Source organism: Diadema antillarum, unplaced genomic scaffold (genome assembly GCF_040938485.1).
Source record: "Diadema antillarum isolate AM-2024a unplaced genomic scaffold, OU_Dant_1.0 seq00001767_RagTag, whole genome shotgun sequence".
Taxonomy (NCBI): domain Eukaryota; kingdom Metazoa; phylum Echinodermata; class Echinoidea; order Diadematoida; family Diadematidae; genus Diadema; species Diadema antillarum.
In genome coordinates this window covers 17,440-89,528 of record NW_027272448.1, presented here as the reverse complement: position 1 = coordinate 89,528, position 72,089 = coordinate 17,440, and the positions used below count along the sequence as shown (strand labels likewise).

The 72,089-nt window shown below is 37.4% G+C and overlaps 1 protein-coding gene across 2 annotated transcripts; it reads right to left on the bottom strand.

Annotated features, from left to right (window-relative positions):
• Nucleotides 1–20,930: 20,930 nt before the first annotated feature.
• Nucleotides 20,931–62,432, bottom strand: LOC139712165 (neural cell adhesion molecule 1-like). 2 transcript variants are annotated; one of them, XM_071624005.1, is made up of 16 exons: nucleotides 62,185–62,432; nucleotides 61,620–61,769; nucleotides 59,961–60,113; nucleotides 59,267–59,464; nucleotides 58,344–58,792; nucleotides 56,279–56,435; nucleotides 55,314–55,507; nucleotides 54,690–54,783; nucleotides 53,268–53,429; nucleotides 52,348–52,470; nucleotides 41,320–41,456; nucleotides 40,374–40,581; nucleotides 38,810–39,017; nucleotides 30,075–30,197; nucleotides 28,716–28,771; nucleotides 21,545–21,566 (listed from the first exon to the last, which is right to left on the bottom strand). In XM_071624005.1, exons 1-15 carry the CDS (start codon nucleotides 62,300–62,302, stop codon nucleotides 28,762–28,764), a joined length of 2,484 nt encoding a protein of 827 aa, XP_071480106.1. In that variant the 5' UTR covers nucleotides 62,303–62,432; the 3' UTR covers nucleotides 21,545–21,566; nucleotides 28,716–28,761. The 2 variants fall into 2 exon arrangements, with proteins under 2 accessions (XP_071480105.1, XP_071480106.1); XM_071624004.1 differs by lacking the exons at nucleotides 28,716–28,771; nucleotides 30,075–30,197 and having other exon boundaries at nucleotides 20,931–21,566.
• Between the last annotated feature and the right edge of the window lie 9,657 nt (nucleotides 62,433–72,089).

Here is a 72,089-nt window from a genome sequence, read left to right as displayed (position 1 = left end):
GCCTGTTTTACATACTGCTGCGGTGTTAGGGTAATTTTGAGCTCACCCAAACCGGTTACCTTTGAATGTGCATTCTTTTCAGTGGCGGATCCAGGCGGGAGCGCACCGGGCGCCCCCCCCCCCCCCCATTGTTAGTTTTTGAACAAAAGAAATTGAAAAATGGAGGGGTGCGTGCACTCCCCCCCCCCCCCCTTAATTTTGTAAAGGTGCCCTCGCCCTCTTTATTGAATTCCTGGATCCGCCCCTGCTTTGGTTTACATTGTAGATATTGAAACCAAGAGATTTTCAAGCAGAAGGGTGAAGGTTGAGGTATACGTTTTCTTCAACTTGTCTTCCTCTACAAGAGGAAGGCAAGTCTCTTTTATTACTTCCAATGCATTTCATGCAAATCAAAGTGTCTTTGCTATACGACCAAACGACTTTTTTACAGCCATATACTACCTACAACAACTGGATTTGATATACCTGTTTTGTAAGGGCCTGAAGAGTATGAGTAACCAAAAGCAGTTAATTCCCAAGGAGTTACCTTTTGATGTTCACCCTTTTATGATAACATCTAGGTATTGTAGCACGATCATGTTAGTATTATTTTCATCATTTTCATGAAAATAAAAGCGTATGAACGGCTGGAACGATTTCTCAGAGACACGTACCAATGAAAGAAATGAATTTGCATTGTGTGGTGTCTGACACCACACCCAGCAGGTACACCTCCCGACGCCTTAAAATAAGCCCTTGAAAAAGACCGGTAACTTGGTCGAAAGCTCAGTGAACATATTGCAACGTCTCCTAGCAGCCATTCCTCCGTTATAAATAACCGGTTTTCAGTGACTACCGTGTGCACAATGTGCGCATTATGAATGCTATAATCCTCATCATTCACACCATTTCCCTCATTCTATTGTCTCTCCATGTATTACTTAATCCAGCACATTGCCCGTGCTCGCACATTTTTTTTTCTCTTTGCCTCGATTAAATGATAATCATGCATGCATATTAAATAAACAGAAAAAAAAAGTAACTGATTTTTCTTAATTTACAAATAGCTTAAGACGCGATACCTCGTATCTGTAAATTCTTTATAACTTAGGAAAATGCTAGACATTAAAAGTGGGGATTTCAAATGAACCTGTGTACACTTGCAGGGGCGTTTATACCCACACATACTGTATTGCACAATTATGATAAGCCGTATTCAACATAAGTTACCACTCAAATCAGCGATATCTGAATCTGCGCCCAAACGCTGAATCGGCACCAACATCAAGACCATCAATACCCTTTTCAGGTAAAGTCCATTCATAAAGGAAATCAACAAATTCATACGAATGAAAATATATTTTTACCCCTTATAGGTAATGGTAGGCAATATGTAACTAGGGTAGCCTAGTTTCTTTTCACGTTTGCAGGCAAGTCAAACTCCTCAGCACTGAACGCGAATCAAGTATCAGTAATGTAAACAACTTCACTTTATAAATTGGCTCAGGAATTAACTTACCTCAATTTTAGAACTTGTTCCCTCGTCTGTAGGGCTAACAATTCAGCTTCCCAATGACTGGAACATCGTATCGACGTGGAGGACGGCAAGTAAGCCCCGTTGTTGATACTGGATGAATATGACCCTTTATTTTATAGTCGCTCGTTTTTTTTCAACCTGAATATCCTTGATGGCGCATCACTGTTGTCAATAGTGCAATATGGTACATGACTGCACTGGTGAATTCTAAGCGTAGTATCTATACAAGGAATACACACTTACATATGCCACACCACCGAATGATCTGTTATCGTTGGGTATATGTTTCACGGAGAGTGTATACGGCTGGCTTCACCATGTTCCCACAATGGTTCCTCTTGTATTTAGACAAATCGAAGCATGTCATACCCGACACTGTAGACTCTACCAACGTGGGGGGGGGGGGGGGGGCAATCTGATTGGCTATTCACCGATCATCCGTTTTCGAGCGTGCTATTTAATTCTTCAAGTGCACCGACGAGCTGCTGGTATTTTTTTTTTCTTTTTTTTCACAATTTTTCCATCCGATTCTTCCACATACGAATGACCTGCGAGCACACTGTGTATATCATCAGAAATTGACTTCATTGAGTTTAAATTTACCTTCAGTGGTCTGTAAATTAGAAGTATTCAGCATGTCTACAGGGACGGTAGTAAAGTACAGTGCCCATTCACATAAGGGTGTCGATATGAGAGGCTTATTCCGTCCCTCTTCACAAGAACCGTCAAAGTAAAATTTAAAAAAAAAGAATGCAAAACTCATCATAACAGACAATATTGTTTCTGTTTAATAATCAACCATTTCAGTGTTTGATAGTTTTGAGTTGACCAACGCAATGGGTCCTGACAAGCAAGAAAGTAAGTTTTTGTTTTATTGTATTATCTTATTTTTTTATTTATTTTTTTTTCATTATTATTATTATTTTTTTTTTTTTTTTTTTTGGGGGGGGGGGGGCTGCCTCTTTTCATCCAAAATCTGTTGCCCCCTAAAAATTTATTATAATATGTATATATATATATATATATATATATATGCACATTCCGCTGACTAATTACTATAAAAGCCAGCTATATAGAGCTACCTTTACACAAGGGCAAGTATCAAAATTGTCACAAGGTTGTGTTTTAAAGCAGTGTTTCACGTCGAATAATTTGGTTTTGTGTTCATGAGGTATGTGTGCATGCTTCGATAAAAAGAAACCACTGTTTGCGAAATAAAAAACAACGATTTGATGCACCAGTATTGATTTCAGACGAGCACTATTGACGTATTATGAGATGAGCACCCCAGAGATCTCGGCTGTGCAGCGCGCGACATTTGGCTTGCACATTGCCTGGATGTAATCTACAAGACGGTATAATGATGTTGGATTTACGAAACATATTCATTTTCAACAATGTTGTGGACCAAATTGGCATTTTAGCCTGAAATGTTAATGTAATCCATGGAAATGTTTTGTTGTTGCTTTGTTGTTGTTTTGTTTTGTTTTTGATAGATAAGCTGTCTACAACAGGTCTTACATTGCACGATAAGCAAATGACTCTACTCAAATGGATTCATTTGTATTTATGTATTTATTTTTCGATTTTCCATACGTCTATTTTTGGGGGAAAAAATGTGTATCACTTTCTTCATAATCGTCTTTGTGAAAACTTTTTTTTTCCCGTTAATGTCACTATTTCTGTACTTAATTGTAAATTCTCTTTTCACCGCCACCTTCGTATAATAACATCTTCCTATGTGGGATTCGATCTGTGATTCATTTGTCAAGGGGAGGTTAAATTTTCAAAACAGGACCAAAAAAAAAAAAGAAGAAAAATAAAAAAGTAAGGCTCAAAGTAATTCTTGAGTGACGCATGACGCTTAGATTATGAATCTCACAATACATGTATTTCAGATTGTCTATACAGTGTACGATAACAGAATCTTTCATTAAAAAAAGAAAGAAAATAAATACATAAATTGATATATAATACATGTATATAATAAGATTTAATTGCTCCTCGTATTTGGCAGTACTAGAAATAGTAATAATAATGTCACAATAGAGGAATGCATTAAATTCATTAGCACTTTCATCCCTGACAAGGGGGGAGGCTCCCGAAAATTGGGATTTTGAATTAAAATCAAGGCAATTGGCATTTAATGCATTCCTCTAATGTGGCATTTACGGTGTGACATTATTGCTATAATACATAATGACCCGTACATTATACATGTATAGATACATGTACATGTATTTACCACATGTGTCTATATATATATATATATATATATATATATATATATATATATATATATATTAATATGAAGAGTTTGTTCGCAAAAACCGATAAGTCCATTTTTGAAGATTTTGAAGAACGGTCTTTGTCATACAGTACAAAATAATACCTTTTAAATGATATATTGGTCGCTACACATAAAGGTACATTTTTGAAGTTATGGTCAAAAGAAGCAAAAATTTTCTTATTATTCTCTCTATTTTTCTTGACCTTTAATCGCAAATAATATATATCTCCATTTGGCAAATATGGACTTATCGGTTTTTGTGAACAAACTCTTCATATATTGTCATACATTAGTATTATTTATCATAATCAAGCTCATCAAACATTAACCCTAAAAATACTGGGGGGGGGGGGGGCTAAAAGGTCCCCCCCCCCCTCCACATTTCGCGCAATTACTCCGCAACACGCAATACTCTCGCCGCGATACTCCATGACTTTTTTCTTTCGAGTTTCCCGCACACTTTGACACCAAATTTGTGACGCCCGGGGGTACGGTTCTAAAGTTACATAACTTTTTGTACATGCACGTGAGGCCGAAAATGGCTCAAAATGTGATTTTGTGTACAAAGTCAATGCAAATTGAGTTTTTTCACATGGTTCATTTAAATATGCTTATTTTTACTCTCAATGGCTAAAATTAATTAGTTTTAGGAGTATTATGCTTCAAAAAGTGTCTACCACAAATTTTGTTAAAAAAACAACAAAAACAAAAGGTCGAATAAACAAAGAAATACATAAGAAATTCATTAAAACAATCTTTATTGAAGACTTATCTTTTATCAGAAGCCTTTGATTAATTTGTCATCTATTTTTCGTGTGTCTAATCAGTGACAATGTCAGGAGCTCTGTTACATCACAGCGCAGTAGAGTATATTTACATAGTAGCTGCGCTGTACAAATTTGTCTAATTATTAATCATTAACAATAAAATAAATAAGAAATTAATTTTGATCCCAATTTTTTTTCAAGTACATTTGCTAAGAATGCCACAAAGAATCATTAGACCAAAAATGAGCACTTTTGGAGCTTTATTTACTGATTAAGATCAAAGAGTCTGATTTCTCGCATAAATTAGCATAATTAATCAAAATAAAATAAGACTAATCAGTATTTTGGAAAATTGAAATATACGATCTTGTAGATTACATCGCACACTACCATTGTGCAAATTTTCGCGGCGATTGCGTGATCTTAGGGCCCCCCCCCCCGTCTTTCGAGCTACCAAAATAGCCCAGTCTTTTTAGACACCTATACACGTACATGTACTTGAAAAGCAAATACATGTATAAGAATAATTTAATGCTGATGATTGAACTGTGACAAATTCCTGAAGGTCAGATAACATTAATCATTTCTCGTTTTATTATACATGTACAGACATGCAGTGGAGATTAGCAAATCTTTCAATTTATTAATCATACAGGAAGAAGCTTCCTCCACTAGAACGATTTTATGAAGCCTTCGGCAGACCAGAAACCTAGATGCCCTTACAGTTACTTTATACAGTGTCACTAAGCTTTGACATGTTCAATATCCTTCACAATCATATCCTTCTCCCATCATTCACAAGCTTTAACCTGCTGCAATGAAGTTTTACAGGCCAAGGTTAAGGCATAAAAACTCCACATTTCGTTTACAAAACAAAATAAAACAAGGAAAAGTAGAAATTACGCGGTGCGTAAAAATGTCCCCGCCGGAAGTAGCATTTTGTAGCAAAATGTACAATTTAGGTCAAAAATCTAGGTCAAAGGACAAAATTCTGTGTAGAAGTTTTGAATTAAGCCCTCACCTAGTGCCATCATATAAAGCAAACGGAATTGAAATCGGGTTAGAAATGGCGAAGGAGTAGCAGTTTGTAGCCAAGGTACAATATAGGTCTAAAATCAAGGTCAAAGGTCAAAGAAGTCAAAGGTCAAAATTCTGTGTAGAAGTTTTGAAACCCTCACCTAGTGCCATCACATAAAGCAAACAGAATCAAAATCGGGCTAGAAATGGTGAAGGAGTAGCATTTTGTAGCAAAATGTACAATACAGGTCAAAAATCAAGGTCAAAGGTCAAAGAAGTCAAAGGTCAAAATTATGTGTAGAAATTTTGAAGCCCTCACCTAGTGCCATCACATAAAGCAAACCGAATCGAAACCGGGTTAGAAATGGCGAAGGAGTAGCATTTTGTAGCAAAATGTACAATATAGGTCAAAAATCAAGGTAAGAAATCAAGGTCAAAGGTCAAAGAAGTCAAAGGTCAAAATTCTGTGTAGAAGTTTTGAAGCCCTCACCTAGTGCCATCACATTAAGCAAACGGGATTGAAATCAGGTTAGAAATGGCGAAGGAGTAGCATTTTGTAGCATTTTGATCACACACAGACGCACACACAGACAGACGGACGGACGGGCACACGGACACACACACGTACGGAGCCCGTTTCATAGTCCCCTGCTCGAACTCGTTCGGCAGGGACAAACAAAACAAAAACAGGAACGTCAACCACTATGAAATGAATCATTTCATTTACTGAATATATTCATCATAAAATTGTCTTCTTGATCCTACAATAAAAGTGGCTAAAATGGCAGAAATGAACCACAATCCAAGTCGAACATAAAATTTCTGTCTTCAAGTATGCACCAAATTAAGCACAGATCTATAAAGATGACTGTAAAGAAGACCTAATGACTGGCTACTATCAATTATCTTTTTACATCTTCATCCTTCAGACCTTATGAGCGATCTGATTTTATCTGTAGCAATGCAGACAAACAGTGAAAGCTTTCCATACAAAGATGTCGGTAATCCTACGTCAACAAGCCAGACAAGCATCTTGCATATTTGGATTTACTGCAAACAAGTGTTTATCTTGAAGGACCTGGAAGGAACATAATTATGCTGTTACAGCAGTTTGACAAGAAGTTACATCTTCTATACACAATATTTCTTTTGTTTTTTGTTTTTTGGATGTCGTTCAATGTAATATACTGTGTGGTATTTTGAGGGTGTACTGCACTTTGTAATATTTCAAACTTTGTCCACATGGATACTCTAAGTACACTTTGATGTTTTTCTTTGTTACTTGTTACTAGAAATATGACAGAGCCTTTCTAATCAGCGACAGGTTGGATGAGATACTCCTCAAAGCCTTGACTGTCACTGTTGGCAACAAGGCAGAGAGGTGGGAGAAACTGACATGGAAATCTACAAGACTCAGTCAATTGATAACATTGCTGGACAGAGAGATAGATCATAAAAAAAGAATAAAAAATCAAGAAGGCTGAGGACATGAGCACCAATATGACAAGAGATAATAATGTAAGCGGCTATAAAGTTAGTAATTGAGAATGAAATGCAAGCCCAATAATCATTGCTAATCCTATCAACATTGCCGTCATCAATCTTTATGGCCTTATTTTCAAGCGCTAAGTCAAGAAGACATTTTTTCTCACTGTTTCCGATGGGAAGCACTCAACACTACGTTAGGAGATGTCCTAAACAAGGAAACGGCAGCGGACGGAAAAGGTTCCTTTGCAACTACAGTGTACCAGTAATAGATGCTTGCAAATCCAAGAAAAAATCCAAGGGTGGGAAGTTTATTGGGTGAAAGGTGCAGTACAAACACCTTGTACTCGTAAAGGGAGTCACATCTGTGTAACATTCTCTATTACTCTTTCGCTGTTACTTTTACCATTACTTTTTGATCTGCAAAAAGGCAAAACTTTTGAACAGATTGCCCTGATTTTCTGCAAACTTTACTGCATTTACTCAATTGACAAATAAATTTGAGATGAATTCCCATCAGTCTACTACGAACAAATTCATTGAATTTGATGCTTGTCCTTTTGCCACTTGAAAAATGTAATGCAAAACTGTCTTCCATCAATGCTGCAAGGTGTAACAGCATGAAGTATAAACGAAGCATTCCCTGCATACTTAAGTATTTTGAACTTACTCAGCAAATAGTCTTTGATGTGTAATGTATGGTTAGTTATATTCTGCATCTCATCTAGGCTCAACACCCAGCCACTTATTGATGGCCCTCCTAACATCGAGTTGCAGCTGGGTAGCCAGCTCTTTGCTGAGTGCACGATCACAAGACTGGTAGATGAGTCTATATGTATAGCTGACCTTTTTGTTTACATACTGATTAAGAAAATACACCTCCCGCACGAGGTCAAAGGTTACTGATCTCACTACTGAGCAAAAGAGGAGTTCATCAAAGTATTGGTCAAGAAGCCAAAAGCTGACATCATGGGCAAATGTTGGGGCATGGATACTGTATTCAAATGTCTGTGCTTTAGTCTGAACTGGTGACAAATTCCCATCCTTGCTTGTTACAGAGTTACCACATTCATGCAAACTCATTTGAAAATGATTCAATATTCTGTCATCTGCAGACCAAAGCAGCCTGATATCGTCAATATCAAATCTTAACATGGCAATGGTGTCCAAGTAGAGCACACAAAAATGCATATCCCCTTTCAGAGTGTGGAATGTCCCAAAATGCCCAACAGGCACTGTATTTCCATAGCATTGATTCGACCCTACTATATGGATCACAAGGGTGGATTCCTTTGGTAATGAACTGTTCCCATCACCACTGGGTGCAGTGTTCTGGTTGAGCACTTCCCCTTTCTCAGCAAGCAGACCAGACACCATGGTGTACACACTATCCCATGATGGAGCCCTCCCAGAGCATGGTGGGTAAAACAAGAGACACTGATGCATTATGGGATAGGAAAGAGAGTTTATGACACACCTCTTGAAGACACGCCCAAAGGACGCCACAGGTGTGTCCAGCTCTTCTGCTTGCAATGTTTGATTCTGATTCAAGCAAGCTACTAAGCTAGGTCTTAGAATGCGATCCAATCTTTGCTGCTGTAAACCATACTCAAGGTATCCACACTGTCCTGCTGAACAAGCCTGGGGATTCCCCTGTTTGTAATTGCTGCAGGCACTGTCTCTATCCATTCCACTCTCCGTACCATGAGTCCTGAGCTGGTACAATTCACTTGGTTTGAAAGCTGAGGGAAAAGGCAGATCTTTGATGTTCAACACTAGAGGGAGCTCTTCAGATTCCATGCTGCGCAGTGCTGGATGCATTGCTTGCATAGACCGTTGTATGTCACCAGCAACTTCATTGATTGGGTGATGTTTGGTTTGGAGAAGGTTCCTGAAATACAATTCAACATGAAAAAAATGTAGAATTAGATATTTGTAAGAATATCCAGAGAATTCAGAATATTCTATATTTTGTGATTGAATTGTATGGTGAAGGTTAGATGAGGTCATTGACCTTGTTTATGACATCTTCTTCCATATCTGTAAATGATGACACTCCTCTGCTATGAGTAAATGAGAGCTACAGATCACTGTCACAACAAAATCATCTCAGTGTAACATACTTTCAAATAGTTATACTGCCAAATGATTATTTTAATGTCTCTTTTTATGCATCACCAAACTTTTGTAAGAATGTGGTGTGCACAATTGGTCACAAAATGACAGTTTTCTGCAAGAGACAGCAAGCCTATGCCTATTTAAACCTCAATTATCCACAAATAATAATGGGCTGCAACTTTTTGACAGGTTCAGGATTTACTAAGAACATATGGCAGGGGCATCATGGGTGAATGGTTACCCCCAGCCTCTGCAGCACCTAAACAACACGCCAACATACAAGAATGCATAAAAGACATAAGACGGATCGTAAAAGCAGTAGATCTTACAGTTCATAATTTGCCAGTTAATACATGAAGATATAGGTATGATGTCAATACAGCAAAAATTTTCCAAGGAAATAAAGGCCTAACTGAAAGGTATCTTGACTAAGTAGTAGTAACTTTACATGGCTCATGGGATTTTCACATTGGGTCTGCTTATGCTGGCCTACATAACGATATGCCGAGGAACGCAAAGGGGTATTTGAGATGCACACATGAAATAAGACTTGTCTTATTTCTTCACATCATTTCAGCCAAGAAAGTACAATCTTTATCATAGTCTCTGCAACACTATCCTACTCGACAGCAATGTCGACGCAATAGCACAAAGGATCTAAGATTTCACAAACACATTTCTTTATAACCTTTTGGGAAAGCCTGCTGCCTTCACATATTTTTTTATTTTCCCACAGTATGCAGATATAATGGGTTCACTGCACTACATAATTCCACGCAGGTTCAATGCGGAAGTCCCTTAAAAAGTCTGCAGGAGTGATTTCTGTAGAGCAAATGCTGATACAAGTCCTATCTATTATTGATGGCTCAGGGGAACAAGACTTTAAAAGAGAAGGAGAAAAGACTGACCGGTCAATTGACCAGCAAAGGTCGCCTGGGCAGATGAACTTAACCAGCTCCTTTGACACAGGATCTGGTGCAGTGAGTAGCTTGACCGGTTGAGGTGACCCCAATGTATGCGGCACGGTGGCAATGCTCCTCTCAAAGACATGGGTCACGGCATTGCGGGTCACAAACTGCTTTGATTGGCTCCTAGTCATAAAAAAAATGAAATTTAGGTTCATCACTCAGTGAAGCATTCTTCTGCAGCCTACATATGCCATATCTCATTATGATTATCAATGCAAAAGTTTTGTGATGGAGAACAGTTTCCTTCATATCAGTAGAATACATCTTTTGCATAACATAACAAAATAAATCTATGAAACAGGACATTTGGGGCAAACAATTACATGCAAGCCATCCATTTCAGAGAGTTTTACTTGTTTATGATTTTGTCAAAGAGAGGAGGTTATGCCTGGCCCGGAAATTATTCACATTTTACATTAGTTTGTTCAGTCCATGACAAGTGACATTTTTCATACGTAGTTTGATTATCAAACCACTTTGACTATTAAAACATTTTAGGATGAAACAAACTAAAACAAAAAGTGCGGTTTCATTTCCTGTATCATTGTAGTTTGCAAAGATTCCGGATGATCAAATTTTTCAAGATGAGCCATTTCCCTTTGTTACCTGTAGCCTGTACAGGTGTAATCCAGGTAGTCCTCTGAATTAAATGCGATTGTCTTGGCCAAGATGAAAGACCCACACGCTGCCATGGCAACCACCTGCCAAGAGTCATTCCATTTCCTCTGAGGGGTGTCAGCACCCGTCCCTCCTTGGCCATTACATAGAGTGACAAGAATTCGACCATCTGGTGACAAAATCCTGGGGGAGCTGGGGAGGGGGGATGTGGAAAAAACAGTAGAAATAATACAAAAGGTTGCATATTTATGAATACTCACAGTATAAATCTATACCAAACAGAAAGGTTACCATTATAGAGGTTCAATTCTTGGTATCAGAGATGAAATGTGTCATTACTGATTATTGGTTCTCAATATTTCAAAACTAATTTTGAAACTGCAATTCCTGTATGATGGCTGTATCACACGTGTTTGTATACTTGTGTGTGTTCAATGTCTTCATCACTGACGAACATTATTGGATTTTTCCCACTCAGTTGAAAGAGATGTTTTGTTTAAATTCTAAATTTTGTTGCTAGCTTTTCATTGTGTTTACAGTTCTGCTCCAGGTTACACTATTTCTCTAATTCAAAGTCAGAGAAGATTGTTGTGATTATCTGCATCTGGTTCGCTCTCCCTAAAGTCACTTAATTATGGGGAGAAAGATCTTTTACTTCAACCTACCACAAACTTTGGAATAGCCTAACTGACAACATCAAAGCGTTTATGACATGTGACCCCTTAAAAACACACACACACACACACACACACACACACACACACACAAAGTGGATAAACTCTTCTGATTGCTTTTTATATTACATTCTGCGGGAGCTCTTCACAGAATTGATTTGATGCAATGTACGTTATATTATTACCTTTATTATTATCTCTTTTCTTGCCTTTTTCCTAGCTGCCCTGCCTGAGATATCTACATACAGAGTGAGATCTGATCCTCTGTGTCTCTTTCCAAGTCTTACTGGATCAGTAAAGGGGATGGCTAGTAACTGACCAGTGGGAATCAGTGGGAACGCTGGGGGATGATTGTTCCAATCCTTGTGGGATTCATTTAAGAGTACATTATATATAATCTATTGTTGTGTGAAAATTATTTGCTTCAGAATGGTCTCATATTCAAGTAATGTGCAGTTTAATGTTTCCAAGTTAGCATGCCTGTACAGTGACGGGGTATTAAACTGCATGTTACTTGTATATGAGACCATTCTGAAGCAAATAATTTTCACACAACAATAGATTTTAATGTACTCTTAAATGACTCCCACAAGGATTGGAACAATCATCCCACAGCATTCCCACTGATTCCCACTGGTCAGTTACTAGCCATCCCCTTAATGTATAAAGGGGATCTGTATACACATGTGGTAGGCCTATATATCATCAAATTGTATTTATGATGACTTGCTTGTGATTTGTGATTATATCTCTGTTTAATGTCTTGTGTTTGTAATTGACTTAAAACATTAGGAATTTCTAAAATAGACTAGAAAGATTAAAATCAAGTGAAATACGAACCACACAAAGAACTGCTTAAGGAGATCCCTGTTCCTGCCAATGTTTCCCTTTCCTCCGACATGTGGAAAATTAAAGACGACTGCATCAAAGAGGATGCCATCAAGAGATTTACTCTGGTCCAGCTTCGTTGCATCCACTTCAAAGAGAACCTGAACGTCTGACAGACATGTAAAACATAAAAATTTCATGATTTATTATTCAGTCGCGTTTCATATTCATGGACGGAAAATTTGGGAAAAACGATTTCAGACCATGCAAATAAGTGTCTGCAAAAATTGTGAAGAATGTTCATTCATGAAAATCTTGACATTTAGAAGAATGACTCATGTAGAAAATAGCACATTTTGGAAATCTTCACTGCTAACCATACAGTATCAGACTTCTTTGAAAAAAAACAACAACAACAAAACCTTGTACTTTGACTGTCAAGAGTGTCATCTGTCATTGCTAGATGAAAGAAATATAAAGGAAAAATAAATGGTCAGTCTTTACAGACCCTACCAGCCTCTTTAAGAATCTGGATGTTTCTCTCGATGAGCGGGTCATCCTTGGCAATTCTATCCAGACTCTGAAGGCAGGAGGTTACCATGGCGACTGTCTCTGGAAGCATCCTCCGCAGGGAAGTGGAAAAGGAGAAGTTGGCCTCTCCAAGGAGGAGGATGGACTGACAACTTGACAAGAGATCCTGCATCATCTTCCTAATTAGTGAGAATAAAAAGAAAAGAAATAGAAGATAGATCACCCCAATACACCCAGATATTTTTTGTCTCTGTCTGGGCACTAGGTAAAGATGCCGTGCGACACTTGTGTACAGCAACAGGGCTGTGTCTATATGGGATGCCTAACTTACTAACAACAGCAACAACTATTGTTTGGTACTTTGGAACAAATTCATGGTCATGGATATGGCTGTTCACTGACACTGCCACAGGTGTTTTTGACAGGAAGTGTGGAGGCAGACACTACACGTATATTATTATGTCGGCAATGCAACGCAATACCAATGCCAATGGTAGAGACTGCTGTTGCACTTGGAAGTTGTAGACTACAATACACTACCCATCCAGCAGTCTAGGTACGTAGTTGTAAATCAATTAGAAGAGCATGAAGAGAATGGGAGTTGTTCATCAATGTTACTTTAATTGTTAGTTGTCACCGGCCACGATCCAATCCCGATAAGATACAAAAACAAACTGTTTTACGACCTCTTAAGTAGAAGAGATATAACTAGTCCTAATATTCTTTTAATACATGTAAATCTCATACGGTATAGCTTCCTTGGAGCTGCGAATGGGATTACTGCAACAAGTAACAAGTAATACAAATGCTGTTGCAGCTGCATTGCATTGCCAATGTTGCCAATATTGTTAGTATGAATGCAGATCTTTTTTTCCAGCGCGGAATCGAAGATGTGGGACTATGCCAGTATCTTCCGAACACCCGCAGTCTGCGGCTCTAATGTATAGATTCGTTGTATAATGACAAGGGCAAAATTACCTCGATCCTTGTTTCGTCCACAATATTACGGAGTGCACACATGAGTGGTTTACTCGATTACCAAATCTTTTAGAAATCCGTATGAATTTAAGTATTTTGGGCGATCACGATCCGAGGCAGAAGCAGAAAACGAAACCTCTTTGCGTGAATGAAATACATAAATACATTATAGCTTGCTGCCCTCAACGTTTGTATTACTAAACACTATAGAGAATTATTCATGTGTATTCTCAACCTTTCCTGCTGAAGTTTCATCCAAATCCGTTCACAACTTTTTGAGTTATTTTGCACACCGACAAACCAACGGTAACGAAAACATAACCTCCTCCTTTGGCGGAGGTAAAAATAATTGCTACATTTTACAGAGTGACGGTGCAAAACTGTGCACAATTTCAGAAAATGCTTTATGACATCATTTTGCAAATAGTACATGTATGCAAAATTTCGTCATAGGAGTGACGTCAATAGAACTTTAATTGAATAGTACTTTATGGAGTGTCAAAGGTTCAAAACCACTAAATATGTACAATTCAGTGAAATACTTGTCGCAATGGTTTTACCTAAGAAAAAATAAAGCAACGACCGATTGTCATAAGTTTCGGGTAATAGTTATCGTTAGTACATTCTTAACTAGAACTGCCGAGAATTTGAACATCCAGTTATGATTCTTTCGGAAGTTATGCATTCATAAAGATGGTAAACCCGCCAAAAACAGCATGTCGCAAATTAATAATTTTGCCGATATGTTACTATTATGCAAATGAAAGCATGATCTTTTCTCATTATAAGTTGTTCTAAAGCAAATTCAGCCATTTGCCTACACGTTAGAATAAAAAGAAATATAATTGAAAACTATTCAATTGAATTATTTTACAAGTCAAATTTGTCGCAAAGGCCTGTGAAACATACGTTACCATAATTTCAAGTTTTCCTTTAAAACATTCCCTGGGGTTGAAATTGTGAATTATCCGTCCTAAAAACTTAGAAAATGTCTCGTCCAATGCTGTAAACAATAGTTGTGCCATCTGGTTATCTGCTGCAGAGAAAAAGCTTCAAGTACTAACATGTTTCAGACCGTATGGTTAAGAAATGAAACATACGTTACCACCGCTATGGAACATTAAAAATGAAAATGTTACAAGGAAGTTACCAAACATAGGCATACGGTACCCCAATCTCTCCACTGAGTTTTCAATTATGAGCCATTACTAATCGCTTGAAAAAGTCACATCGAAGGTCAGATGTAACTTACGTTGCCGAAACATACGTTACCCCCGGAAAAATAATCTTAATTAGATTCACTAACATTGCAACCATTCATCGATAACAAGTGCTATCTAGAGCCATCCATACTCCATAGTTGCTTAGAAACAGTCATTGCGACATAATGGCGCATCACGTTGACGACTCACAGGGAATGGACTGCACGAGATCTTTCTCAGTATCTGAGCGAACGGTATATACATTTTCAAAGTCTTGTTTAGCGTAATTACATTCAAATATTGGTACTTTTTTACTATAATCAAGTACTTTGGTGTTTGTTTTGTCGAGGAGAATAACAAGCTTACATCTCACTCAGATATTTATACCACATTAGGGTACCTAAACATAGGGTCAATATTGTAACGTAGGCTTCACTTAAGGTAACGTAAGTTTCAATTTTACATCTGCATGTTCACTGTCGTACTCTTCACCAAAGCTTTATCCTAAAAAGACTAATATCCATAAATAAACAGATGAAAAACATATTTCAATTTTAGGCTTGCACTAACCATTCTTTTTGCACCAATACATCGGGGTAAGTGGAACAATGGAGTAGTCATGACTGAAGTGTAATCTTGAACTTAATCATGAATAATATTTACCCAAAACTGTATCACATAAATATTTTTATTGTGTTTAATGGTCAAACTGTGATGCTACAATATTTCTTGGCGAGTTCTATTTTGTGTGTGTGTGTGTGTGTGATTTACGAATAAAGGCTTAAGCGTTCCACTTACCCCACTTTACCCTATGTATCATTTCATTTGTATCTGTATTTTTAGAATCATTGTGGTGATGTTGTGGCGGATCAGGAAAAATATGTTGATTACCACTGTACTGAAATTGATCGACATTTTCATTTACAAAAATTGACCATTTGTAGTTTTAGTGTTGTATAATCGTAATTCTCATTCTGTAATTCAAATCATGTGTTTTAAGATAGCTGCCATTCATTTGACATGGAATGATGGACCTGATCATTGTACACGTTTGTATGGGCCTACATCAATATTATGTGTAACTCATTATTTTAAAACTGAATAAAATCATTGTGTATTTTTGAGTCAACCAAACATTAAACTGCAAGCATGTATTCCATAGGGCCTACACACACACACTCACACACCTTGTCATGATCCTTACAATGCACTTTACCATAATAAATGTCACACAATATCTACAATAAGCAGTTTATCACAATTCAAATAAAAGAATAAATCGTGTCGTTTATGAAGCTCAAACTCAGAATTAACTCTTGTTCTCTTTATGTATGAAAATACAGCGTGTAGGTCTATCCTTTTAAAACTTGTTCGGGTTGGAAGGTGGGGGGGGGGAACTGATAACTTTAAAACAGTTTTTAATCCTTAATAAAAGTTAGCATTACTCAGATAAGCTTATTATCCAAATTGATGGATGCATAGATCTGAAATCAGTCAATTCATATTTAGTGAAAGTTTGTGCACTTTTTGTGCACCATACAAAGGAATACATTTAAGGTGTCATCACTTTGGGCCCCTAGCCACACTTTTTTCAACCCGGAAGTACGTAAGAGGCACTATAGAAACCCGGAAGTGGACGGGGACGGGGAGAGATGAGCCGAGGACCTTTTTTCTTTTTTTGCTTGTTAGCTCATGAAACCCGGAAGTGGGCCCCCACACTTTTGAAAACAGTGCGCCGGCCCTGACTTATTTTGGTAGAGGATAGTAAAACAATAGAGCATCGCATTTTATGATGCACTGTACATCTTTTTTCCATTTACTGTACATGTATAGCTTAGAGAAGAATACCAACACAATTTTTTTTTGACTGCGCCGCTCGCTGACTTTTTACTTTTCAAGTCTCGCGCAACTTTTGAGACCAAATTTGTTGCGCCTGGGCCATACCGTTCCGAAGCCACGCCCCTTAAAAAAATTTTCGTCAACCCCAAAATTGCTCAAAAACGTGATTTTGTGTACAAAGTCAATACAAATTGTGTTTTTTCAATTAATTCATATAAAGATTCATATTTTTAATTTCAATGGCTGAAATAAATTTATTTTAGTATAATTATGCTTTTAAAGATGTGTATGACAAATTCTGCTAAAAAAACAAAAAGTTCGAAAAAACAGAGAAATACATAAAAAATGATAAAACAATAAAAAACATAAGAAATTAATTTTGATACTGAATTTTTTTTTACGCACAAATGTTCGGAATGTCACTAGGAATATTTACACCAAAAATCAGCATTCCATAAGCTTTTATAAGCCAATTACAGACGAAAATGAGGTTTTTTACATATATTTGCATAATTAATTAATTTAAAATAGAAAATGCAAATTTTTTGAAAATTTAACTTAACAGTCTTGTAGATTACATCCGGCTTTATATTCATGCAAAATTTTGTGGCGATCGCGCGATCAACAGCCGAGATCTGAAGGGGGGGGGGGGGGGCATAATGCCCCCCGGAATTCAAGTTTGCTAAATAGCCCAGGTAAGTTAGGGTTAAAGCAGATCAAGGATGGTTTAAGCTTTAATGCTTTAAGGTAGAGAGCTCATATTAGGCATATATGCTGCAGAATGATACGCATCACACACCAATATATGACACAAACCAATGGAGGTAAGACTACACTGACAAAAACATTGTTTTATTTGCACAAAATGGCAATGACTGCAAAAGTGTCCCTACAAATTCATGACAGATGTAAAACAAGAACACAAAATCAAATATAAAAATGAAGATGGCTTACTAGGGAAGATATATCAAGGGAAACATCAGGACTCAATTTAAAAAAAAATAAAGTAAAATACCTCTAGTAGAGATAGGGGAAATCAAAAGACCTTAAGTCTAATAGTACCTTCAAATCCATATCTACCAGTTTTTAATCTCTGTTTGCATTAATCAAAACACACACACACTCACACAAATACCAACGAAAACGGACATAATTCTTGACATTTCTGGTGCTGCACTAAGGGGCTGCGAAGACATACAAGTGAATGATGTCTCTTGCCAGAATGACTTCTCTCCAATCACTTGAAAACTAACAAAGTAATTATACCATCTCTTCACTCTTCATCAGTATTAAATGACCTCCCGTCAATGCTCTATCGAATACAGTGATGAACAACACTGAACAGGCAGAATAGCTATGATGGAACCCTAGAATCTGTTTATAGCACTGTGATAAACTGGATTTGGCTCCCTCTTTTGTTAAACTCGACACACAATGTTCCTATGGGAGGTAGGAGTACGAGCTATTAAAGACATGATCAAAGTTCAAAGGTCAAGAAACTTTTGAGCAAAAACAAGAAAATTCCAACCAGAAAGTTTGTGGAGGATGCTCCTATTCTTGCTCTCTTCTCTTTCCTGTTACTTCGGAAGGAAATCACTCATTTCTTACTTCAGAATTCAGCTTTCAATTCAGGAATTAGGCCCACATGAAACAGCTCAAAAATGTCACTGTTACTTTCAAGCACTTCAACACAGACAGTTTCTCAATGTTACTGCAACCTACTGCAAATAATTGATAATTGCCTACCACAATTCATTTGTTTTTGTAGAATTGCATAATGCACTCCCAGATAAGAGAGAGAGGAAGAAGAAAATGTAACAATTTATACACATTATATTACACCAGACATAGAAAGCTTAAACTTCAAAATATCATACAGCAAGCACATATTTTGGCTAAAATGTGTCAGTTGTACAGAATTCACAAATCTCATAATCAATAGCACAAATAAATCATTACAGGGAGTGTATTGTACTCCCCTTTCATAAGATATCAGGACATCACAGAGTCTTCCTTTAAAAACAGCAAGATTCTGCAGACTACACAGAACACCAGTCACACACACTGTTATCTTATGGTATATGAATCATGCTCACATCCAAATCTTGATCTTACATCATTACAGTTTGCATTTTACAGAATTGTCTAGGGATACTAAAGGGGAAGATTGCATCATATCTATCTAATGCCATCACTGCTTATTTTGTCAAGAGACAGTATTTTTCTACAAACTTGAATGGATGCCTTTAGTACTACACCTCATGGAGTCATGGTATGAAATAGTTACAAGAGAGTACCTCTTTAAGAAATGCAGTACTAAAAAGGGTAAAGAATTTGCACCTAAAAAAAGTAAAATATCCACAATGATGCATAATTTTGTGAAATTTGGCTTTTTTTTTCTTAGTAGTACTGGCTATTCACTTTGCACTTTGCAATTCTTTTCATGGCCACTGTTGGCTGCATAAACTTGCACTACGGGCGTTTGAATGGTCATCTTCTCAACAAGTTTTACATGAAAACAAAGAATTTCATAATGTAGTGTCCTGTTAATTCTAGTACTCAATCGATACATAACACCATACTTATAATACCTCCATCCTACAGAGGATGGTGTTAGCTCAGGGAAAGACATTTTAATAAAATGTGTAAACTGCACCATCGACAACACTTCAAACATGCATCTAGCTTTTTCCTGAACAACCAAAGAACTGAAAAATATCTTTAAAAAGGAGCAGTGCATGGCTGATGATCTAATAATTTGGCAGGTGGTTAGAACACTCTCTACAGGACTCTTTCTTGTTTCTTGTAGTTGTCTTCTTACACTATCAGACACAAAACTCTACTGCCACTAGACTACAAGAATGCTGCAGAGAGGTCAGAAGTTGGATAAAGTTTAAAATCCTCTGGTCCTCTCACTCCCCAGATCATAGAATAAATAGGATAATATATTCATGCAGTACTACACCCACTATTCATCACTGTGGTTAGAAGAAATAGCAAAAATGCTCTGAACAAATATCACTTCCAAATCCATGAAAGATAGTCTTTTCTTTCAGCACTCAGAGCTCCTGATTACGGGAGGAAATACTCTCTAAAACTTGACTTGAATACAAAGATCAATGGCTATGTTGTGGTATGTATGCCAAACAAATAGAAAATAAAAGTTGTGAATAAATGAATAAAACCAAACCAAAGAAGGCAAACATGCAACACCGTTCATATATGAAAGCATCATATGTACAGTATCATTATCATTATCATTATCATTTCAATTCATCCCAGACTGGTATCAAAATTCCTTAAAACGATAAAAAATGTCACCAGTGGTACAACAGCTTCCCAACACACATAACCTAAGTCCGCCCTACAAAAGGTATAATGCTTTGCAATGTTAGCACTGCAAAAATTGGAAAGATTTCATTCACCAATGCATAAAGAATCCATTGCTTGATTCGATGTGACCATTGGCATGTGTCATTCGTGCTTGCATCTTTGGCGCCACTCTAGATTCCATCAAGATAAATATATTATATCAAAACGATGATGTATAAAATCTGCACTCTGTTGCTTGGAAAAAAATATTACGAGGAATCACACAGGGATGGGAATTCCCCTGTCAGGCTTTTGCATATATTTGCAAAGACCATCACCATCTCAAGATTTGCCTGCTTGATTTTTGTTTTTGTTTTTGTTAATATTCCTACATCAAATATGAGAAGACAAGTATAGAGCGAGATTGCAACAGACATGTTGAATGCTTTCTAGCACTTCCCCATATTGCATACATGTGCCATGCTATTGGTCGATCTAAACAGTTCTAATTATTACATAATCATCGGTGATGTATCACGGCTGTCACATCCATGAAAGCAGGAGCAGCATGTATTTATGTACACATTTTGAGTAAAAAGAGTCCAAAGGCACAGTCTAGAAACACAGGAAAATAAGGTCGACATGAGATTAATAGACTCAGCTTCCTGCATCCAGAGTTTATACAGACCAATATGTACTTCTCATATTGCGTAAATACTACAAAGCCTTTTTTTTTTCTATATTGGTAATCATACACCATGCTAAGGCCCAAAGATTTCTATATTGGGTGGAAAAATACTCACTTTAATACGGACAAAGGAGGACAGGAATTTGAATATTGGCCACTATGATAAAGTACTGACAGAAAATCTCAAATATATTCTTATATTCACTACCTACATCATCTTACCTGGTTATTCCTCATACATGTACATACATTACACTATCTTTGACAGACCAGAACACATTCAATGACATATCAAGGGGAAAAAAAAAACTTTGTTCACCAAAATGTAACTTTCTCATGTCATTAAGACAAATATATTGACCTGTCAATGTAATGCTATAACACAAGTCTGAAGATATGGGATTGGCCAAGGATTGGGGGAGGAGATCTACACTGGTGGGTAAATTAACTTCTTGATACCAACAAAGAGAACCTCGCTGACAAAGACCATCTCAAGATTCAAGTGATGGCAGAAAATCTCTTAAAGGGAAACCAATATCCTAGATGTGGCTTTATGCAATCATCACTCAGCAGTTTGAGTCATTGGCTGGGGGATATCCATAGCGATATGGGATGTCGTATGGGTCACTCCCGGACCGAGGCTGGGTGTCGTATGGGTCACTCAGATGCTGGTCTTTCTTTATCGTATAATCAAAATCCGAAAATTCATCTTCCTCCTCGTCTTCATATTTCTTACTGGAAGGGAGAAAGAGAGAAAGAGATCAGAGTCAAAACTTTCATTTCATTTTCTCTGCTTAGTACAGACAAATACTCACTATTGTTTTCATTCACCCCATATTACCTTATTCCTCAACAGATCTGCTTGCTAACCATTTCTTAAAACTGTTTTTGTCAGCATACTAATAATGCAATTTCCTACATGTAGCACCATCTGGTTTCTCATTTTTGGAAAAGGATCAAATTTTCTTTTAGCCAAATCAATATCAAATCCATTCAGTAATGATCTACTGTACGAGCTGAAATTTTCGCGGTGGTTTTATTTTCGTGAATTTCGCGTATCGACTTTGAACCACGAAAATAACAACACGCGATAATGTCCTCTAAGTAGCAATTCGCGAAAATATCTGTACGTGAACATTTCAGCTCGTACAGTACCTAATTCTTTCAACACTAAAAATTGTTTCGCTATGGCCATGTGTTAGACACAGACAAGACACACTGAAATTCCAGGGAAACCTTCCTAAATAATGCGGTCATCAGGACTGCCGATTTTACATTGTAAGATCTGGTATCTCATAAATGCATTAAAAACCAGCTAAAGACAAAAATGGATAATTGGGACCACTGAATTCATGTCATTACAAGTTCCACCTCCTTGTGAATGAATTCATTATGAAATCATTTTTTTTAAAATCCCTTATCAAAAGATTGTCAAGTTAAACAAACAGAATATACACATATACAATGTAATTTATATATACAAAATATAATTATATCCTGCATTCATGAAAAATATATAATGCAATTACAAAGTAATCAATATGTATTTCAGCAGGATTAGACCACCACCTTCCACAATATAAATTGCAGTATAAGCATGGTATAAACAAGATTGTTGGGTCATGCTGTTAATTCACGATGCAGGGTTCATCCAGATGTCAAATTTCAAAAGTACCATAATCCATTTCACAATATTTGTTTACCACACATCATGACAAAAATATATACATAGTTTGAGACAAACAAACTAGCTCCATGGTTACATAGACTTGTCAGAGGACCTCCACACTCAAAGTGAGGCATTGCTAGTTGGCGAAACCAAGTAAGTGATGGGATTTGAGAATGTTTACTAATGACCTTCTGCAAAAGAAAAGGAAAGAATGATCAGGAAATTCACACTGAAAGACAAAATGAAAATATAATCTGGTTAGAGATTAGTCAATACACAAAACTTCACCACTGTACATTCCAGTTAGTATTAATGATATACAAAAATGCCATATGATGTCATTCCATCTTGCCATGCCTGTAATGTTAGAATAGTCTGAGAAAACACAAATGAGAATGGACCATATATGAGGGTAACATAAATTCAATGAAGTTAGTAAAAGGGTGCAACAAATACAATGGTAATATCATAAATCGACACTGAACAGTTGTGATAATGCGTAAAATCAAACTATCAAACAAGCAAATACAATAACGGGTACTAATATATATGTGGACTCTACAGGTTGAATGGCTCAAGTGAGCAAAAACTATAATAGTTCATTTTTAGACTTAACCCTAAAAACACTAGGCTATTTTGGTGGCTCAAAAGACTGGGGGATTTTTTCTCCCTCATTTACTTCTTAATTGAAAATCCCTTGTAAAAAAGCAACATGGATTAAGAAATTCTCTGTCACCACAAATCCAGCTGTAAGTTGCCCAGACAGAAGGACTTAACCCTAATCAGGCTGGGCTTTTTTGGCTATGCTATATCTGGGGGGGGGGGGGGGGGGGGGGGGGGGGGGGGGGGGGGGGACGGATTCCGCCCCCCCTTCAGATCTCGCCTATTGAACACGCGATTGCGCCGAAAATTGGCACACGCGACGCCCGCGACGTATTCTATCAAAAAGTATGGTTGCTTTCTCCGAAAAATTGTTCTTATGTTTTATATTAATGAATTATTGTAATTTATGCATAGAATCAGTTTTGGGCTCTGAATCACTTATTAATGCTCCAATTAAGCTAATTTCTTTTTAAAAATGTTTCTTGTATCATTCTCCTGAGACATAGGATAAAAAAAAAAATCTGTATCGAAATTAATTTCTTATGTATTTTATTGATTTTTGAATTTCTTATGTATTTCTTTGTTTTTCGACCTTTTATTTTTGTTTGTTTTTTGGCCAAAATTTGTCACAGACATTTTTCGAAGCATCATTATGCTAAAATAAATTAATTTCGGCCATTCAAAGTCAAGATACGAATTTTTATGTGAATTAATCGAAAAAAACACAATTTGCATTGGATTTGCACACAAAATCACGTTTTGGAGCAATTTGGGGGTTGACAAATTTTTTTCGAACAGGCGTCGCGTCAAAACGGTACGCCCGGGCGCAACGATTTTGGTCTCAAAAGTTGCGCGATACTTGAAAGAAAAAAGTCATGAAACATCGCAGCGGGAGCTCATCGCGTTGCAAAGATATTGCGCGAAACGTTGAGGGGGGGCGGATTCCCCCCCCCAGCCTGATTAGGGTTAACACATAAAAAAGAGTCAGATATGTAGTAGAATGACGCACATAATGATGCAGAGGTTTAAAATGTGAATCTGAAAGAAATTTATGGAATAGGTAACTATAGTACAGTCTTTATCTGCATTACTTGAATATTTTTTTTAACATCTCATAAATAACATCAATTGATAAAGAAGACCTCTGCATCATGTTTTTACTTCTTCAAGAATTGAGCATATATTCCATATAATTGCGCACATTTTCCTGGTGTCAAGAAACATTGTTAGGCCTACCTATTATTGACACACTGCCATCCATGCAAATTGACCAGAAGTATGCATGACTCAATAATGCACAATACTATGGACACTTGGTAGAAATATTCTCACAAAGTAGTCTTACAGATCACCAAGATCTGTTCTAGCAGGCTTGTACTGTACCCTGCATGGTGGGGCGGCAAATGAAGATCAATAAGCCAGTTCGGAGATAGCTCATGTGCACATGGGTACAAATGACCTTTCATTTTTCTCAGTTGGTTAGGCACTTCACTCAATTCAAAGTGACATAATGTAGCAGCTTGCCCAACATAGCAATTTATGGAACTTGTATTCTAACAAAGAATGAACCTGTGTAAATGAAGTGACCAGAATGGTTAGTCAATCAACAATTTGGAAAGCATCTATTTCATTGTGCTGTTTGAATACATTAACAAACTTTTTCTGTTAACATTGCCAAATACCAGGCTTACTGTCAGGTGGATGTACTGGCAAGCACCATTTATAAGGATTCAATGAATAATCATAGCATTACAGATGCTTATCTAAGTGAAATTAAAAACCAACCTGTCTCTCGGTACAAATGACCTTTTTCTGCTCATGCTCAAACTGGAACCCCCAACTGGCTTATTCAATCAGGGTAACCTTCCCATTATATAGCCTCCCACCTCAACCTGGTCTTTGTACACAAAGAACACATCAAAGGGGTTTACAAGGAATTATATTACAAGAAAAATAAATGTATTTAAGGTACATACAGGAAGCACAATTATCACTGAGGTAGTCATATATTTTACACTCCTTTGGTCATCACTGAAAATTGGGTTACTTGACACAAGGGACTTGAATTTTGGCAGACCAGCTGCCCACTTCTTTCCCTCAGTGTTCTCCATTATTACTATAAAAATAAGTTGGGTCTAGTTCAGCATGCAACAAATATTGGTACATCACTAAACATCCTTTGTCACCAATTCACAACGTTGCGGAGTCAAGGGACTTACTGGTAAGGGACTTACTGGTGAGGTGAACTGATGAGGCAAAACACCAGGCAGTGGTCTCTTGGGAGAGGTGAGGAGGGACTTGGTAAAAGTGATTTACAAATTACAGAAAATTCCTGGAAAATATCTCATTGTGAAAGCTGATAGTAATGCCATTTTTGTTCATAACAATTAAAAAATAATGTGGTGGTGGGGACATCTACTTGTCCACTAAACTTACACTTGACTTTTAACTGAAATAGCATTGACATTAAGCAAATATTGAACTTGTTATTACACTTTATTCATCTTCTGCAGAGGTGATGTACAGACATCATCTTGCTGAGAGTCTTACAGCAGCAACATTTATTACACCCTGGCATTTTCCCTTTGAAAGGGGGCCCACTTTGTAACCTGGTTGATCTTTTAAGAGAGCACTTTAGCCTACAAGTCACAACCTGAACAAAACAAAAGAACCTCAGAGACAGATTTAAAAATGATCCAGGAAATTTGTTGGGTGTGTTATGTTATAGCACTGTTCAAAAAGTAAACATAATATATCTTACAAAGTTACAGTTAACTTATATCCCACACTGCTAAATAACATATAATACACTAGCAGATCTAGTAAGTCTACAACATTTACAGCTTCAGAGGTTTATGCAATACATCTAACTCAGCTTTAAGAGAACCAAAAAAAAAAAGAGAAAAAAAAAAACTTAAATTGATTCTTTTCATATTTGCAGGACATGATGAAAGAATCATGTTAACTGCAGCTCACAAAAGAAAAAAATGAATAAAGTCCTTTTCATATCATGTTCCATTTAAATCATGTCATTTCCATTTCAGCTACACTTTGATGAGTAACAAACATATACAACACAAAGCAACAGACAGACATCTATCCTATCTACTTAATCATTGTAACGAAAATGATATTTAAACAAATAAAGGAAAGAGATTAAGTACTGAAGGAGACTGACAAGCCATTCAGAAATATTTCCCAAATGAAACTTTCACGCCTTCAGCACCATTACAATGTGGTACATTCTCTGTTTCCATGGGAACATTATCATTAGCTATGCTCTCATCTCCTTCATGTTTCTTCCCTTTTTCAACAGTGGGAGAGTCCAGGGTGCCACTGACAGGCAGGGAGGTTCTGGGAGCCACCATTCCGTGTTGGGGTGATAAAGAGGTGGGTACAGGCAGGCAATGAAATGAGGTGCAGATTGAAGCGTGAAAAATGAAATGGAATAAAACACAGCACAAATAAATGAAAATGCAGAAGAATATATGAGGGCAATAAAAAAGTGATTAAAATGTGTTCCATACAATCCCAGTGACAAGAAGAGATGGACCAGAGAACTCACAGTGGGTAATCAAGCAAGAGTCAACACAAGGCCTTAAAAGACTTTTTATTTCTACCACATTATCCAATGCAGCAAGAATGTAAATTAACACTGGCAACTTTGTCCTCTTTGGGGAAGCTCAGGATTATTTGCACTTACTCAAATTCAGAGATAAAAAGCCAAATATGTCTTTCTAGGAATCTTGGCTAAGTTTAACTGATTTAAGATGACTTTAACACGTGATGGTAATGCTGCTGATAACGTATTGTGCAGTGATACTGACAAATGAAGTTGAGGGGATAAAAAATGATTCTAACTCTTAAAAAAATATTTCAGTGATGAGCCAAGTTCTTAGTCTTTTTCTTAATATTTTATTAAGAGAAAATGTTCAAAGAACACTACAGCAAAGAGGCAGATCCAGGAATTCAATAAAGGGGAGGTGCTTTTACTGAATTAAAAGGGGGACGTACTCACACCCCCATTTTTGTGGATCCGCCACTGCAGCATTTGGTTTCTAAAATGAGCTTTTCTTGAACATACATAGTTGGAGTGAATTGGCGGAAATATCTGATTCCAGTTTATTGAAAGACAAAAAAAAAAAGCTGGCTGGAGACCCAAACATGTAGATCACCCTCTATAGTTCTCTAGCACACCAAAGTAGAAAACACACACACAAGCTGTCACAAGGCTATGTGAGGCAAGCCCTGTATCACCAACCTGCTACTACGACAGACATTAACACACAATCCAGTAAAATCAGTTTTGTTTCCATGTCAAAATACTTTAGACATACCACCTGCAGAGCAATTCATACCATACATATTTTACACCTATGTAGTGGATTGGTATGAGGAGGAATTTTGGTTTAATTTTGTTTAAGATGTGGCAAAGAATACCTCCTTTTGAAGATAAAGAATACCTCCTTTTGAAGATAAAGAATACTGCATCAAAATGATAATTTAAGGACATACGGTGAGTTTTAATACTTCGATCACCATTCATGTCATGATGAATGGACTCCAGTGTTGCAACAAATTTTGAGTTTCTTCTCTGATGTGGACTAGCAAAAAGCAGCAAAATCTGAGGAAAAACAAATTGAATGCTCAATGAGCCTAGATATGGGTATTGTACACTTGAATAATACAGTACTAAATATATATCAGTTCTGATATCTTTTTGTGAGTGTATGCTAACCTTCTTTCACAAGATTAGAAGAACATGGAACTTTGTAAAGTTACAGGAATGACAAGGCAGAAAAATATGTCTGTCTCTATCAAACAGATTGCTTTCTGAGACTTAACATGTTTGAGTGTTTGCTTAATAATGACCAAATGTTTTCCCTTCTCTTGAAAGTTTATCAGACTCTTTCAAACACAAACAATGGTTGCTTTGAGTTCCAGTGGACTAAACTTGATTTTATGCTGCTGTTTTTACAGGATTTGATGTCATGTCTTGCAGCAGGCAGGCTGGTCAGGCAAAGACAGGAGGGATGCCAAGACAAAAACCATGTGGGAACCAAGAGATTGAGAGAAAGGCAAGAGAACACGGCAAACAAAAATGCAAGCCATCCCGTGCGTAGATATAATTGTCCTGTGACAAGTTCTGCACAGTATACCCTGTTGAGCACCTTGATATACTAATCTATTAGCAGACTATATATGATTCCTTCTGCAAACTGTGTGAATTCTGGCCCTCAAAGCATTGAATATTAGTTATACTGATGTACACATTATGTGATTTCTTTTATCATTTTTGGTGAGGTCATGTTCTCTTGATGTGACCATATTAGTAATGGCATCTACATCTGAGCAGGTGCAAAAAAAAAGTCTAAATTCACATCTGATTCTAAGGTTGATACAAACGATGTGGTTAACTGGCAAGGTGCTTGTCGCTAATATGGTCTGCGAAACAAAAAGCTGTGTAGATACACTGATTGGAACTTGCCTCAGTTTTGGGAAAAGGGATTGGGAGGGATAGAGGGAAAAAGGGGAGTAGGGTGGGGTACCTTCAGACCGTGGTATGAATCTCATTTCTACAAGCAATAGGGAAACAAAGATAAGAGTAATACCTTTTTTTCTAGCTTAGATATTTGCGCAAAGCCCTTGTGTGATTTCTTACACAGCTCTATGAACATGAGGGGAAAAAGAACTGAGCGTCAAACAACAGACACAAAAATAAAATTGTATTCACATCATGTATCGGTCAGGAGGTGTATACAGTAAGGCATTTCATCTGGATAGTAACATAATTCATGTTACACAAAATGTTTTCTCTTCTAAAATCTTCATGATATGTTCGGGAAGTTCATCACTTAGAATTTTGATGATAGCAAATTTGGATTAAAATACAATAACATTCTCTTACAGCAGACACATTTCAACCCATTGCTAACAAGTTAAATCTCACTAGATCTGTTTGTCAAAGGTATTAAAAATGAATATTCATGAGACATGCCTGTTTAATCAGAAAAAGGATTGAAGATGACAGGAATTCAAACCTGCCACATTTCTGATAAGTTTCTGACATGTTAAACACACTTGCTGAACAGGTCTGAATTCTTAACCAGTGCCTCATTCATTCAACATGAGTCTAACTGTTAAATCTCTACAAAATCTTACCTATCTACAAGTGTTCAATTTCAATATTCACCATTTTCCCCTCAAATTTGATATAATTTCTTTATTATCATTGGGTTCATGTCTCTCAAGTATCTGGTGCAGTGATTCTGAAGTATCCCATCATTAAGCCTTAACACTGGTGACCTTGAATTCCAAAACACATAAAAAGTTGCTCGGTTTAATCAGCCATGAGGCCAAAAAATATATGTGATAGCTCAATTAGGCTAGCTTTGGACCATTCTCCTGTCTAGATGTGATGTTCAGAAGCCTTAAAAACAAATTTACTTTTAATAGTCTTTACAGACCCTTTAAAACTAATTGTCTTTTCTTCTAAATGCTTACTACAAAATTTGAAATAAACCAAGATTGGATTAAGGCCTTACTTAAGTCTTATCATGTCATAATGTCTTTTAAAAAATTAATAAATGCATGTCAAGAAATAATTTTAACTTGTCAATACAGCAGAAATCCTCTACTAGGTGAATTTCCAACTGTTTCTATGAGGAAGAATCTGATAAAATTCCAAATTGCACATAACATTTTTTTTTTTTGCGAGATCCAATCATTGAGATCAACAAAAAAAGAAAAAAAAAAAAACGTTTCCCACTATCACATTAATATGATGAAAATGTTAAACTTCAAATTCAAGACTGCAGCGATTTTACTTCTCCCAGACTACATCCAAAGAATTAACAAAATGAAGTAATACAGAAATCAATATCCACATTTCAAGAGAGCATTTTCACTCTTCTAAGATGTCTCTGAAATGTTAGATTGACGGGGTTAGTCCACTTCATTCCTTTACTGACCCATCTTTGTTCACAAGGGGCTCTGCCTCAGCCGCTGGCTTTTCCGTCACCACTTCCTCAGGCTTTCCGTTTTCGATGGGTTGGTATGTCCCTGCATCACCTCGTGGGGGCGCTTTACTCTTTCTGTTATCAGTTTGCAAAGTGTTCAGATTATTTGGTTTGGTGTTTTGTTTTGTTTTGTTTTGTTTTGTTTTTTCAGGGAAAGAAAGATTGGAGTGGAATGGAATGCATTGTTATTACACAGACAAGCAACAACGAACATGACATTATGTTGATAACAGATGATAATTCTGCTCTAAATTCTCTAATGATTGCATGTAAGGGCATTTTGTTTTTTTAAGAGAGCAGCAGGTCTAAGAAACATATGTTTGTTGGAAATATGTAGCGAGGCATTGACAGATACTTCACAATTCTAGAATTCTCATGAAATGAATAAATAATTATTTGGACTTTGTATGCATAAAACATCAAATCAATTCATTGTACATTCAGGCACAAGGAAGCAAGCAAGTGAATCAATAATTTCAAGAGAGAACTATCAAAATGTGAAAGCTTTTCTAGAAAATTGAAAAAGAAAATTGATATTTTAACATGCATTTAGGCACAGAGGGAAACATTCATTTGAGTAAACAGGGGCAAATGGCTGAAAAATGATCGCAGACACTCATTTTATGATTTTTTTTTTTGGTCTACTTTTTGAGGGGGATATAAAAGGGGAAATTACAATGAAAGAGTCATGTTCACTGGTCCATGGGAGGTGTTCTAATCATATGAAAAGATATCTTTTTATCAAAAATCTCATTCTACAACATTATTAAGAAAGTGTATGATCTTGATGAAAAAAAAAAAAATGAGCCACAATCACATCTTGCAGTGAGACACAAATTAATTTTAGAAGGCAATGCAAAATGAAATATGTAAACTTTTTTTTTTTTTTGAAAGGTCACTTGTTCAGACTAAAGTTTTTTTCATCAATTCATTTTTTTTTTTTCTAATGAACTATCCCTTTATTTTTATTTATTAATTCTTTTCTTCATATTTTCACCTTTCCAGGTTACTATCCCATAGACCAGGGGCTGGGAGAGAAGGCATGATATGATAAATTGAAAACATGGATCCCATTTAAAATAGACTTTATGGCAAGGGACTAAAAACACTAAACAGTGAATCCCCATCCTCAAATTATTTTGACCCTTGACATTCATACCACAGATGGGATTTCCTTGATTTGTTTGCAAAACAACTGCTACCATCATCATCTGAATACTGATATGGATCTCATTGGGAGGTGACAGATACTTTCTTTTCTACACTACACAGAATGACACAATCATACAAAATACTCACAGAGACACAAAACCTCTCAACACAAAACAACTACACAGGTGGTTACTACCACTCTCTAACTCTACATTTTTTTGTCATTTTTTTTTTACAACACACACACTACAATTCACAACTTATGACAAAGATGGCTGCTATTGGAACACTCTAATGAGTTTGTGGTAACACAGAGGAAAGGAAAACACGCCAGATAAAAGTGTATACTGTACTGAAGGGTTTGAATAGAATGTTCAACAGGAGAAATGTTTTTTGGTATGGGTGTGGTCCTGGTCTGGAAGGAGAGGATCCATGGGGATAACAAGACAGGTGAATCGGAAGGAAAAGGGTTACAGAGGTAGACCCTGTCACAACTCCATCAGTCCGACGTTTCTCCCAGCTCATCCAAACTGTTGTCAAGTGCGTGGATTGAAGCAAGTTATGTCCGATCACCTGATCTTTTCCCCTCACAGTACTGTCATGTGATTTAACACAAGTGTCAGACTTATCATATGAATCTTTTAGGTGGAATGCCCTGACTTACGAAGAATCTTCTCTGACTTAAAAAGAATCTTGTTTTTATCTCCCAAACAGTATTTGAATAAAAATAGATTGTAATGGATACTTGATACATATATGAAGTAAATTTCCATTGACATGAGTCAGAAGTTTGTGGATATGTTCCATTCAAAGTGATACATTCATTATTTCCAAAATACCTGTATACCTGTATTTATAGACAAGAGACCCGCGGGTCTAGCGTTCACCTGAGTATCGCAAGTTCACCTTTCACGCAGTCACTAATTTAAATTATTCACAGCTCTACCAAAATTTGACCAGGCATTCTCAAGTAGAAGATGAAAATGTACAATAAGGGCCCAATTTTTTTAAGATTCCTTAATTTGGGGGGATTGGGGCCCCCTGGGGCCCTCTGGGTGGGGCATGGTGCCCATTTTGATAAATTGAGATCCTGACCCCCTAGGGATGCTACCTGCCAAGTTTGACAAATATCCATCATGAGGTTTTCAGGAAGAAGATGAAAATGTACATTTCAGGCCCCCATTTGGATCCTTCCAACCACCCCCCCCCCCCCTACCCAAGAGGGGCACCCCTGGATCTCCTATGAACAAACTTGAAACTACAGTCATTAATGTACTCACTCATAGTATTATTTCAGCTCTATAACTTCTGATTCTAGAAAAGATTTATAAAGATTCCTTCATTTGGGGGGGTTTGGGACCCCTGGGGGCCCCCTGGGTGGGGCATGGTGCCCATTTTAACAAATTGAGTTCCTAACCCCCTAGGGATGCTACCTGCCAAGTTTGGTGAAAATGGGTCATGGGGTTCTCAAGAAGAAGATAAAAATGTACAATTTAGGCGCCATTAGGACCCCTCCTCACCCCCTCCCCTGGGTCCCAAGGGGGGCACCCCTGATTCTGCCATGAACAAACTTGAAACTACAGTCATCAATGTACTAACTCATAGTATTAACTTAGCTCTATCACTTCTGGTTCTAGAGAAGAAGATTTTTGCGGATTCCTTAATTTTGGGGGGTTTGGGCCCCCTGGGTGGGGCATGGTGCCCATTTTAACAAATTGAGTTCCTAACCCCCTAGGGATGCTACCTGCCAAGTTTGGTGAAAATGGGTCATGGGGTTCTCAAGAAGAAGATGAAAATGTACAATTTAGGCCCCATTAGAACCCTTCCCCACTCCCCTCCCCTGGGTCCCAAGGGGGGCACCCCTGATTCTGCCATGAACAAACTTGAAACTACAGTCATCAATGTACTAACTCATAGTATTAAGTTAGCTCTATCACTTCTGGTTCTAGAGAAGAAGATTTTTACAGATTCCTTAATTTTGGGGGGTTTGGGCCCCCCTGGGGGCCCCCTGGGTGGGGCATGGTGCCCATTTTAACAAATTGAGTTCCTAACCCCCTAGGGATGCTACCTGCCAAGTTTGATGAAAATCGGTCTTGGGGTTTTCAAGAAGAAGATGAAAATGTAAAAAGTTTACGCACGACGCACGACGCACGACGGACGACGGACGACGCACGACGGACGCCGGACGAAGGGCGATCGCAATAGCTCACTTGAGCCTTTGGCTCAGGTGAGCTAAAAAATCACTGTAAGGGTGATTAAACAGTGCTGTTGTTTGCCAAGCACAGAAGACTAACACATTTATTTTTGATTTGCCCATAAAGCTCCATGATTAAAAAAGATTTTATTAGACATATCCAAGTCCAAAGCACAAAGCTGGATCTGCTTTAAGAGCCACAAGACAAAATGAACACCATTTTTGTGACTCAACTTTGCCAACACTTCCCTAGAATGTTGATGTTTTCATGCAAACTCACAGGCAAAAGTTTTTTTGTTTTTTTTTTAATGAGTGTCATGGCTGCTTTTTTTCTTTCTTTTCACCATACTTACTGATATAACTATTGCAACAAATTCTGACACAAATTCACTCATGCACAAAAACAGCCATACTTTAAAAAAAAGTCTGGTGTCAGTAAAATTAACTGTATTGTAGAACAGAAACTGAACTACCCTAACTTTTGAGTAAGTATTTTAGGCAAACCATCTCTACATACTTCTTGACTGATCAAAGTCAAGCAAAAGGAGGGACAGATGGTGAGAAAAGATCTCTGTACAACAAACTAACATCGCTAAAACTGTTGTCTATGTCTGAAGGGACATAGTATCATGGACAAGAAATACCATCCAGATATTATCAATCATCACATCAACATCAGGGAATACCAGCTAGTTTTATGGACACAACTTCACTGAAAATCCATCCTTCAGGTATGTAGGATATGGAGATTATGACTAACACTCTTGACAAGTTCAAAAGGTTAAAGGACAAGTCAACCTTCATATACACAAGGATTGAGAGAATGCAGCAATATAAGAAAAACACATCAGTGAAAGTTTGAGGAAAATTGGACAATCCATTCAAAAGTTATGAAATTTCTAAATATCTGCTCTGTCACTGCTGGATGAGAAGACTACTACAGTGTATGATGTCACATGCGTACAACGATATAAGGAAAATAAAAAGAGAATTTCACAAAACTTTACTTTTTAAATAAAGTGCACATTTCTTCGACTTGTTACAGAAGTATGTTAAAGGTAATATCATTCCCCCTGCCTTCTGAAAGAGGGAAGTCAAGTGTTCTTTTGCTGTGCGAGAAAAATGGAAATATGTTGAATTTTCTTTATTCTTTCTTTATATCGCTGTACACATGTGACATCACAAGCTTAAGAAGTCTTTTCATCCAGCCGTGACTGAGCAGAAACTTCAAAAATTCATAACTTTTGAACGGATTGTCCGATTTTCCCCAAACTCTCATTGATGTGTTCTACTAATATTGCTGCATTCACTCAACCCACATGTCTATGAAGGTGAACTTTATTGTCCATACAAAATCACAACACTACACCACAAGGACATCAAGGAAAGAGATCTTCCCAAGAAGAGGGGGTGAGTCTATTAAAAGGATGTAGGCCAGTATCTAACCAAGAAGGGGGGGGGGGGGGGACATCCTATTAAAAGGGTGTAGGGCAGTATCTAACCAAGAAGGGGGGGGGGGACATCCTATTAAAAGGGAGTAGGGCAGTATCTGCCCTTAATTGTAATAGATGCAAGCACTCTCAGCTTCATCAGTGTTTTAAACTGGAGTCTTTACAATATTATGATCAATTTGTTTCCTTTCTTACATGTAAATTTGTCAATATGTTGTTTGTCAACATGTTGTTTACCAGGAATTGTTTGTTAGAAAGGAATATATGGAAAATCCAAGTGAATAGCCACTAAGAAAATGACAAAATTGTCTCGACATAATGAAAAAAGATGGTACTCAGACTAAAACTTGATATGTAATCTAAGCGGCCGGAGTTGTAGTTAGAAAAATTTAGGTTTCTTGGAACTTTTCAATGTCTCTATGATTGTTGTTGTTGTTGTTTTGACAATAAAACCCAACAATGCTCTGCAAATTAGGACATGGGAGATCACAGATTAAAACCTACACACTTCACTCAGATTGGGGGGGGGGGGGGGGAGATGACATTCATGTGCAACGGACCCTTCGTTTACTGAGGAAATATGGACGTCTTCTATTTCCACGGCAACATCTTCATCCACAGCTACAACATTGACACTTGCGTCTGTGGTCCCCTTTCCCACCCTACCACTTTAATTTATTTTTTGTGAGGCAGATCATCCCATTTCATCATTTTTCCAAGTCACATGGAGCATAGCAGCGGAAACAAAAATAGATGCGAGAGGTGTAATTAAAATCAGAACATGGTTCAATTGATGGCACAACTTCATACTTCTTTCTTCTTCTTCTTCCACTTCTTTTTCCTCTTCTTCCTTTTTTAACCTTAAAGCCTAAAAGCGCCATGACCATCTTTCCATGGATTGTCGCGCTATAGAAGTATACACTATCATTATCATTAGTATTATTATCATCTATTATCATTATCATTATTACAACTATAACTTGCAATAATCCTTATATCAACAGAAAAATAAATACTTCGCACAACCACCACAAATAAATTTTGAGGAAAGATCTTTTGTCTGTTTAGAGCTGTATGGGCAATAATATGGAATAATGATTATCTGGTAATCTCTACATAACATGTCTTTTATAATCCTACATTACTATTCATTCACCTTAAGAGGAAAGTGTAGTCTAAAAACCTTGCAAAGGATTCTTTGAAGGAGATGTCTTGTGTCTTTGTGTGTTAAATTTTTAGCATATCATATACCTGTTTGAGGCACTACGCTGGCTCTTGTTTTTTACCTATAGGCCAGAAATCATACAGACTTCCATATTGTCTGTTCAATGCAGAATCATATATTCAGACAGTAATCACAAAATTGTTCCAGACATGTTTTACAATGAAATGAAGCTTTCAAAAGTAAACCCAGCTGCTGCATATAAAAGAAGCTTAATTTTCTTCTTTCCAGATCTACAAGAGACATAAATCATTCTTGCCTTTCTACAATGTGGAAGAATATGGTTACAAAACGGCATTTCTGTGAAAACTTATTATGAAAATCATTATTCATGGATACAGAAAACAGAGACAAATTTGGACATGGACATGAGATGTGAACAAGATGGCTGAAGGAGTATGACTAATGGGGGAAATCTGCCAATCGAGATACAATATTCCTAGAAAGCTGATTTATTGACTATCCTACATGTTAAAAAGTGTGTTGTGATGATGTCCTTCTAGCACGGGTGACCTCCAAACTCCTGTATTCTACTAGAAATGGAAACTGATGGGGAATGGGATGACATGATATTATTTTGCTGTTCCTACTCAACGTCCATCTTGCTCACAATCAGTAGACTCTCACATCTACACATCAGCTGATATCATTCTCTCTTACCAGGTCCTCAGTCTCTTCTTTCTGAAAGACATCTACACATAAACATTCATGATCTGTTGGTTTTTTCACTTCGATCTATCAGTCTCTACTCATCACCTGTGTTTCTATATTGAATATCACTGTTATCACTGTTTTCTTATCTCTGCTTTTTTTCACACCTCCTTTCTCCTGTTCTCAATCTCTATCTTTCCCTCTATATCTATCTGTTTCCATCTTTCTATCCTTCTCTCCATCTATATTTTTCCTTCTATATCTATCTCAGTTTCTGTCTATCTTTCTAAGTCTCTCTATCAGTGCCTTTCTATCTATCTATCCTTCTCTCCATCTCTATCTCTCAATTTCTATCTATCTCTGTTAATATCTATCATTCTATCTATCTCTTCCTTTTCCTCTATATCTATTTCGCTTTATGTTTATCTATCTATCTTTCTCTCCATCTCTATCTCTCAATTTCTATCTATCTCTGTTTATATCTATCTTTTTATCTATCTCTCTATCAGTGCCTGTCTATCTATCCTTCTCTCCATCTCTATCTCTCAATTTCTATCTATCTCTGTTTATGTCTATCATTCTATCTATCTCTCTATCTCTTTCTTTTCCTCTACATCTATTTCGCTTTATGTTTATATTTCTATCCTTCTCTCCATCTCTATCTCTCAATTTCTATCTATCTCTGTTTATGTCTATCATTCTATCTATCTCTCTATCTCTTTCTTTTCCTCTATATCTATTTCGCTTTATGTTTATATTTCTATCCTTCTCTCCATCTCTATCTCTCAATTTCTATCTATCTCTGTTTATATCTATCTTTTTATCTATCTCTCTATCAGTGCCTGTCTATCTATCCTTCTCTCCATCTCTATCTCTCAATTTCTATCTATCTCTGTTTATGTCTATCATTCTATCTATCTCTCTATCTCTCAATTTCTATCTATCTCTGTTTATGTCTATCATTCTATCTATCTCTCTATCTCTTTCTTTTCCTCTATATCTATTTCGCTTTATGTTTATCTATCTATCCTTCTCTCCATCTCTATCTCTCAATTTCTATCTATCTCTGTTTATATCTATCTTTTTATCTATCTCTCTATCAGTGCCTGTCTATCTATCCTTCTCTCCATCTCTATCTCTCAATTTCTATCTATCTCTGTTTATGTCTATCATTCTATCTATCTCTCTATCTCTCAATTTCTATCTATCTCTGTTTATGTCTATCATTCTATCTATCTCTCTATCTCTTTCTTTTCCTCTATATCTATTTCGCTTTATGTTTATCTATCTATCCTTCTCTCCATCTCTATCTCTCAATTTCTATCTATCTCTGTTTATATCTATCTTTTTATCTATCTCTCTATCAGTGCCTGTCTATCTATCCTTCTCTCCATCTCTATCTCTCAATTTCTATCTATCTCTGTTTATGTCTATCATTCTATCTATCTCTCTATCTCTCAATTTCTATCTATCTCTGTTTATGTCTATCATTCTATCTATCTCTCTATCTCTTTCTTTTCCTCTATATCTATTTCGCTTTATGTTTATCTATCTATCCTTCTCTCCATCTCTATCTCTCAATTTCTATCTATCTCTGTTTATATCTATCTTTTTATCTATCTCTCTATCAGTGCCTGTCTATCTATCCTTCTCTCCATCTCTATCTCTCAATTTCTATCTATCTCTGTTTATGTCTATCATTCTATCTATCTCTCTATCTCTTTCTTTTCCTCTACATCTATTTCGGTTTACGTTTATCTTTCTATCCTTCTCTCCATCTCTATCTCTCAATTTCTATCTATCTCTGTTTATGTCTATCTCTCTATCTCTTTCTTTTCCTCTATATCTATTTCGCTTTATGTTTATATTTCTATCCTTCTCTCCATCTCTATCTGTCAATTTCTATCTATCTCTGTTTATATCTATCTTTCTATCTATCTCTCTATCTGTGTCTGTCTGTCTATCTCTCTTTAACAGTAAACTCCTGTCTCCTGTCCGGATCAACCATCATGCTTACCCATATTCCTCATCTCCCATCTCTATCTCCTCCTTCGATGACGGGTCGGTCTTGCCACAGCAGTTGACGCAGAAATACATCAGCACGCCGCAGTCGTTCATACAGAAGCAGCAGACATCAATGAGGATGAGGAGGACGATGAAACATGCTACCACGATGGCGACGAGCTCCACTGTTCCCAGTGTGCCAATCCTCTGCTCTGGTCGTGCTGCAGAAAACAAACAATCAGAGTGCCTCTTATCATCATGTGACTATTTGGTGAATTATGGATGCTAGCTTACAATTTTTTGTCTCTAACAACACGCAATCTTTTCATTCTTTGCTTGTCATGCCATTGGATATCTCTTGGCAGACCGATGTATGATTTGCATCATTATAAATGAAGTCTGAAGACCACAGCGGAATAAGAAGTGCTAACATGTGGATGTCGTTGAAGAATGTTTCTTTGCCCACTTTTCTGTGTCTCATCACATCATTTGAAATATAAACAAGAATCAATAGTGATTATCTGATTTGGTTCCATTAATTTGTTTCTTAATTAATATATTCAATGAGACTCTAGGGAAGCACTAGATATCAACCGTGGACTGAGGGCTGCAAGTCTTCTCTTGGATGACCAGACAATAGGCGCGGTCAGACTGGCAAAAAATCGAGAAGTTTAAGATCGCGAAGTTTAAGATCTCGAAGTTTTGCCAGTGTAACCGCAAACTTTCCGCGAAACTTCCCACGAAACTTCTTGATCTGTTTGCTGGCGGTGCCTCCGAAGAGCGAGGCCATTATCATGTTCAGATGTGCTTTGTTACGTCACAATCACTAGCCATCGGAACAGCGCACTCTTTCTTGCGCGCTTACCAATGGCCCAAACTTCGCAATCTCAAACTTTGCGATCTTTTGCCAGTCTGACCGCGACTAATGAGATTAAATGCCTTGCATAAGGCACAACTGCTACAGGAAAGGGACTTGAACCAGGGACCTTATAATTGACAGTCCATGGTCTTATCCCCTAAGCCATAACAACTCTTTATTTCTGAGCTTCATTCCTTCTTAGTGATAAAACCATATAAGCACAAACAAACAGACAAGCAGACAAGACACACACGCACAAGATGTCACATCTAAGTTGTAGATGATAAAGCTGGGAAGACTGCAGTATGGCTGATTGGTTAAAAGAAAAAGAAATTTTAAACTTTAATATTCTCAGTACCTACTGTTCAAAATTCATCATCTTCTACATCATAGGCTACATACATAAAACAAATTTGAAATGTTGCTGTTCCATAAAGCATGTTATTGTTTAGTTCTCAATTGACTGATTATGTTAGGGGTCAAATATCTTGAACATATAAGTACAGTACATTCTCAGAGCCAATCTTCTGAAACACTGCCCTTATTCAGTCACTTTACAGACATTTTAGTAGTGGATTGTTGTTGTTTTTCATAAAAATGGTATAAATGTGATATCCTTGGAAAGCTTAATATCTTTAGGTGTTTTGCCACCTCTAACTTACAAGTATCCACGGTGACATACTGCATGTTTAAAAAACAATCTTGGACAGCAGCTTACGGTCATTTGTTGGGCCAACGATGAAGCCCCCAAGTGTCTTGAAGTTGATAGAGGCAGGTTCACTCAAACCAACGATGTTGATTGCCCTCAGCTCCAATGCATGGAACTTATTTTCATTCAGTGGCTGCAGCACAAACTCCCTCAGCTGTGGGGGAATGATCTCTTCCTCATAACGGGGCCCAACTTCTAGAATGTCACCATTGTCCACCTGTTCAGGAATTTGGCAGAATAAACAACTCCTTAGATTTACTCAACACTGCTCCCTCACTACTAGCCCCAGGGTAAACAGGGCAGGAACAGTATGCTTTCATATTAATGTATAAATTTGCCTTTTTTGTGTATTTATCTACAAATTAATTCTTGACTCAAATGTTCGTTTCATGCTTTGAAATAGTCATGCTATCCAGGCCATACAAGCCCATATCACAAATCTGTCTTTCTGCACTGAACTATATTTCTGCCAGCATAGGCTACATCATGTCAAGCATGTGATGTCATCAACATTACCATTACTATCATAAGCATTGCTACATAGTACATTACTGTATTATGCCTACATTACTAGATCCTCAGAAGAAAGCAAATCATTCACCATAAAGTGGCAAGCAAACCATTTCCCGAACACTGCCATTTGAGATTTTTGACTGTTAAAGGTCCTGTTTACCTACCATATAAAATTTTCTTAATAAAGCCTAAAATATATTAAAGGTCAGTATATTTCCAATTAAACCATAACTAAAGATGGTTTAGTCTGGAAACATTTGTAGTATAACTATCGTTCACATTTTGTGTATTTCAAAATACTCAACATCGATAATATGGATCAAATTTTTACAGTGGTTGTTTTTATCCCTAACTCACATTTTGGAACTATTTTAAAGCATTAATGCTGTTTTTTTTGTTTCATCTACAAAATGGTAAATAATGCTATGAACTTTGGACTCACCTGTGCATATCGAATGCGGTAATCGGTGATGTCCCGCCCACCATCATCAATCGGTGCATCCCAAGTCAGACGGTAGCTGGTACCGGTGGCAGCGTCTGAATCCTTATTGGACGTGATGATGGGCTTTCCGGGCACAGCTGGTTACCATGGCAACAAGGAGAGAAATGGAGATAATGAAAGAAAGTAGAGAAAGACAATACAATTAATTGAAATTTATTTACAAATGCCACAAGCAATTAACATCTTAAAAATGAACCGACTGCATCACTGTTAGTCAATATTTTTAATCTTTTTCTTAGTCTTCAACTGCCCTCTCAAAAAACTTCATATTTCTATAACAGTGAAAAAACTGTAAACACCAGCCCTGATTAGAATTCAAGAGAATACCTTCCCTTGAAATACAACTTTGATGATAGAACAAAGAAAAGGGATCAAAGTCAGAATCTGGATTCTTCCTACAGCGGCAGAAAGCATTGTCAAATATGGAATGAATTTCAAAGCTTACAATTTTGTTGTTGAAGTCCATCAAAAACTTTGCACATTGTATTCCTGCACAACTTGTAAAACTCACCTAAATTACAAGAAGATTATCCAGAATAGGCTTTAAAGGACAAGGTCACCTTCATAAACATAAGGATTGAGAGAATGTAGCAATATTATATATATACCACATAAATATAACACATCATTGAAAGTTTGAGGAAAATCAGACAATCCGTTTAAAAATTATGAATTTTTGAAGTTTTTGTGCAGTCACTGCTGGATGAGGAGACTACTGCAGTGTATGATGTCACATGAGGACAACAATATAGGAAAATATAAAGAGGATATCACAAAATTTCATCTTTTGAAAAAAGTACACATTCCCTTGACTCGTTAATAACATATGTTAGGGTAATATTATTCCCTCTGCCTTTAGAAAGAGGCAAGTCAAGTGCTCTTTTATTATGCGAAAAAAGTGAAAATATGTTGAGTTTTCTTTACATTTTCTTTATACTGTTGTATGCATATGACATCACAAGCTGTAGTAGTCTCCTCATCCAGCAGTTGCAACACAAAAATTTAAAAAATTCATAACTTTTGCAGTGATTGTCTAATTTTCCTCAAACTTTCTCTGATGCGTTCTGCTAATTGCTGCATTCTCTCAATCCTTATGTTTATGAAGATGAACTTGTCCTTTAATTACAATATCTGTGGTAATCTGAACTCCCCTCCTTTCTGTTACTATTGAACCAATGCCTACCTAAACATATGAAATGAAATGGATACTGGTTACCACTTTGAGGCTGTGCTCAAATATGCTTCTAAAACCTTTGTACACAGTAACATTGAAGGGCTTTGTATGGACGTGTGGTATATTGGTCAAAATCATGATGCCATGAATGGGCTCAGAGGTAGCCAAAATCATCTTTCACTCAGTCTTTTTATGACCTACACAGATATTTCATTGAAATATACTTAGTATACAAATATTTAGCAGTGTCTTCATTTTTCATCTCTATTCTCTAATCTTGTACTGTACACGTGAAGAAAGTGAAAAATGAATAATAACACTACATAACCCATTACAAAAAAAAAAGAAACATAAACTACACATTGCACAACTCAAATGTTTTCACATAATACTGCTGCCTGAAGAAGTCTACCCTGGAAAATTGCTGCTGTTCCTGTCTTTTAATTGTTTATTTTAATGCATTAGATCCCATTTCAGATAATACTGTAAAACATGATATATTCGCGGCATGAAATTTTCGCGAAATGGAGCCGACAGCCTTTTTTGTGGCATGAAATTTTCGCGAATTGCTACTGGCATTCAATGTATGTAGTGTAGACAAAAGCTTTCGCGTGCATTTAATTTCGCGAATTTTGGCGCTCGCGAAATTCGCGAAATTAAAATGCACACGAAAATTCCTCGTTTTACAGTATCTGGCAGTCAAAAGTCATCCCAGGAGTCCTAAAATTACCAATTTACTAGATACACAAATTTCCTGATCTTACCTCTGGTCCTGGCCATTAGAAACTATCAGATTTCACTATAAATAGAGAATAAACAACCATCCACTACAGACTGGCCAATCCAACATTCTGGGCATAAAACACTCGTATTAGTAGCATTCCATGCAGGGGATGTATTATTATGAGACTAACATTTGCAGACATATTGTATACATAAGAATATGCATAACAATGTAAATCTGAAGTGACCACTGCATAGAAAAGTAAAAGAATTTGCGAGAGTCTCTTGCTCAGCATTATATAAATATTATAACTGTATTGCTGTTACAAGGCGCGAGTACATTAATCAGTGAATTATGATTTGTTTCCCCCCAGAAGTCAGTTATACTCATATGATTGAAATGTGCTCATGAATATAATGGCTTGGATAAAAAGTGAATAGATAGATTAGAACAGTATTTCCCTTTCAGATTTCATGGTGCACACATTGGACAGAATATGAGTGTAACTCTCTGCTCTTGAGGCTGGATTAGCCTTGCATTCAGTCTTTGAGAAATTGTAATATCTCTTATATGTAATAGGATAAGAGAGCACAATAAACAGAAGTCCTGATATAATTGGAGAAACATGATATGAATGTCAGAAAGAAATTTCTCTCTTTCTCACAAAGGGTATATCTTGAGAGCAGCAGTAATATTCTAGGGGCAGTATTCTGTTCTGTTACTGAAAAACACAGGTGACAGGTATCTCAGGTCTTAAAAAGAATGTAGGATTTGAGGAGTGATTGGGTGCAACATAGTGCCTAAAAATGCCACAAGACACGAAACAGAGAACAAGTTGTGACAATTTCACAAAGATGATAGTTGGTTACAATTTGAGAAATGTGTTTCGTAATGTGAGAAAGTGTTGATACCATGTTCTCGCTTTGGGGTATAAGATGCCTCCATTCATATTCTCTAGGAATACTTAGTTCTATACTGAAAAGACAGAAACTGAAATCCAAAGGAAATTTTAAAAGGAGTCAAACCTTTACCTGTGTACAATGCATTGTCATTTTCTTTGCAAAGGTGTAAACTACAGAAAACATATACATAGGTAGATATAGCTATATGCATAAATATATATTTTTTTAGTAGTTTAGTACTATACTGTATTCATGTTACAGGGATACACAAGTAGAAAAAATGTAACTGTAGGAGATAATTATCACTCAAAGAATACTGTCATGGCATACTACATCAGGAATATTATGTGTTAGTGCGTGCTGTAATAGTCACACCAGTATTCTTGAAAGAGTCAATTGATCAGTTGGGATAGTATCTAACAAACTGTTACAATATCTAAGATGCATGCAAGGAATCCAGTGACTCATAACATACTGCCATGCATATAGCCATCTATAATACTACATTTAAAACATGACCTTTGAAGGATTAATCAACCATTTGGCACCTGGAGACTTGAATCTGCTTTTGTCAAGCTGTTTTTCACTGAGGGAAACAGCAAAATTGTAGAATTGCATGAATTCAGACAAATGGAGATGAATATTTTTTTTTCTTTTTCAAAATTGACGAATGCCAATTACAAGTTATATAAGATAAGAAAGTCATAGACTTTTTGATACACTTCAGTTTTTCAAATCACTCTCTACACCTATATACAGATTTCCATAAAAGAAGAAGACAGTATGCAGGGGGGGGGGGGGGGGGGGGATGGGGGGGGGGGGTACAGACATGGTTCAGGGATATCATACGAGAAGGGCTACCTTGGGCAGTCGTAATGCTGAATGGTTATTTCATGTGGATTCCCTGATAATTACATATCTTTGGGATATTTGCCAGTCAACAAAAGACATTTAAAGAAATCCCCATATTTCCCCAGCTTCAAGTCTAGACTGATTGAATATTGCAATGCCAGTAGAACACATCACTGACATTAGAGGAACATAGAACAATCTTTTCAAAAGTTTTGAATTTTCAGAAACTTGGTGCTACCATTACTGGATGATAAATCTAAGAATTTGTGATGTCATTGCAGAACAAAGATATAAAGAAATTATGATAAGAATTCCACAAAATTTACTTATTTCATGGAAAGATTACATTCTTTCAATTTGGTACTGACAAAATTTAACAAGAGTAATATCATTCCCTCTGTTATCTGAAAGAGGCGAGTTGATTGCTTATTGCGAATGCAACAAAAATGAAGACGTGTAAAATTCCAGTATATGTGACCGTGCACCTCAAAACGAACACAAAGTCGCACACACTGATTTTGCGTGAGGACTGAAAATAAGTGAAATGGGTCAACCTAGCCGAACTTGACTTTTTCACATTTTCTGAAAGAGCGGGTCTTCTTTTACAATATGCTAAAATTTGGTATTATAAAACAGGCGGGAAAGTGTGTTTTTTTAGCAGTTTATCTCGAACACTTTTGATAGAATAGTGTGATTAGGTGTGTCTTTAGAATCCCTTTTTCATTTCTGAAAAACCTTGTCCACACTCTTCACTTTCAACTCTAATAACTTTTGAAAGGATAGTGCTACTGCTTTGAAAGTTGGCATTGATTATGGACAGAATGTGTTAATGAGGCACGCTTAATTTCAGTTTAATCTGATAATCCCTTCATTGTTGTTACTCTGGTGGTTTACTTCCTGTTTTTTGTCCCATTCATCGCACAGCCAGCAGGGTTTGGTAAAGATTAAGCGCTTGAATAGACACTGTACTTCAGAGCCTCTTTTCTCAGTTCACACTTTTCCTGAGTTTGTGTTTTCTTTCCAATATTTAGATAGGTTAGGAGAGTCCATTTGATTTGAGTTATACATCATTTTAAAGCTTAAAGTCTGCTCTTTCAGAATATGGTCTTAAGTAAAAATTCATGTCTGGCGACTTTTTGTTTGTTTTGAGGTGCAGTGTCACATATTTTCTTTTTGTTGATGTTTTAAAATGTCACAAACTGAAGTGATCTCATCCATAGCAGTATAAAAACTCATAATATTCATAACTCTAGCAGACTGACTGATTTTCCTTAAACTTCTCTAATTCTACTAATATTGCTATATTCACTCAATCCACATGTAAACCAAACTAGCAGAATAATTCTTTTGTCCATGTGTATATGTGGCTGGGTGTGTGTATGTGTGGTTGATTGTTTTGTGCCAATCCATTTTATAGACTTGATTTCAAAAGCAAAGTATTGTGCCTATTTAATGTCATCCTTACCTGCTCACATACTGAAATTAACTACACCTGTGTATCTCAAACACAGGGAAATGTGATAAATGACTCTATTGGATCCTCATAATAATGTGCCATTAAATAAAAAAACAAAAATATTCTTATGGTGAACTGACGTCCTTCCTCCATTCGTCCAGTACATGAAGAGTTTGTTTGCAAAAAACGATAAGTCCATATTTGCCAAATGGAGATATTTGCGATTAAAGGTCGAGAAAAATAAAGAGAATAATAAGAAAATTTTTGCTTCTTTTAACCATAACTATAAAAATATACCTTTTTATGTAGTGAACAATATATCATTTAAAAGGTATTATTTTGCACTTTATGACAGAGATCGTACTTCAAAATCTTCAAAAATGGACTTATCGGTTTTTGCAAACAAACCCTTCATATCTTAATCTTAAAAACTCAATGAATAAATGAGTGAGTGCCAAGTGGCTTAGCCTTGTTGCGAAGCTGCCATGTGTATTGTTAGTATATCAATAAAATAAAAGAGCAAGATGTTAAATCTGCATGACACTGAAAAAGAAAGACAAAAGGGGAGGGAAGTGCCTCATAACAGCTAGTTGGTTAAAACTGCGCAGTAATATGCACTGAATAACATTAAACCTACCAGGATCTGTTGCATGAGGAGGCAAATAAAATAAATAAAATGTGGAGAAACAGAAAGAATAAATAAAAAGAACCAGTTCATGCATTCATTGCACAATATAACATGATGCCATCAAATGCTGTTACACAACACATTCCTAATAGAATACTGCAACTCAGGGGAGCTGGTTTTAGTCATAAATTTAAGTACAACTTTATGATATGTGCACTTGCAAAATAAATAATACATCCCAAAGGAGAAGTAAAGTGTTAAATACACAGGCATTCCCGTACACATGATGACAGCTAGGTTTCAATGGGACTTGAAGGAAAATGTTCAAATGCCTTTTTAAGAGTAAGGAAGTCAGATCGTCAGCTTGTAATAGTTTAGATTGTATCTCTGAATAATTGCTTCACCTCTAATTTAAATTGATGAGGTTTTGACTAACACACAGCAGCAGCCATAATGCATGCACAACTGTTCTGACATAATCAAGAAATTGAATCTTATTTTTGATTTCAATTTGAATTTGACTCTGAACTTATCTTCCCCATGGGCTAGTCATTGAATGCAGGGGATATTGTCAAAATGGCATAGTAGTATCTCAATGTTGTATGCTTGCAACTTAGTCCAATTTTTGTAATTTGGTGTTGGTTAACCCCACATCAAGATATTGACATCTTTGACATCTCCCACATCTCTACTTCAAGAAGATGAGCCTGTTGCTATCCTGCATTCCTGCAGAGGAAACACACTTGGAAGCAATGTTCCAATGTTGCCTGCAAATGACAGGCACAGAGTGTGCATCAAGACTTTTGATTTCAAAACACACATTAATCTTGAAACAAAAAAGCATAAAATCTCAAGTATTCTCTCTGCTTATCAAGGCATTTTTACTGTCCTTCAGATAGTCTGTCTCTTGAAAATGTTACCACAATGAAAATGAAGATGATGACAATAATGATGATGATGAAGATGATGATTACAATGATGAAAAAAAATGATGGGAATGATGATGATGACGATACATGGAATACTGTTCTGTGCTTAACCCTTCACACGCCGGCAACAGTTGGCATACCAGCTCACAAACATCAAAGTGTTAAATTACCGCACATACATGTATGTCTTCACAGAGTCACAACTATCACCTATACATCTTTTGATGCCTTGTGTGCTGTGCAGGTTACAGTACGACCCGCAAACATGCCTACTGGTAAATGTATAATAGTCCCCTCTTCTACCTAACTGTGCACATATGTGCTGTGAGGATATCTCCATAGCTCATGCTTCAGACTGCTACCACTAATTGATCATAAAATTAAACTGGTAGGGCTCTATGGAAATCCTACGCTCCCTGTCAAGATCTCGCTGCCACACATGACCCAGGGTTCTCGTGCTCACCTGAGTATTGCAAATTCACCTTCCACATAGTTACTAATCTAAATTACAGGATTTTCTCTGTCTCTCCCCTCACCCCCCCCCCCCCCCCCCCCCCATCCCACTTCAGGCATTGTGCTCTAGTCCCCCCCCCCCCCCCCCCCCCTCCGGTGGTGAATCCTGCCCATTTGTACAAATATTATATTCTATCACCCACTGATGACCACGTTTGGTAAAAATTAGGACAAGGGGAGCATGGTACCCATTTGAACAAATTGAGATCCTGTACTCCTTTGTGTGCTACCTGCCAAGTTTGGTAAAAATCCATCTTGGGGTTTCAAGAAGATTTTTTTTTCTCCTTAAGTGTGTGCATGGTTTAGAGAAGAATTGAGTTATCTGATGTTTCAATTGATATATTTGCCTGCAGAAATTCTTGTAGATCAGAATTCATCAATCACAAAGTCAAAAAGTGATCATAACACTTAAGACCGACACTCATCCAGGGGAAAAAAATCTTTGTAGTGGGCTGCATGTTGACTGCACCCTTCCACATTAACTCTAAACCCCCCTTCCCCCCCCCCCCCCCACCCCATGCAGTCACAGCAGATATAGATATGGAAACAGATCATCTACCATACCCCGCATGCACTTGCTCATTCTTCAAATGTGTGAGTAGCTGCAAATCCTGCGGTTAATGCAGATATAGCGTATTAGTATCCGCTGAGTTAAGAGCATGCCATGCTCAGGTCTGCTGCACAACCCACACAGTTACATGCCCAACTGCTTTTAAGTTGCAAAGAGGAAAAAAAAAAAAGCTTGGTTAGTGCGTCATTGATAAAAAGTCACGACGTGGACCATTGCACTCACTGCCTGGAATGGGCTGCGTGGTTGGTGCAGGAGTAGCTATTTATAACGCAAGTTACAATTACAGTTTGCGACATAGATTTGAAAAGATTATGAGAAGTGAAATAGTGAGATTGCGTTCATTGGAATACATAGAAAACAAGAAAAAAAAATAATGAGGATGAACACCAATGAGTTATGTCAATACAATCATGTGAGCATACATGTGACATAAAGTGTTGACACCATGGACAAAAGAATAACCACCAACATGTAGCCCAACAGACATAGAAAATAAGAAATGGAAAATGAACGGGACCACAAGAAAGTAGGACAGAGATAGAGAAAGGTGGGGGGAAAACAAAACAACGAGAAAACTGTTACAAATGCTCACATATTGGGAATCAATCCTGTGAAAACTTACTTTCTTCATCCCAATATTCATTAAATTTCTGCCTTCAAGAAAACACTGCTAAATTCTTTCTTTAGCTAGAAAAAAAATGTAAATTGTTACACTGCTACCAGCATCTCTTATATTTTGTGTAAAATTAAAGCTAGATAGAACTTGAGTTTGAAAATAAATGCTACAAGTCTAAAGATATTGAAAAGAAAAATCAGGAAGAGATTTTGTATGTCATATCTATTAAAATATTTTTCTGTGTTCACAATAAGGTTCAAATAAACTGTTAAAGAACAAGGAAGGTCCCAATCATTGTGATTTTGATCAAGGACATATTGAAGATAATTGGATGATTTTCAAAGCATTTGGGTGCTCATGAATATTTCACGCACTCAAACTTAATAAGGATCATTTAGTTTTGGTTGAGACCTAATTTCAGGTTTCTAGCACTTTTTGGTAAGATAATGAGAAACCATTAATAAAATATAAAAGAGCATGTAATTCCATGAGGAATTCAACATTTATTTGATGAAAATTGGTTTTGAAATGGCTGAGATATCCAAAACAGAGTAATGCTAATAAAGTGTGGGACCCACATTTTACTACGATCGCTTTGTTTTACTTTGTTTTTGGATGTTTCAGTCATTCCAAACCCGATTTTCATCAAATAAACTTTGAATTCCTCTAAAAATGGTATGCTCTGTACTATTTCGTAAGTGTTTTCTTGGTATCTCGCAAAAATGTAAAAGTTCAATTCTCATCTCCACCAATACTGTACCATCCCTTTAATTCTACAGCATAGACTGCACAGTTTGATAACTTATTAAAAATTCAGGCTTTATCCTGTAGTGACACGGGATAATGTATGATTCAATTTGTCCCTATCTCTTACCATTCCCTGCATATAAAAAAGACATAATACAAATAAAGATAATAAATATATCTATTAATTAATAGAGAAATATAAAAACAAATACATACATTAACAAATAAACTGATAAATAATCAAGAAACATCCTAATGCACAGAGAGGAGAACATGTTGAAAGAGCAAAATCCTATGATGGTTCAATACTTTCTCATACGTTCTCAGATTGGTATAGCAATTCATGTGTGATGCCCACAGCATGGTACTCATGCATTTACACATACCACTGGTATAGAGATGTGCTTATAAAGATACTTCATATATTGTTGATGTGACAAGTTTATATATCGTTCCCACATAACAGATGGTCATTCCAGACCACATGGTCCCATACTTGGAATGACAATGAAAAGAAACTATTTTTCGTATACAGGAAATATTGATGTCAAAAAATGAAACATTCACCTGATATCCACATTCTGCTCATGTGAATAATATTAAAAACATGCATGTATAAACATTTCTAGTTTCTCCAGATATCTCCACACCTTGCTTATTCTATATGCTTCTTCTTTTTCTTTTCTTTTTTTTTTGGGGGGGGGGGGGGGGGTCATTTGGTTGTGTGTGCCCTCAATGTTTGGTCATAACTATTTGACATTTATGGAAACTGAAATTGAAGTGCTGGAAAATTCTCAATTTTGTTTTAGGGAGGGGCTTCTCAAATCTTGCTCAGATTTTCTAATTTTTTACTTAAATCATGCTATTCTTAGGGTTACTGTTGACTTCAACATCACAGTGGGCTTTCTGTGTAACGAGACTTTAACCAGTAAAACAATAAATACAAAATAAATATGTTCATCATAAAAAGAGCCAAGGAATGCTGCAGAAAAGATCTTACACTGAGTTTATAGAATTTGATTTGGTGTATTTATCAAATAATTCATTTATATATTCATTTATTTATTTTTCTTAATGAGTAATTAATTTATTTATTTACCTATCTATCTATCTATTCTTATTATTTATCTGTCTATCTATCTATTTGTGTATTCATCTACCTAGTAATTTATCTATTCATCTATCCATTTGTTGTTTTTGTGGAGGAAGATGTAACAGCTTGGAGCTTGACATAGTTTTTATTGGTACAAGTTTGTATGTCAGTCCAAAGTAAAATCAAGATCCAATATTGGAGTTTACCTCAACAATTTGACTTTTGTCTTCTCAAGTGGAGATCAAACTCTTAGATTCCATTTATTGCTCTTTTATTTTTGTTTTTCAAGCCATGCTGTGCTTAATATTAGCAAGTCACATCCAGGCTGGGGGTTTAGATAATGCTGGGAGTTTAGTGAGTATTAATCTCATATCCAACATTGATTCATCATAGAAACTACTTCAGTTTATGCAAGTATTATCTGGTATCAAGTTCATTCAAGGCTGCAAACTGTCAATTAATATTTGTGAGTATGTAAATAATGCAAGAGGGTGGGGTGTGGCAGTGTAAGGTGTCCATACACTGGTAGAGAAGGGCCACTACCACAAAAAAACAACAAACTGGGTCTTTCCAACACCTTAGTCAAACCCCCAAAATAAGAATGTTCAACCTTATTCCTGAATACAGTCATTTGAAATGTTTTATCACTGAGAATCTATCTGGCGAGATAAATACAATGAACAATGTCATACATTTAAAAACAACCATAAAAGGGAAACAATGGATTTTAGATGAAGAAAATAATAGCATAAAGAATACTCACTCTCAGTTGGTGTGGTGACTGGGTAGGGGTCAGAATAAGCACCTGTTCCTCTATCATTAATAGCAGCAACCTCAATGAGGTACTGGGTATTACTTGATAGACCATCCAGAAGGACAACAGTTACTAGAAGGAAGATGGGAGGCAAATTGGCAACATCATTAGAAACAGGGCAAGAAAAAGTTGGACTGTACAGTCTCCCACTTTATGTTTCATATTATCTACATTTTTTTTTTTCAATTATTTAGCAGATGCTAGATAAAAAAATTGAGGTATCTTATAACAGTCACAAACAATTTTAAACTCCCTCATTTTATTGACAAAGAATTTTCTACAGAAATCACATAAAATCTCCTTAGGGTGAAGAAAATCACTGCTTTTATTAATATAAATGGTCACAGAATGCAATGACATCATATCTGCACTATCCATTAAGGGACAATCTGGTTCATTTCATAATGTGACTCAAACAATATCACATGAAGATAGGCAAGACCAACATGATGAGGAAGCTTCACAATATCCTGAAGAAATCTCACCTGGCATCATCAAAAGTATTCAGCAATCCTCAAAGACCACATCAGATAGAAAAAAGAAACATGCTTTAGGAACCTCTTCATGACAATGCCAAAAAAAAGCTACAAGTGAAGAGTTTGTTTGCAAAAACCGATAAGTCCATTTTTTAAGATTTTGAAGTACGGTCTCTGTCATAAAGTACAAAATAATACCTTTTAAATTATATATTGGTCACTACATATAAAGGTACATTTTTGAAGTTATGGTCAAAAGAAGCAAAAAAGTTCTTATTATTCTCTTTGTTTTTCTTGACCTTTAATCGCAAATATCTCCATTTGGCAAATATGGACTTATTGGTTTTTGCAAACAAACTCTTCAAGTACTACTATGACTGTCTGAAAACTCACCATTGTCATAATACCGTATATCCTCTTGGCCCCCGCTGCTGTACTTCACAGCGTACTGGAAGATTTCAAACCCACCATCATCCTCCGGGTAATCAAATGTTAGCCGCACCACTGAAGCCCTGGTATCAATCACCCTGATATTCCTTGGCTCCGTGGGAACAGCTGGAAGGAGAAGAAATATGCTTCCATTTATTACATTCTGCCTATTAAATTTTCATCCCCAATATTTGTAATTTTACCATGCTAGGGTATAATCTGGGAGGTAGGGTACACACAAGATATAGTAACTTTAATGATAGGTCTACTGAGACACACATTGCATTCTGGCGAGTAGCAGCATAAGCTTACAGACATTATGTGTACATGAAAATGTACCAACAGCAATTAAAGGAAAGTATCCCTCAGTTACAACCTCTCCCAAATAGCTCTTTTTCCAATGGGGAACCCTAATTATAATGACATGAAAATATTATCAGATGCACACTTCAGACGAAAGACTAAAGTCAGAACCTTGAAAAAGACTGATAACTAAGTACACTACGTCATCAGAGAGTCATGAAGTCACGCACACATCACAGAAAAAGAAAAAGTGTGCTATAACCTTGAGAAAGACTACTGTATGGAAATATGAACTATGAGCACACAATATTTTCTCATGGACAAGTGTGAACAGTGCCACTCAACCACAAATTCTACTAATGACAGAAGCATTAATGCTCCTTGCAGGAAAGATGAACCTACTTTGACAGATGTAAGTTCTATTTGCAAAAAAAAAAAAATAACGATGTGCACCCCTTCTAATTTCCATCTATTTCTTTCCTTCCAAAGGGTGCTGGGTTGTGACAACAGCGGTAAATGTATGTAGATAGCAGCTTACAGCTGCATGCTTTTTCTTCTATTGTTCATGAAATTTGCCCTTCACTGCAACCCTGTCAGTGCTCAATCAAAATAAGATGAAGAAGAATGAAAAACAAAAGTAAATACTGTTCATTCATGCAGCATCTAACCTTAGTAGATGTCAGTGTAAGTGAATTTCAATGAGATTTCTTTATATTTAAACAAAATCAAAGCAGTGTCCCTCATTTCTGATGGTAGTGTATTTCATTTCTGATTTTTCATTTGTAGAGTGAACAAAGGCTCTCTGTTCGCTTGTGTTTTCTGCTTTCTGTATTCCAGCAATTTGCACATCTCGTGTCTTGCTCCTTGTTGAAACAAGTGAAGGGTTTGTTTGCAAAAACCGATAAGTCCATTTTTGAAGATTTTGAAGTACGATCTCTGTCATAATGTACAAAATAATACCTTTTAAGTGATATATTGGTCACTACATATATGGACTTATCGGTTTTTGCAAACAAACTATTCAAGTTTTCACCATTTCAGCTTTTACCAAGCCAAGAAATGGACGGTGGGCTTCCTACTTACTTCCTTCGATGAGGTCGATACGAAAGTTTGTATCTCCCCTGCTGTTTGTGGCCTTACACATATAGGCTCCAAAGTCTGATTCAGCTGGATCAATCTGCAAGGTAAAAGGCACAGATAAATGTGCATGTAAAAAAGGTCATGGATAAGTGTGCATGCAATTCAGAGCTAGTGTTGCGATCCTTAGATCCCCCCAAGCAAATAAAGAGAGAGAGGGGAAGAGAAATACCATGAGAACTGTTGACAAACTATATGTCACTTCAACATCATGAATGGTTACTGTATTATTTTCACAGGAAATTTCTCTTGGCTTAAGATGGTCTTTTAAATCATATATGACGTGTCACCACGAAAGCCATAGAATGTCAGGAAAATATTTTTAAACAGTTTTTTGGCAGCTGCAAATTTGTCAGATGATAAAATTTAAATTGATACAAAATTCACCCTACTTCATTACAAGTACATTATATTTTGAAAGAAAAGGAGAGAAGTTAGAAAACTGTGAAGGTCATATTGACAAAGTTGGCTTTATGCACATTTTTCCATCAGCACTAATATTCACGCAAGCATCAAACAAGAATGTCAACTAAAATAGCGGTGGGTGGAGTCTTAGGAAAGACTTGCTACCATGACAACAGATGTTCCAGGGGCGGTTCCCTTGAGGAAGGTGATGTGGTCTGTCTCATTGAGGGTGTAACCAAGACGAGTCCACCTAATAGAAGGGATGGGGTAACCATTCACCACACACGTCATGTTGACAGGGTTACCCGGCCAGGACAGGACACGTGACCTGGTCTCTGATGTGTCGATAAACGGCTCACCTGAATCATTGATGAGAAGGGCCGGGAATTAGTTTTCCAACATCCAGTCCCATTTACACATTATACTCTAAGTTATCAGTTTGCACAGAGTTATTATTGCAATGTGATGCAGACACTTCAATACTTGAGCGTGGACCCAAAAACAAATTCCTTGTGCTGTCCGTCCACTTTATTAAACAGCTCAGACTTTATAGCGCTTCATTCGCAGCCAAACGCTTCTATTTGGCCAGGAGTGGATGGCAAAAATAAAACATTTTGTGCAATATGACCCAATACTTGATAACTCTAGTGAGTTAATGGGCCTAATGAGTCATCAAAAAAATTGGATGGCCCAATCACATTTTTCTGCTTTGGTATGACATCTCCCATCAACACAAATAGTCTTGTATCGATTATGTCAAAAATCTGATACTACTTTTGTCATAACACCTTCTGTTTTAACTTAATCCAGAATATTTACAGTTGTCAAAAAATTTGTGAGTAAATTAGTGAGAAAATTTAGCACCTCATATAGATTTGTCCTTTAAATACAAATGTAAATGCAGATATGACTGTGACTGAATATCCATGAATTGTCAAACATTATAATCATGAAAATTAATTCATCACAATCAAACCTACATTACACTTTTCAGTTCTGATTGGTTGAATGTATTTTGGGGATCAGAGGTCAAAATGAAAAATGACTCGTTTTCTGTTAATGGAAATCAAGCGGATTTTGGTTTCAAATTTGATAGGAAATGAGTGAGAAAAGAGAGTGTGCTGACTTACTCTCAACGGAGAGGAAATGGGTGACTTGGACATTGCCTGCAGGGCTGACCGCATAGCAGATCCAACCCCCGCTGTGGTCGTAGTGGGTGGGGTCCAGTGTGAGGGTCAAGACTCGCCCCTCGTCACTGCTAGCCACACTGACCCTTGAGTCCAGGGGCTGGGTAGAAAGTGGGACAAAAGTTTGCATAGTAAAATTCACAAACATTGATACAAACAAGTCTCACAATATTTTTTTTTGCTTCAGTCTAACATAATGAATAGCTCGTAACAAATTGTGCATCAGGCTGCATCATACTGATTCTGCTACGTCCTTTCTTGAGATATATTCATACCAAACTTTTCATCTAACTCTCTCCTGGCATCTTTTGATGCACAGATTAAGAAAAAGTTTGTTACTATTTACAAGCCATACAAAATTGAGAATACATAGTCAATTAATGCCATTCCACACCATATTCAGGATGACTTTCATAGATATGAAAAAATAAATAAATGAAGAAGTCCTGTCAAAATCAGACATAAATAGAAGAGGCAAATATCACCTACTTTCTCCAGATATATAGTAATAATGGTTATACCAAGACATATATGGGAAGAAGTGTTAATGCATAACCTCAAAATTCTCCCAATGCATTGTTAAAAATAAATCATCAAAAGATTGTTTTTCATTAGCAATTAACCAAGAAGAACTCCTTTCCCCCTTGAAGTCACTGTTGCTATAAGTTATCTGAAGACTACAAGAGTTTACCATGACAGACATAACTTATTCCTCCCGATTCTATATCCATTTGGTGGAGATTTGGGTATTTCTTTGTTGTTGTTATTGTGTGATCAATATTTGTAGAGCTTGGCCAGGTTATGATGTCATTCCCTCCTCCACAAAACATGTTTCACTTCTTCCTAGTATCACTGCTCTATGACAACATGCTTTACACTTCTACAACTTTCTTAATTTAGGATGAAGTTTGATAGATACTTCTACCTTGTTTATTAGTCTAATTTAACTGGGTCTTGGTGGGAGTATATCACATAGTATCACAATTTTCTCCCCTTTAACCCTAATCAGGCTGGGGGGGGCGGAATCCGCCCCCCCCCCTCGACGTTTCGCGCAATATCTTCGCAACGCGATAAGCTCCCGCCGCGATGTTTCATGACTTTTTTCTTTCAAGTATTGCGCAACTTTTGAGACCAAAATTGTTGCGCCCGCGCGTACCGTTTTGACGCGACGCCCGTTCGAAAAAAATTTGTCAACCCCAAAATTGCTCCAAAACGTGATTTTGTGTACAAATCCAATGCAAATTGTGTTTTTTCAATTAATTCACATAAAAATTCATATCTTCACTTAGAATGGCCGAAATTAATTTATTTCAGCATAATAATGCTTCGAAAAATGTCTGTGACAAATTTTGGCCAAAAAACAAACAAAAACAAAAGGTCAAAAAACAACGAAATACATAAGAAATTCAAAAAACAATAAAATACATAAGAAATTAATTTCGATACAGATTTTTTTTTATCCTATGTCTCAGAAGAATGATACAAGAAACATTTTTAAAAAGAAATTAGCTTAATTGGAGCATTAATAAGTGATTTAGAGCCCAAAACAGATCTTATGCATGAATTACAATAATTAATTAATATAAAATATAAGAAAAATTTTTCGGAGAAAGCAATCATGTATTTTGATAGAATACGTCGCGGGGGTCGCGTGTGCCGATTTTCGGCTGCGATCGCTCGTTCCATAGGCGAGATCTAAAGGGGGGGGGGGGGGAATTCCCCCCCCCCCCCCCCAGATATAGCATAGCCAAAAAAGCCCAGCCTGATTAGGGTTAAAATGATACTATTTTGCATATGTGTGATTTCTTGCTTGCCGCTAGAAAGAAGTTGTTTTGAGAGGTGCTACTTGAAGGACCTCAACTGGAAAAGCGGCTGGCCTCCAAAAATCAACACCCCTCCTCCCATGATGCAGGCACAATCCCTAGCAAGGTAACCTATTCCCATATAACCAATCAAACCCCATCACCCCCTCCCCCCAACAATACAAGCCGGGTCTCCCAACACTCACCCACTGGCCATCGGTAGGGAGTGCATCCTCATCCCTCACACCTCCCCTCCTCCACGTCAGAGTAGCCGATGCCTCTGTACGAGTGATGGAGCACTGCATGGAGAAGGTGGTTGCCTCGGCGATGGTCTGGTTGTTCTGGGGATTCAGTGTTGGCTTCACCAGCACCTCTAGTCGGATGGACTTCTCTATGGATGTGTCGGTGGAGTTAATGGCATCGTTGGAGGCGATGCAGGTGTAGACCTCATCATCGTCGGGGGTCAGGTTGTTGACAGTGAGGTCACCGGTGTCTGTGAGCAGGTACTTGGTGCCATCGTCAACGATTTCTCCCATGCCACTCTTGAGCCATGTATAGGTGGGTTCGGGTGTGCCTGAGGCGTGGCAGTAGATGGTGATACTGTCTCCCTCGATGCCCTGCTGGTTCTGGGGCTCAGCTGTCCACTCAGGAGGAACTACAAACAAGGTGCAGAAGAAAATATAAGAAATTCAGACCACTTCTTATTCCACTACCAGTGATCTGTTTTGAGCTTACTCTTCATGCAAATTGCAAAGGCAACTGCAAACAGAGAAAGCATTCCACATCACAAACAGATAGAGCACCATTTCTTATACAACAACCTAATTACCAAAACACAATAATAATCATATTTTTGGTCAAAAGCCATCAAACCTTTCACCATTCTGTTTCTGTTTTGTTTTGTTTGTGTTTACTCTACTCTTTTTAATTACAGTAAATATGAAAGTAGAAAAGTTTTATGCTGAAAGACAGAAGGTACGGTGTTCCATACTTAAAACCAAAAGATTTCATAACACCATTGCTTTCCAATTTTCGCCACAATCTGGTGAGTGCTATATACTTAATGAGTGTGTTCTGTTATTGGTCTTCTTCTCCATACTGAAGGCAGCTGGAACTGAGAACTCTTTACCTTGCACAAGAACCTCAATGGTAGCCTGGTTGGTAGCACCTGTCGCCGTGACTGTTGCCTGGCAACGGTACGAGCCGGTATCCGTGGTGACCACATCCGACACGACAAGGACTGCAACCTCTGCATGCTCCCAGCCGGGCCTCGGTGCCTGTGGTGGGTCGGCCACAGGAATGGTTGATGTTCTGGCCTGGTATCTCGCTGTTAGAAATCACAGAGACAATCAAAGAATTTACGAGAATTAACAAAAAATTTGCAAAATCTCCACTACTTTTTAAAATCTAGAATTAGAAGTCATGCTTTGTTGTTTTTGGTTTCTTTGTTTTTTATTGCTCTTGTTTTTAGTTGAGTTTCATTGACATATTTTGTTATCATAACAAACATACTACATTTTCACACATGTACAATTGGTTTCTGTCTGGCGGTGCATTTGATTTTATTCGAATTCACTTATTCATTAATTGTGTGTGGCACTCAAAATCCACATAAACCTGAGAAATTCTACATCAGACTAAAGAAAATCATTCCAAAAACTGCAAGAAAAATAATTTCCCCACATGAGACAATGACCATAGTTTTTCAGACAATACAAAAAGGTTAAAAACTGACAAGGTTGATCCTTTTCACCTATTTTTTTTTTTTAGTCCCAACATAAAAAAGGTACATATACATGTATACATTTAAAGGTCATACTTACATCCCTCAGCAGCAGTGTTGATGTAGTTATCATTGAAGTACCAGATCACTGCAGGGAAAGGGTTGGCGTTGACGGTGCACTGTACGGTGGATTCCGTATTCACCAATAATCTCTGGCTGGACTCGGCAGCCATGTTTGGGAAGGTAGGAGGAACTAGGAGATGGGAAAAGGAGAGAGAGAGAGAGAGCGTGGCCTCTTATATAAGTTTTCCGTTTATTTTGCCATCCAATGCTATAATAACTCTACTATGCACACTCATATTGTGCACTGAATGCAGCAGGAACAAGGACAGAAACTTGCTTTTATCTTGGGATTATTATTACACATCGTAAAACACCAAGTCTGCCTTATTGGAGCTTACCAATTTCTCACCATTATCATGCATCAACATCAAAAAAAGTTTGTCTTGAACGGAAAATACAAACAATCAATGCCAACTTTAAGTTTAGGTCACTAAACTCTCCTGTAATTCCTTGATAAACATTGACTACAAGTCTTTTGTTCTATCCATGTTCTTTCAGGCATACAACAAATCTAACAAAGCAGCAAAAGTGCTTCCTAAACTGGTGTGCTATTATACTAATGATGCACAGGATAGAGTGTGTTAGTGATCACTAACGCCACGAAATAATCCTGTGCATCATTTGTTTTATAAAATGGGTCGAAAACTAACAGCATTATTCACGTACCTTTGTGGGTCAATACCAGTCAGCTACATGTAGCAATCGCTCAAAAGTCAAGATGTCCGAAGATGTTCGTCCCAAACATTTACGCACGTCGCACTCGGAAATCCCGCACATAAGTACTGTACGTACGTATAAGAGTATACGTACGCCACGTACTGTTATGCACAAGAAAGGCCGCCGGCTGTTGTGGCAGCCCGCGGCCTGAACTAGAAGTTGTTTACCGGATTGACAGCGCGTATAGTAGCGCGTGACGCACTTGTAACAACTGATTGAGTGCGCACTGCTAGTGTAAAACATTGTGACGTACGTCAGGCCAGGGAGGTGGAAGAGAGACTCTTCTTAGTGCATACCTGAAGAAAATAATGCACGCACACGTGACTCATTTCAGCGCTTCCAGTTGGCTACATTCTTGAACCCATTTTATAATAACTATTGAGACCACGTTTACAGTGCAGGGCTGGGCCGAGCCCGGGCTGAGCCCAGGCTGAGCCCGGCATCATTTGCCGTACTCAGCCCCGCAATTCTGTTCGTTTACAGTGGAGGGCTGGGCCCGGGCTTTTAATTCAAACCTTTTAATATTTTGTCCTGGTGGCGCTCTGCTTGTAAACAAACGATTATTATTGGGAGTGTGCCCGTCGCAATTTGGTACCGCACTTTGCCCAGTTTGCGCTAACAGTGAGAAAAGGCCAGGCCGAGCCCGAGCCTGGGCTGAGCCCGGGCCGAGACTAACTCCAGAGCTTGGCCAAATGCACTGCTTTTTTTGGTACCGCATTTGGCCTTTTGTGCGTTTACAGTGAAAGGAAGGCTGGGCTGAGCTGGGCTGAGCCTGCCCTTTCACTCACTGTAAACGGGGTCTAAGTCATGGGTGACATAATGTATGAAATCAATTGGACAACAGCAAGTGGGGAAAGGCAAAGGGGGCTAGAGTGGGGCATGGGAGGGGGACTGTGTCACCCCTAGAGCAGGAACCTACTGGTGACAATGACGGTTCTCCGTAGATAGGCGCCGCTGGCATAACAAGTGTAGTTGCCATCCTCAGATAACTCCACGTTGCTAAACTGGAGCATGGTTGCCTTATTGGGTCCACTCATTGTCTGCGTTGTGGATACTCGGCTGTTGGCACCTGCAAAATGAAACATGAGAGAGAACTGTCATTTATCGATAGCCTTTGTGGGTGAGTATAGAAGACCTCACAGCTTTCACTCTTGAACCTTTTGGATCAAGTCCCTGACAGAAGAAACAACTTTTCTAGGCAGGGCATTTTATCTATTGTCGGGTGACAATGCGAAAAGGGAGTAAAGTTGCCTTGAACACAATGGCTTTGGTGGCAACTTAATGCCCTTATCATTCACCAATGACGTACATAACAATGAAATTGCTATCATTTGTGAGATTTTTCCCCTTCTTACTGAAATCAACGTAAACGTAACATGGGTTTGAATTTTTTAAACAGCAAAAGAAGCACAAAAATGTAATTTCTTATTACAATCATCCTTGTAACCTGTGGAGTATGAATGCTGCTATAGGTCAGCCCTTACCGGTGGACGATGAAGGCACGGCATTGTCGTTCTGGTCCCTCCATACTGGATAAGCTACCACTGATGCATCTGAATCTATGCATGTGTAAGTGAAGCTGTCCCCGACATTTAACACCATCTGTGCAAACGGTGGTGACGTTGACAAGGCTGCAACTGCATGAATCAAGGAGAAAAGGAAGGGTATGCAACAAAAAATGGTTAAATTTAGATTGTCCACTGCAGAGCACAGAAAAGCATACTCTCTGCAACAATGCTCTTTCATGCAACATTTCCAATTTCATAATACTCCAGTTACCAGGCAAAGTTGGGTTCATTCCGAAAAAAAAAAATAAATAATGAAACAAGCCAATAATTACCATATAACCACTCTCCATCAGACTCATGGGAGCACCCTTCACCAAAGTGGTAACACAAATTGATGTCATATCCCCACTACAGACAATATACTCCATATCTGTACAAAGTAAGGATACGTTCTCAACCTCTATAAGAGCCATACATGACACAGTAATAATACAGTGGGAAGTTAGATCCATAGAATACATACAGTGTAATTTCACTGTATTTCGTTACAAAGTATATCATTGAGTACTAAAAAAAAAAAATGCTGTAGATTTGGCCTAAGAAGTGCTAGGGAATTGATATTGTAATAGAATAACAGAGTCAAAACATCCCTGTTGGTATGAAAATTACTCTTGAGTCTACCCCCAAGAAAATATCACTCCACAAGACATAATGGAGAAATTTTCATACTATTAAGGCCTCTACTCATACAAAGTTCAGTTTCATTTCCAATCCCTTTACAGTTCTTCTTTAAACTTCCCATCGTATCATGCTATAACACATGGCACACTACAAACAGGTAAAAGAATAACAACCATTTTTATCTAAAAGCAGTTGACATGATTATTATAGGGGGAAATGGAAGGAAAAATATTAAGATAAATTGCAAATCACTGTGTTTGCCTATTGTCTTGAAGAAAGATGGCGCATTTCATATTTTACAAATTATTAGAATGAAATCATTCATGCAGAATAAGTTTTTTTTCAAACCCAAAACATGTCACATTAATTTAAGGACTGGTACATTATAAATGATTTTAAGCATGTTGATCATACTAGAATATTGTCGGTTGAGAATGATATTGATAAGGGAGTTAAGTTGTCACTAAACCCATAGTGTTCAAGACCACTTAACTCCCTTCTCATTCTCAACAGACGATATGGAACTGAATGCAGTTTAAATCTACAACAAATATAGATATGTCCGTGGCTACTTCATACACATAACAGTCATTTCCCTTGAGCATGTACATGTATACAGTGGGGTGTTTCACACACACCCATGTATTTCCCTTGTATACCAACAAACACAACAAAGGCATAATTCGTCACACATCCCTGCACATCACCTTTGGTGGGTTTTTTTTCCCTAATGTAGTCATTGCTATTTTTCTTAATCAGCTGCTACATGTAGCTTGTACACTCATGTAGTTACAGAGATTATTATTCTAGCCTTTAAATTGTACAGATGGCTGATTATGTAATCCACCTTTCCCCACATGCCAACAATCATATTACCCTATTGTGTTGGCTGTGGTGGTTTGCGGAAAGATGGGCAGTTACTTGAAAACACTGTCCACTATAAATCAATACAGACCTCTACACCAGTGGTCTAATGAGCTGGGTTTTTTCTCTCATCTCTCTCCCCCCCCCCCCCCCCCCATTTTTTTCCCTTTTCTACCATAGTATGTCTCCTCTCTTCCAAGCTTTAAGGCATGCTGGTCTCCAGGTATCAATTTCAATAATTGGCTCAATAGATAAGCGATTATAGTGACTAGCCCATTAGGCGTTTTCACATCAGCCCGATAAATATCCAAGCTCAAAATATTTTTCGCGATTGCAAATTAGCGCACTATTTCATTTCCTATTAACACCAGCCCGAACATTATCAAATAGCGCGCTAGTTCACCTTAATTATCCTGTTATTTCGGAAATTTCTCGAGTTGGACTCCAGGAATTTTCTCAATCAATAAGCGCTCTAATTTGTATTCATATTATCAAGTAGCGCGCTATTTCGTGATCAGGTTAATTTCCCAAGTCAGAAAATAGCACGCTATTTCGAAACATGGGGCTGATGTGAAAACGCCTAAAGTTGACACACAATTTGCTTGGGACTGTCGTACCATTTGGCTCTTATTGCGTTGTTTTTGTTATTGTTGTTGTTCCTTTTGGCCCCCCCCCCCCCTCTCTTTCTCTCTCTCTCTCTCTCTCTCTTGTGTGTGGCCTTTATTACAGCTGACTTCTATTTGTCAACTCTGGTTTAAATTCAAATTTGAGGGATATTTGCTGGATCCACAAATCTAATGTAAAACGAGGATCAACGTTCGCATGCATTTTAATTTCACAAATTTTGCAAGTGCCAAGATTGGAAAAAATTAAAGTATACGTGATAGTTCTTGACTACACTATATGCACTGAATGCCAGTGGCAATTTGTGAAAATTTCATGCCGCAGAAGAGGCCTTCGGCTCCAATTTGCAAAAATTCATGCCAAGAAAGTATCATGTGTAACAGTATGTATTCTTAAAATCCCATGCTGATTCGGGGCTTGCAGCCTCAATTACTTATGTTTGTTTGGGTTTTTTTAAACTCAAATTGAACAGTTCTTTTTAAATGTGATGCATCCTCATGAAGCCACATAAAGTAGGGAAAATTTGTTTTTTAATGTTTGGTGAGTATGAATTCTCCAGATGCTAAGCTTCAATCGAATACATAATACCTTTGACTTCATCGCTAGGGGAAAAAAAAAACATCGCAAGTCATGAAACTATTAAAGTTATCTTGGCTTCCCCCCCCCCCCCCATTTTGTCTTTCTTTTATGATTTCCGAATATATACGGGTTACATGATAATGCTCCACATAATGTGTCATGTAATTGTGATCAGTATCATTATTTTGATGAACACACAAATCTTTCCTGTAATTCCCTTTGTATTGTGTAATGACTCTTTGTGATGAATTGTCTGCCACCCGTCTATGTTAATCTAATTCAAATGAAGAAAATCGACTACCTTCAAGTATGACATTTGAAGTACTGCCACTGGAAAGGAAATGAAAAGTGCATCCATGCATGAGAGTAAAATTGGGTGACATTAGTTATGGGCTGGCGTTACACGTAATGTCATGAAATGTATCAACCATAACCAAACTGAAATTGATATTCTAGAGGTCATTACACTATTTTATCCCTTCCTAATATTGGCATTGCGTGCATCTCTGAAATGCATCATGCATCAAGCATTATGTTTTGCTGGTACTGGTTACTGTCTTTACTGTATAAATGGCTTGAATTATTCCAAAGGCCGATGAAGAACAATCCCTCATACCATCCATGATATAATGTAAAACGAGGAATGTTCGCGTGCATTTTAATTTTGCGAATTTCGCGAGCGCCAAGATTTGTGAAATTAAAATGCATGCAAAATTTCTTATCTACACTATATGCATTGAACGCAAGTGGCAATTCGCAAAAATTTCTTGCCACGAAAAAGGCAGTCAGCTCCAATTCGCGAAAATTTTGTGCCGCGAATATATCATGTTTTTCAGTACATGTACAAGATACAATCTTCTACGAATTTATGTTCAGTTTGGGTTTTGCATTGGGTTCCCTCCTTCTTGATCTCATATAACCATTGTTCTAATAAAAAAGCAAAACAAACAAAACAACGATCAATGCCATGATGTATAATTTTGTGTTGTCCCAAGTGATAGCAGTCAATACTTAATTTACATTGTGTCATTTATATTTGGAAAATATATGTTTCCCATTTATTTAATTTACAACAATTTGCAACAAATGAATAAGTCAATTGAAGTGGAAATGGAAAATTCAACTAGTTGTATAAAGGATACATGTACAGTAATGTGCTCTATCTCTATTTCTAAACTGAGGATTCTTCCCTGCTCTCACATTTCATATCAATATCACCATTTGTGTGGCTTTTAACACCCCTTCATAAAGGAAGCTATGAGCTGGAAATGCAATGCAAAGGATTGGAAGCAAAGACTGGCAAAGTGAACACCTCCTTTGCAAACCACTAGACCATGTAAATTACACAGGTGTCTGGTACAATACTCCATGCTGAAAACCATGAGTCATACCAATATCATTGCAAAAACACACAAAAGGAACTACACATTATGCAAACACTTGTCACGCAAAACTTGCTTCATTAACCAAAGGAGATGAAGTTTGTTGAAAAAAAAAGACTGAATTTCACTCTTTGGATCAATAGGAAAAGTGGGGAGAAGAGAGAGCAAACTTGAACCTAGAGAATTATTTGTCAGAGACATTGGCATAGAAACTCATTCAGAATAATTTTTTTTCAAAGTAATGTTCCTGAACTCTGTCATACAGTACAATTCTTTCATCATGCAAACCACAAGAAATAGGTTGACAGGAAAAACACAGTGACAAGAATCTATATTTTGCTGGCCAAGAATTTCAAATGAGTTGACTACAATATATATACACACAAAAAAGAAGAAAAGATAAGATTGACCCCAGAACAGAGAATATAATGTTTTCATACATGAACACTTGTCATAATACTGTAAAACGAGAAATGTTCGCGTGCATTTTAATTTCGCTAATTTCGCGAGCACCAAGATTCGCGAAATTAAAATGCACGCGATAGTTCTTGTCTACACTATATGCATTGTACACGCACTCGCGCCGCTCGCTACGTCGCTTATCGTACACTGGCATCGCTGGATGAAAACAGCGACTGTGTATTAACCCACTGCGGAGCGCGAATTTAAGAACCCGCGAATATGTTTGTGAGCCGCTCAGTGCGAAAAATTAATCGTGCGAAAATATTGACGTTTACAGTATCATATTTTTCTCTTTTGAAGTGTGTGCAATAACAAACTAAGGTTCCTAAATACCCTACATTTCTTCCTCATAGGTGATGTTGGTCAATAAAATGGATACATGTAGGTCCTGATGTTTATTACTTTGTGCCTAGGATCATACTCTCTGTAATCTCCAATGACCTTTCCTACAAATGTTTGACCTTTAGTAACATAATGACCTTCAGTCTGCTTACCAGCTGGAACAGCACTAATCCACTTCAGTATTTTCGCAAACATCTCCAAAGCACAGGCCCCTTTCAGACTGAAACTTACCGGGTGATTACCCACTGAACTCTTGTTGTGTCCAAAGGGGAGAATTCTTTTTACTATCAGCAATTAATTCCCCTACACTTCCTTGGCTAGTAAGTCAAGGAATTCCCATACTCCCATACACCAACCTCCCCCCCCCCCCCTCCCCCCCAAAAAAAAAAAAAAAAAAAAAAAAATTGATAGTACCGGTATCAAAAATCTAGAACTGATGGTTATTACATATGAAAGGGACTGAACTCCACCAACAAGAAGCAGCAAAGACAACACGAACCTAAAATCACCTACTTACTCTTTTATTAATACATGTGTACGTTCTCAACAGTATACAGTGTAGGCCTTTTAAACGGCACCCAGCTACTTAGCAGCAGGTTGGAGAGTTTATTACCCTCCATACCAGCCTCTTGAAATGCCATTTACATTGTACATGGACATGTCACCACAGGGCTGAAAGGGTTAAATGAGCTGGAATCTCTCACTGAATTCAGGAATCATACCAGCTGAGAAGATGGTTGGTGTTGGTGTATCATTGGTTGGGGCCTGTTCAGACACTGAAGACAGGCAATGGGTGCATCCCTTTGAAAACTGACCAATCTGAAAGGGGTACCTATCTTAATTTAAAGTACAAGTCTCTATCTGTTGGTCTGGGACTCTTCAGACAATAAAGACAGGCTAATGAGTGCACCCCTTTGAAAGCTATCCAGTCTGAAAGGGGTACCTATAGCGGATTGAAAACTATGCTCACAAGCCTTCATCTTTTGCGTGGGATGATGATTCCAGCAGTACATAGCACCCTGGTCCCAGATCATTCACTTGAGGCCCATATTAATGATTAACACAACAGCTGATGACACAACTAAAACACACAGAGCCACAGCACGGAGAGGATTAGTTAGACAATGGTCCCTCATGTGTACAGACAGTGCCTTATCAATACCTTGAGTCTCTATACAGTTTATGCAGTGCTCCATGACTACAAGTATGAAGAGGAATAGGACAAGTCTACAGTATTTGCACATTTATTATATTACACACATACCCCCCCCCCCAAAAAAAGGGAACAAATTTCACTGACTTGTTCACATGAAGAGCAGTATCATATCATGTGATATCTATTCTCTGTTGAAATATGAGTAGCATTCACTTTACTAATAAATACACCATCCAGGACAGTGTATAGGCAATGGACAACACATCACACACTGCAGAAACTGGTAAAATAATGATGTTGCTTTGTTCAAAACTGATGAAATCAGAGAAATATATTCAATGGTAATTTGAGCAAATTTGGTCAAGTGTAATCGCAAATCCCCTTCGTGTGATAATGTTGGTAAGCTCTCCTAGCTGCTTGTGACAGTCTTAAAAGAGTGCATAAAAAAGATCATGCATGTCTATGTATTTCCACTCCACCAAATGTATTACTTTGAAACAGCCAAACTAGTCAAGTAACCTAAACATACATTCTGTACAAGTCATGCTATTTCAAACTTCTAAAATTCACTAATGCTGCATCTTCTTAGATTAGATTTTCTCAGTTTGCAATTTAGCAAAGATATGAGGAAATTTTACACGGTAGTGGCATAGGCCTACATAGGCCTATAAATGGGTAGATCATAAGTTGTTGCAATTCAGAAGCTGTGAATCATGTTCAGTTTGTGTGATACACAGGAGAAGATAGCTTTTTTATGAATATGCTTATCCTAATCCTTCAAAGAATCAAGCCAATTTGTGTCAAATAATTTGCATGGCTTAACTTCTATGGCCTGTTGAAAGATATAGTGCAGGCCCCTACATACTACAATCTACATCGTTATAGCTTTATGACCTGCCGTCGGCAGAAACAAGTGTGTGTCTTTTTGGTGTCCATGGCCTGCTGTGTAGAGCAGCCCTGCCGAGATAATAACTTCTGTAATATTAATCAAATTTTGCTCATAATTCAATTTTGCTCATATTTGCTCCTTTATATTTTGTTGCCCATTCATCTTCCCAACTGCATTCATAGAATGAAACTTTTATATTTGAGAGTATTCATTTCAGAGAAATGAATATAATCTCCAAAGCCCCAAATGCAAGGATGCTGGCGAAATGTTTTAAATTCTGGCATGTTTGTAGCCATGATGTGCAACCTGTGACACAAAAAGTCTTCAAAACAGTTTGATGGGAGTAACACATGTTTTGCAAAATATTATCCATGTCTGTATAGTTTATTGACATGTTGACTGCAAAACATCCTGAAAACTTGCCCCTAAAAACCTTTCCCCACCAATCTCCCCATCCCCCCCCCTTTCTCTCCCTCTCTCTCTCTCTTTATCCCTCTCACATGTTACAAAATTTTTATATCCACTTCTCAAGTTGTCCTGAAGACCCTAACGGAAAACAGACCCCCACTTAACATACCACACATATGTGTCATCAGAGCACCCAGATATCTGCATTGTTGGACTGACGCATTGATAAGATGATCACAGCTAATTCAAACTGTGCAGTCTTTGAAATAAGACTACAAACATGCCAATAAACCTCTAAAAATTGCACCATCTGTAGCAACACATGGTGAACACTATGAGCCTATTCTCACTTATGGTACTAACCTCGACCAGTGTTTAACAGTGTTCACATTTAAACATTACCACTTTATACGACATAAAGGAGATGAAAAAAAAAATCAATTTGAAAACATTGGGTTCAGTCCCTAAAACTGAATTGAATGCATTACATCAAGTTGATGACAATAATCACGTGTGGTCGTAACTTCTTTATGCTCACACATTTATGACTTGACATAAACTTTGTTCTACTACTGATGGCGGTGAATTAAATATTAAAGACACAAGTTTACTCTAATATCAGATTCTAAACACTGAAACCACAGTGAACGATACTGACAGAATTTTTGAGGAGGGCATGCTTTATTCCTGACAGTAAAACTGAGTTATTATATTTCAAATGATACTAGGAATGAAAACTTCAGGGTGGTAGTGAGACTTTTGAATAGAGAGTACTTGGAACTTTTGCCCTCTGGTTTCTTCTCTGGAGAAAAAAAGACACAGGACTGACTAGAGATGGTCAGTGCAGTCAGTGCGGTCACTGGGGTCAGTCATTGTGGGAAAGTATGGGATATTTTTGAAATGCTATCATCTGCAAGGGATGATACCAGTATTTTACTTAGCAGAACTTTTCAAGGACACAACCCAGGGTACTGGCGGGCAATCAAAGACCTGGTGGTAATGAATCCGTATAGCACCGGTCCCTGCCTACCAGTCCCTGGCTACCGGTCCATGTCGGAGGAATGGATTGGGGAAGTGATCGTGACAGCTGTCATATCCTATAACCTTCCAGCATCCCCGGCTGATATCTTCATTGACGAGATAAATGCGAAGCTTCCTTCCTTCCTCGGACAGCCGAGGTGGAACCACTCGCAGCAGTGACTTGGGATTGTTCTTCAAATGTTGACATAAAAGTGGCTAAACAGACCAGATGTGGGCATTCTGCTGAAAATGTCACTAAGTGCATCAGCAACTGAACAATGTGTTTCCACAGGACAGGACCAACAAAACAAAATAACATAAAATAAAAGCGTGTGATTATTCTGGCATGGATTGAACGTAAGGCTTCCTTACAGTAGCAGTTTTATCCGATGGGAAAGGATGTCAAAAGGCTAATGAGGTCAATTCTGGGACAAATCAGGTTGATCTACGCAAATTTGAAAGAAATGTAAACACACACCAGCAGCTGAGCATATGGAAATAATGTCTGTCGCTTGACTCTTAATAATAGCCCGCTATATATACATGTCAATATTCTTTGTGAATGGGCTTTGATAAGAGTTCCTTGTTTACAGATAAAATGCAGATAAAGCACTCGATATAATATGCAAACTTATTGATAAAGTTACAGAGGACTTCTTGAATATATCAGCTGCACTCCAGTCTTCATATAGCAGGGGAACTTCTAGAGGTCATGCTAATGAACCAAGCTTGATATTGGCTAAAATTTGAAGTTGGGTCTCCATCATTTTGAATCAGCTATAGGTTAATAATTATTCTTATCCAGTGTTTATGCTTGATTAATGCATCATACTAATAGGTTTTTGAACCAAATTGAGATTGGTAATTAAACAAACAATTGCTGATGGCGGCTTGTCTAAAAGAAAAGTAAACTCATCTTGTCACCGATAATAGGGAGCTTTAGATTTTGACGCGCGGACGTTTGAGCCGACGCTTGCGCTGGACGTTCTCCTCTCCCTGCGTCATGTGGAAAAGTAGCTTTAGATTACGCTGGGACGCAATGTATAAAAAATAAAATCGCGCCCCCATATGATCAGTGCATGAAGAAGCTCTCTACGTCGCAAACTGTGCGGACGTGAAAATAGCCCAGTACGAGTAGTAAACAACTCATGCGACGCAAGCTAAAAATAGATTGACTTTACACGCGCTACTGCGCACGCTCAGAACATGTTTTTCTTCCTTTGAACGTCCGCGCGTCTAAAATCTAAAGCTCCCTATTGCCAACAGCAGAAAAATAAATGCTTGCTAATTACACATGTTGCATTTTATAGCCTGTGACTGTGACTGAGTATGCAGATGAATGTGCAGTAACTGCAGGCAAATAAATCTCTTTGTGACTTTTTTTGGCTATATTGCTTCTTTAGTTTCTCTTAACAAAATTGATAATTTTCTAGTTGAAAGCTTCATATTGTTTTTATCCCCACAGTCGAGACAA

Excerpts from the sequence above, each read along its gene's own strand:
- LOC139712165 (XM_071624004.1), bottom strand. The coding sequence starts at position 62,302 with ATGGTGTTAAATGTCGGGGACAGCTTCACTTACACATGCATAGATTCA. Across the intron at positions 60,114-61,619 it reads GAGAACCGTCATTGTCACCA|TTCCTCCTACCTTCCCAAAC; the intron begins GTAGGTTCCTGC and ends CCCATCTCCTAG. Across the intron at positions 53,430-54,689 it reads TATCGACCTCATCGAAGGAA|CTGTTCCCACGGAGCCAAGG; the intron begins GTAAGTAGGAAG and ends TTCTCCTTCCAG.